The sequence below is a fragment of the Quercus lobata genome, chromosome 7 (genome assembly GCF_001633185.2).
Source record: "Quercus lobata isolate SW786 chromosome 7, ValleyOak3.0 Primary Assembly, whole genome shotgun sequence".
Classification (NCBI taxonomy): domain Eukaryota; kingdom Viridiplantae; phylum Streptophyta; class Magnoliopsida; order Fagales; family Fagaceae; genus Quercus; species Quercus lobata.
Genome location: NC_044910.1, coordinates 44,969,045 through 45,040,152, shown reverse-complemented (window position 1 = coordinate 45,040,152; position 71,108 = coordinate 44,969,045). Strand labels below are relative to the sequence as shown.

General features: G+C 35.2%; 7 protein-coding genes across 8 annotated transcripts; 1 reads left to right on the top strand and 6 right to left on the bottom strand.

Annotated features, from left to right (window-relative positions):
- Positions 1 to 1,364: 1,364 nt before the first annotated feature.
- On the top strand, positions 1,365 to 4,783 carry LOC115953345 (cell number regulator 8-like). The gene is made up of 3 exons (XM_031070962.1): positions 1,365 to 1,819; positions 2,499 to 2,701; positions 4,320 to 4,783. Exons 1-3 carry the CDS (start codon positions 1,471 to 1,473, stop codon positions 4,557 to 4,559), a joined length of 792 nt encoding a protein of 263 aa, XP_030926822.1. The 5' UTR covers positions 1,365 to 1,470; the 3' UTR covers positions 4,560 to 4,783.
- A 5,548-nt stretch (positions 4,784 to 10,331) lies between these two features.
- On the bottom strand, positions 10,332 to 13,042 carry LOC115951202 (DNA-binding protein S1FA). The gene is made up of 2 exons (XM_031068389.1): positions 12,837 to 13,042; positions 10,332 to 10,733 (listed from the first exon to the last, which is right to left on the bottom strand). The coding sequence occupies exons 1-2, from the start codon at positions 12,888 to 12,890 to the stop codon at positions 10,533 to 10,535; spliced, it is 255 nt and encodes an 84-aa protein (XP_030924249.1). The 5' UTR covers positions 12,891 to 13,042; the 3' UTR covers positions 10,332 to 10,532.
- Positions 13,043 to 23,743: 10,701 nt separating this feature from the next.
- On the bottom strand, positions 23,744 to 26,602 carry LOC115953795 (L-type lectin-domain containing receptor kinase VIII.1). The gene has a single exon (XM_031071592.1). It carries the CDS (start codon positions 26,352 to 26,354, stop codon positions 24,207 to 24,209), a length of 2,148 nt encoding a protein of 715 aa, XP_030927452.1. The 5' UTR covers positions 26,355 to 26,602; the 3' UTR covers positions 23,744 to 24,206.
- A 10,438-nt stretch (positions 26,603 to 37,040) lies between these two features.
- On the bottom strand, positions 37,041 to 40,283 carry LOC115954217. Of its 2 annotated transcripts, XM_031072127.1 has the most exons (5): positions 39,682 to 40,283; positions 39,448 to 39,548; positions 38,278 to 38,457; positions 37,801 to 38,201; positions 37,041 to 37,720 (listed from the first exon to the last, which is right to left on the bottom strand). In XM_031072127.1, the coding sequence occupies exons 1-5, from the start codon at positions 39,693 to 39,695 to the stop codon at positions 37,184 to 37,186; spliced, it is 1,233 nt and encodes a 410-aa protein (XP_030927987.1). In that variant the 5' UTR covers positions 39,696 to 40,283; the 3' UTR covers positions 37,041 to 37,183. The 2 variants fall into 2 exon arrangements, with proteins under 2 accessions (XP_030927987.1, XP_030927986.1); XM_031072126.1 differs by lacking the exons at positions 39,448 to 39,548; positions 39,682 to 40,283 and adding an exon at positions 38,537 to 39,080.
- A 7,710-nt stretch (positions 40,284 to 47,993) lies between these two features.
- LOC115954025 (peroxidase 21) lies at positions 47,994 to 50,661 on the bottom strand. The gene is made up of 5 exons (XM_031071878.1): positions 50,540 to 50,661; positions 50,242 to 50,390; positions 49,889 to 50,077; positions 49,010 to 49,175; positions 47,994 to 48,476 (listed from the first exon to the last, which is right to left on the bottom strand). The coding sequence occupies exons 1-5, from the start codon at positions 50,616 to 50,618 to the stop codon at positions 48,070 to 48,072; spliced, it is 990 nt and encodes a 329-aa protein (XP_030927738.1). The 5' UTR covers positions 50,619 to 50,661; the 3' UTR covers positions 47,994 to 48,069.
- Positions 50,662 to 55,296: 4,635 nt separating this feature from the next.
- On the bottom strand, positions 55,297 to 56,583 carry LOC115952668. The gene is made up of 2 exons (XM_031069857.1): positions 56,233 to 56,583; positions 55,297 to 56,106 (listed from the first exon to the last, which is right to left on the bottom strand). Exons 1-2 carry the CDS (start codon positions 56,458 to 56,460, stop codon positions 55,567 to 55,569), a joined length of 768 nt encoding a protein of 255 aa, XP_030925717.1. The 5' UTR covers positions 56,461 to 56,583; the 3' UTR covers positions 55,297 to 55,566.
- A 1,155-nt stretch (positions 56,584 to 57,738) lies between these two features.
- On the bottom strand, positions 57,739 to 65,652 carry LOC115952664 (MLO-like protein 3). Its single transcript, XM_031069854.1, has 15 exons — positions 65,411 to 65,652; positions 65,240 to 65,297; positions 64,816 to 65,099; positions 64,578 to 64,694; positions 62,822 to 62,882; positions 60,139 to 60,227; positions 59,980 to 60,054; positions 59,760 to 59,851; positions 59,571 to 59,620; positions 59,422 to 59,462; positions 59,156 to 59,329; positions 59,029 to 59,064; positions 58,815 to 58,882; positions 58,376 to 58,436; positions 57,739 to 58,278 (listed from the first exon to the last, which is right to left on the bottom strand). The coding sequence occupies exons 1-15, from the start codon at positions 65,534 to 65,536 to the stop codon at positions 57,940 to 57,942; spliced, it is 1,671 nt and encodes a 556-aa protein (XP_030925714.1). The 5' UTR covers positions 65,537 to 65,652; the 3' UTR covers positions 57,739 to 57,939.
- Positions 65,653 to 71,108: the final 5,456 nt, after the last annotated feature.

Genomic DNA, 71,108 nt, shown 5'->3' with positions numbered 1-71,108 from the left:
CAATTTTCTTGAAATTTTGCAAGCATGGAGGATATAAGAAGAAGATATAATCCAATGGCGGATTTGTCAAAATTCACATTGAATAAAAAGATATTAAGTAAGTTTGTAGTCTAAGGTTACAACTAATTTTGTAGCTAAACTTTGTCCAATTTATTAACCAATTTTTTTTTTTCCTCTTAATTGAACCATTCATCATTATTGTGAATCCTACAAGATTCACATCATCACATGCACAGGATAGGAATAGCCTGGTTAACTTCTCCACCAAATTGAAAAAGACAATTTATAAAGGAAAATGTTTGTTTTAAAATAAGTAATTTTTAGGTATTCTTGGATCACATTAAATAATTCTCTCTTTTCTCACATTTATGTTAAAGTCTACTCATTATATTTATAGTTAGGTTTACCATAAATGTGAGAGAAGAGAGCGCTATTTCACTATATTTTTAGAGTAATTTCACTATATTCTTAGAGTAATTCTTAGTTGGGAAATTACTGTGTATTCTTGGAGTACCATAAATGCATACTCCCTTATCTCACATGAATGGTGAGTTCCACTAATTAAATTTATAGTGGGACCCATCATTTATGTGAGAGGAAGGAGTACACATTTATGGCATTCTAGAAATACCTAATAATTTTCCTCCTAGAATGGATTCAGATCTTCTAAATTTCTTAGAATACTTTACGAAATAGATTTCTTTTAATCTTAGCCATTCTTTTATGATTTAAGGGTCTAAATTCTGCCATATCAGCATTTCACTAATAATACTTTTAATTATTTTGTTTGCAATATTATTTTATTATTTTAAGAGTATTGTTAGTGAAATACTGACATGTCAGAATCTAGAATTTTAAATCATAAAAGAGTAGTTAGGATTTAAAAAAATCTACTAGTAGGGTACCCTAGAAAATTTAGATGATCTAAATCCCTCTTAAAACAGGAAAAATGATACTCCCACCTCTCACATTTATAACTGGATCCACTTATTAAATTCAGAAGTAATTTTTCGCTTAAAACATGTTTGGACTCTGTCACTGGTATTACTATTTTATTCTAATATTTATATTAGTATTATTTACTAAAAAGAAAAATATCTGTTACAGCTTGTTTGGGAGTCCAAAGACTTAAGAGGCACGTCCCAGAGAGGTAACTAATGCGTGACTGACACGTACGAGAGTACGCGGTTTACGCGGTTTGCTGAAGAGTCTCCGGGACCCACCGAAGAATTAGAAACAAAAGCAAATGCAATGCAATGCTTTGTTTTGTTCTCGGAACCCTCTTACCTTTGACGATTTCTCACCTGTCTCTTTCTTTTTTTTTTTTTTTTGTTTCAAATCAAATCCTTCTCAAACGTTTGGTTATTAAAAAAAAAAAAAAAAAATCCAAATCCTAAGGTTTTAAATCAAAATCAACCCCTCTCTCTCTCTCTCTCCGTGAAATCAATTTCGAGGGACAGTCCAGATCCAATGGCTTCTGCTGCTCAGGACTTGAACAAGAACGATAATCACGAGGAATCTAGCCCTCTCTTGGCTAAGCAAGAACAACAAGAAGATGGAAAGAAAACCACCAAGCTAGTTGAGACTAATAAGTCTGATAAGGTTGAGACTAAAAAGTCTGATAAGGTTGAGACTGATGCGAAAGCTCCGGCTCCGGCAGTCGGATTTGTCGGCGGGTACGCTTGGACCGCCGATGGGCTTCCGTTAAGGCACGGCGGCAGCGTCGTTGGCGAGCCCATGGGCCGTTCTCAATGGAACTCCAGCCTCTGCTGTTGCCTCGGTCGCAACGACGAGTTCTGTAGCAGCGATCTTGAAGTTTGTAAGTCTCTCTTTCTTAATTTTAACAAATACCCGTTATGTCTTCCATACTTGCAAAATTTTCATGTTCATTGCGGATCAATAACTATCTCTTTTATAAAATGTTTGAATTTATGGATGGAATATGTAATTCAACGGACAAATATTATGTATTTTGAAGCTAAAATATTGGCAAATTATAATTTAAAAACAAATTTATAATGCTTTCTTTTTTAATGCAATCGGATTTGAATCAGTGTTGTGGAGTCAACGATCGTAATTTTTGCTTGGACAGTTTTTTTTTTTGGTTATAATCCTTTCTTCTTTTATATGTTATAAGGATAAGAAATCAAGCTCGGACTTCGGATTATATGTTTTGTCTTTGTGTTTGATTCTTTAGGAAATCCCATGTTATATTTTTGAAAAGAACATGAAGAATTGGACATTCCTGGATTAATTGTAGGGATAAATGAGAAAGCTTGCAATCCTGTTAATAATACATTACATGAGTTGATCTTGATTGTTGTTTGACAAAATTCCGAACCTGTTACTATGTTGCAATTTAATCTTTCGATGCTTTGGCAATGTCAACAGTTTTGGATTATGAGGTTTTCTTTGTAAATTGATATGTTTTTCAACTGCCATTTTTTTCAACAATTATTCTTTTCCTTTCTTTCTTTAACGATATGATGTTGGGGTAGGTGTTCTTGGAAGTTTTGCTCCTTGCGTGCTGTATGGAAGCAATGCCGAGAGACTTGGATCTAATCCTGGGACTTTTGCTAATCACTGCTCAACCTACACTGCTCTATATTTGATTGGAAAAATTGTTTTTGGTTGGAACTGCCTTGCGCCGTGTTTTTCATATAATAGCCGTACTGCTATTCGTCGGAGGTTCAATCTAGAGGCAAGTTTCTCTCTCTCTCTCTCTAAAAACAAAAAAATAAAATCCCTGATATGAGCAGTGGCAGTCTTGGTCTGCCTTTGAGGTGAGCAATGACAGTTATTGTATATTCTTATGAGATGCATGGTATCAATCGTTGTCTCTCGTTTGAGTTTTCTATCTTTCTTAAAGTTCTGATAAATATCACTTATTTCTATGAAAATGGTATCAATGTGTCATTGGGGGGAAAAAAAAAAATTCAATTCCAATCGGTAAATTTAAATCAGTTTCAATACAAACCTAGTTATGTAAGCTGAAATTATAACAATTTAGACTTGCTTCTGGTTCTTAATATCATTTTGTAGTTTGCTATTAATGATTTCAGAATTGTTTTAGCAACATATGGTTTCTGAATTTTCAAAAGGCTATTATTTTAGGTAGTCATATGTTTAATAGATGGAAAGTAATATCAAAAGGTGTCCTTTTAATTATGTAATGTTGGTTACTTATATATATATATATATATTTTTTTTTTTTGATAAGTGTAATATTGGTTACTTATCATTAGACTTAAATCATCTCAACTTAAACCTGGTTGTGTAAGCTGAAATTATTAATGATTCAGAGATGCAGATAGTTCTATATATCATTTATAGTTTGCTATTAGGGAATTCAGAATTCATTTAGCAGGTTATGGTTACTGAATTCGTTAAGTCATTAATGAAGCAATTCTTTTTGAAAAATTTCCAGCACATTTTTTGGGGGGATTATGATGTTTTCTAAAATTTGGGTTAGTCCATTGCATTTTATGTTGGAGTTGGGATTAGTACTTTCTTTGTATATGGTTTTTATAGAGTATATGTCTTGTCATTGACACATTTTTTAGCATATTAGGATGTAAGCAACTGCCTTCATTGGTATTTTCTTGTGGTGATCATGGTCTTGTGCTACACAGATTTGGGTGTTACATATATTCTGATTATTTTCTATATTTGATCTACATCAACTTGCGTGGGCTGTCTTACAGAACCTATTTAGATAAATACTCTGTTTTTCCATCAAATATATACACACACACGCGTGCACAGAATCATTGGATATCAATGTATTTTTTCATAGCTAGGTAAATATCTCTCTGAATGTTCTTGGATCAAAGGTGCTACATAGCTTGGTTGGTAAAAGAAAACAATAAAATCAACATTGATAATGTTAATAAATTTGATGGACAATGCCTCTCAGTCGTGTTCTTTCATGCACTTCAATAAAAGTTAATTTGTGTACAATTCTCAACATTTTTATCCTTGGGCTTTGTAGTTTTGCTTCTCCTTATTTTACGTAAGCTATTTGAATTATAATTGTATTCTCATTGATAAAACAATAACAATAAGAATTATAAAGGAGAGCCCAAGTTGGAGTTTTTCTTGATTTGTGCACGGTTTGATTGATCTCATGTGTGCGGTCTTGAAAATTGTAACTCCCTTCTAGATTTCACATATTCTCTCAAATTTTGTGCATAATTCTTTTAGGTAATGTGTGCTCATCATCATGAGCATTAATAATCTATTTTATTAATAAATTATTGTTACTTGTATATATATATGGAGAGCTTTTGATTCATGTATTCATTTTAAATGATAAACAGGGCAGCTGTGAGGCACTTCATGGTACATGTGGGTGCTGCGGAAGCTTTGTAGAGGATGAGGTGCAGCGTGAACAATGTGAGTCTGCATGTGACTTTGTGACTCATGTCTTCTGCCACCAATGTTCTCTTTGTCAGGAAGGTCGTGAGATCCGTCGTAGGATGCCTCATCCTGCGTTCAATGCTCAACCATTCTTGGTTATGATTCCTCCAGTGGAGCAGGCCATGGGCCGTGGGGCCTGAGAGCTTCCTGTCTCAGCATGAAGGAGTTTTACTATCTATATGTAGCATCAGTGCAATATGATACCATGGAACTCTTTAAAGTGCATTTGCATTATCTCAGCCACTTAGGCTTCTCTGCTTTGTTTTGTCGAACACCCATAAATAAGATACAAAGAGAATGTGCACTTAACATATATATTATGTTTATAATACATGATGTTTGTAGATGTCTATTGTTTTCATTACATCGTGATGACATAATTCTAGATACCGAAAGGCTTTCTTGCGTTTTGTTGTAATTTAGTTTGTAAAGTGGATAGAATAAGTGCAAATTCTTGCCTTACGAAACTGGTTAAATGATAGGTGCTGGATAATTTGTTGCTTGAGGAGTTCAGGTTCGGTAGCTGTAGAATTTGAATTCTTTCAGCTGAAAAATTCTTCAAAATTATACAATTTTGATCCTACTTCTATATATATATATATATATATACACACACACACTATAACATTATCTTTAATTTTAAAAGAATGGTTACAACTTCGCTCAAACATGGTTGTAATTAATGGTTACAACTTCACTCAATTTCTTTCCATTAGATGAGAATTTTGATAAATTTATCATTATATTACATTTTCTTATTATATCATTCATGTTTGCAAAATTTCCAGAGGATAAAATTTAATAATTATGTCATCAATTAAATATTTAAATAAAAAATAAATTTATGGATTGAATAGTAAATAACATTTAATTAGTTTGGTGGTAATTTTCTCCAGTCATGTTATTTTCTAATTTATATATATATATAGTGTAAGGACTGAAATTGGATTGGTCCCAAAAATGGATTGGACTCAAACTCCAGCGGCCCAAACAATAAATTTGTAGAGCATGGATAGAAGAACTAGACCTATTCTAAAAGAAAAACGATTAGATTTAACGGTTCAAGACTGTTAGATACAAGTAGTTACAAGTAAGACTAGAAAATCTATCATCGGAATAGCTCTAGTAATTTGTATCCTATGGATTTGTTGAATAATAAAATTGTACAAGAGTTCCAGTCCTGATTTTTGATTTTTTTTCCCCCTCTCCCTTTCGTATGTCTTTCTATGTTATATATCCCAGCTTTGGTGTTGTCCCTACCACACACGTGTAGGTTAGATTCAAGGTACTTGTTCTTATCCCATCTAGCACTTCCCAGAACCATCAACTAGTAGCTGTAAGGCTGCTTGATCACTGTTCAGGTGTCACTTCCACATTAATGCGGCCAGAGAATTAGTTGGGAGTCATTTAATGTGGAGGTAGCAGCTTTTTGAAGATATTTCTTGTCCTTCTCCTTTCTTATCCCTTGGCCGACGTCTAACCCTTAGTGATGATGTAACTCCGAAGCAAGTCCGTGATGATATGACACTCAAATCGACCTCGGACACATGTTGCCGAGAGGGTTTTTGTTCTCGAATGATTATTGGACCTATCTCATATTGTCTCTACTCCTCTCTTCATTTTGTTCCCCTCATAATCTTATTTGGACCTCTTCAGATGGTCTAACGTCCTCGAATTGGGCCATAGGCCCAGTTAATACTGCCTTAACAATATTTCCTAATTAATTAGCCCCCACATATAGCAATAAATTAACTCATATATTTTGACCATTTATGCTTAAGGATTTTTTTTTTTTTGGTTCTTTTTTTTTTTGGCTATTTATATTGCAACATTTTTATTTTGACCCTTTATGTATGATTCTTTTTTCACATCGGTCATGTTGTTAATTTTTGTTAGAAATCTTCGGACACCTAACATTATATGAGTGAACGCCACCATACATTTAACTACTGGATTACTAACAAAATGAACAATAAACATTTAAATCTTTATTGTTCATCTTTTCAAAAAAATAAAATAAAATCTTTATTGTTCATAGTGATGACATAATTCTTCATACCGAAAGGCTTTTGGCTATAAGAGAAGCCAATGATTTGTCCACCTCCGGGAATCCCAAATTGGACACTTGCTGTCTTCTGTCTTTTTTTCATGCCCAGTGCCAACGTCGGCAAATTCAAGCTTTCTTGCTTTGTTCCAGTCTTTGTTTGCTCAGCTATCATCCCTTTTTTTCTATTTTTTATTTGCGTTTTACTAACGTGTGTTCTTAGGGGTTAGGGCATACATTAGTAAACTATTTTAAGAAATTTTTTATTAAAAAAATGAAAAAGTGATTAACTTTTTTGTTGGTTTTTTCAAATTTTCATAAAAAATTCATAAAATAAATGATTAATGTGTGCCTTAAATGCATATTAGACCATTTTTCTTTTTTACTTTGACATAATTGGTCTGTTTAAGATTATTATTATTGTGGGGGGTTTCACTCACAATAAAACAACTACAATCACACAATTCTCTATCCACCTATAACCACAAATTTCTCTATAAAAAGAGGGAAGACCAGTTGGTTTTGGGCTCTCTTTTGTGGTCTCTCTCTCTAAGAAAAGCAATTGACTTGACTTGAGCTTCAGAGTGCTTCCAGAACCGACCAATACTCAATAGACTCCAGTATTGGACCAGCTTTAAAACCAAACTCAACACATGTAGTTCATGATGTTATTATCAAATCGTCCTCCCTAAGCTCCCTAGAGTTCCTTATAATAATAATAATTATTATTATTTTTTAATTTGAAGAAATCTTATGCGTGTGTGGGATTGATTTAAGATTGTAGGATTGTGTGAAACGATTCTTCTTTAGCAGTAATTTTGAAGCAAATTCAAGTCGTTTGGGGAAAGTAGAATCTGGTGTATTTCTTCCTTTCTATTTATAAATTTTTTTTTTCCTTTAGTTTTTTGTTTGAATAAAGTAGAATCTTGTTTTCTCTTTAGTTAGCTCAAGTTTGATTTTGCTTTAAAATTTGGATTTTTTCCTTTTTTTTTTTCCCCGTCTTACTCTATGGATACTCTAATAATTTTGTCAATACTTTTCAAACACAAATGATTTGAAATTTGTTAATCGAACAAATGATTGCGTATAATTGAATGAAGAATGTGATGGTTACAAATGGTTTCATAAATTTGTATTTGGATTTTGTGAAAACACGGTCCCTTGGAATTGCCTTTTGATGAGAAAAAAAGAATTTGCAATGAGCATAACTTTTGCATAATTATTGTCCTTTGAAAGTCCTTTATATATGGTGAAACTCCCAAATGCCTATTTGAAAATCATCTTTAGACTATGGGATTTTGTAAAAACATGGTCCCTTGGACTTGCCTTTTGATGAGAAAAAAGAATTTGCAATGAACATAACTGTTGCATAATTATTGTCCTTTGAAAGTCCTTTATAGACTATGGTGAAACTCACAAATGCGTATTTGAAAATCATCATCATCATCATCATCATCTTCTTCTTCTTCTTCTTCTTCTTCTTCTTCTTTTTTGATGTTAATGATGAGAAAAATCATCTTTAGACTATGGTGGTGAGGCATTAGTTCATGCATAATTGAATCTATTTATTTTTTTAATACGGGTATATGACATAATTTGCTGACCTTGTGCGATAGATTATTTTATCCATGATAAAATCTTGACATGTTTTGTAATTAATACTTTTCAATAAATTACATGTATCTTGATAAAAATTGTAGTGGGTAAAAATACGATTGTGTTGACTTTCCTACAATAAATTTCTTATTTGAAAAAGACTCTGCTGAAATTAAGTACATGTTGAGTCATTTGAAGGGTGTCCTCGATAGAAGTTACCTAAAAGGGTTAGAGTGTGTACCTAATAGGATCAAAGAGTGTAGAATTTGGAGTGTCAAAGGGAGTCCTTAGCCTAATGCACCTCAGCCAAGTCAGAGGGAGTACTTGAGAGTGTATGAGAAAGTGCTCCAGGAAGTCTCCTTGGTCAAAGGGAGTCATTTCCCTAATGTACCTCAGCCAAGTCAAAGGGAGTACCTGGAAGTGTTTAAGAGAGTGTTCCGAAAAGTCTCCCTCAAAGGGTTAGAGCTCTAAGAGAATTAAAAAGGAGGAGAAAGTGAGAGAGTGATGGTGGAGAACATCCTATTTTCCAAATGGTCTTTCCTCCTTTTATAGAGAACCATATGGTTGTAGATGCTCAAGGAAATGTGTGGGCTTAATGTAGAGAACATGTGTCACCATGCATGGCTCTTTGGTATTATATGTGTCTAATTTTAATTGTTTGCATTCACTATAGTCATATATGGGAATTATTTTGAAAACAATTGGACCCAATGAAATTAATGACACGCAATTCATGAAAATCAAGTATTTCTTCAATCAATTTAATGCACACTTTAAATGGATTATGATACTTATCTTGGGAAAGATCCAAAAATGTATTTTAGGAATAATTTTTCAAGGAAGTTGCGTCATATTTTTTTTTAATGGAATTTCAGTATATTTCCCAAAGAAAATTACGTAACTTTTGACTTTTCATGGAATAAATTGTAACTCGGGTAGCTTTCTCAATTTCGCGATATTTTACTTAATTCAAGTCTGATTTTTGTTCATGAATAGTTAAAATGAGGACAATTTCATGCTCTTATAAAATAGAATAATTCTTACTCGATTAGGCGGTCATATATTTAGTTAAAGAGAGATGCTACGTCTACAATATTTTTACAACAAATCACAGGTGGTTAGTTGTTATTGGTTCAAATTTGAAACTAATACTAAGATTACTTTTTTGCCCTAACAATAACAACTAGTAACAACTTACCACTTAAAATTTGTTGTAAAAATGTTATAAACATATCATTTCTCTTAGTTAAAACTCAATTTTGTTGTCTCTTTTATAAAACGGCATTATTATGACACAATTGCAAAAAATATTTTAAGAAAAATTAAGAATGGTCAAAATAGAGTGATGAAACCTGCCCTTTTTGGTCTAATGCCTAATTGAAGGACGCCCAATTTGAAAAACAAGCTCACACAGAGAAAATTGGGCTTGATTTGGATGTGTTACCTCAATTGCGGTCTCCAGGTCATTGTGAGAGTGAATTTGGGCGTTGGGGTGTTTATTCTTGTTCTTGTCCTCCTTTCTCTGATTCTCTCACCATCTACTTTAACATTATCGTCATACTTAAATTAACTTTATCCTTAAGTTATGATTTATACTTTATCTTAATAAAGTTAGATTTAGGATAAGATAAGGTTCGGATTTATTAAAGTTGTTTAAAATTAGTTTGGATATAGTTCGCTTCTGAGGTTGTTTTCCAATTGGGTAGCTCATATATAAGTATAACGGTAGATGCAATGAGTAAACTCATCATATATTTACACCATGTTTGTGTGATTGCAAAGTGTATAAACTTAATCATTAACAGGCTAAACCAACCACTTAATTATAAAAACGAACAACGTGCCTTACCAAGGCACAAAAATCTTACACAAAAATTGCACGACAGTCTCATGGCAGTACATGCTAAGCCCTGCTCACTTGCCTCAGTTGCTTGCATGCACCTGATACAATGTCTGAACTGCTCACAAGCTGAACAGCCTGAACCTTATATGGGCCATACCTGGGGGCTAGGTTGGAAAGCAGTAGGGTATGAAGACTTAGTAACAGTGTAAAACCAACCTTAAAACATGTTTAATCATTTTGACTGTCATGTTTAGCAATAGCAATTTGGTTGTTTCCGGTCCCTCGGGTTGAAGTTCAACGATGAGGGCTACTTCACATGGTCATGGAAGCAACCAAATTAGATATGGCAGATAACCCCCTTTCATACCCTCAGAATCAAACAGAAAAGACAAGTGAATGAGAGGGAAATGAACAATGGCAAACTCCAACTAGTAAACAAAGAAGGCATTCTAAATTCTTAAGTCTACCCAAAGGGTTAATTCTAATTAGAAACTTATAAATATCCAACAAGTATTATGGGGGAAGAATGAAAGTAACTAGCACACACTCTCAACACCAAAGGAAAATTTCTGAACAAAAGAGTTCAACATTGAGATTTGAGAGGAACAAGAGAAGGCACGTCTTAAGTTTCTACTCTCCAGGTGCAGAGACACCTTGCTTCAGTTTCTCCTTCTTCATCTTCTTCTTGGAGACTGGCTTCTTTTTCCTTGGAGGAAGGGTTTTTTGTGCATACAGGTAAAGTACATAATTTCCAACCAGGAATGTCAACAACAGCCCGCCAACAATAAGCAGAACTATCAATCCTGGGTTTAACCCTTTGGCTTCGGCATCCTTGACACATCAGAAAGCAAACAACTAAAATAAGAATCTGAGAGAGGACATGACCACCACACAACAATTATGCAATCCAGCATATGGAAGAAAAACATCAAATTAGTACATTATTCTCTAAGGAAATAATGCTTGCATATTTTGCTAATAAAGTTAATTTGAACACATACACAAATGGCCAGTCTTTAAGATTAATTCCAGTTCTATTCTTACTTCTGATCAGAGATTCTGGTGCATAACCTACCACTTAATTATATCTAAAACACTATTGAAGGGTAGACAGACATCATCGGCAAGTGAACATTTTTGATATAAAGCTAAATGTCAAATTGATTACTAAACAAAAGGTGAGCATCTTCATGTATACTGGAATTTCTCAATGAATAAATTACCATGCAAGATTAATTGTAAAGGGAAAAAAACAGAGAAATGAACAGAAGTATTATGCAGTTTTCCAAAGGTTCAGATCAACTGGAGTCTGCAGTTGAACTTATATGAACAGTACATGAATATATGACTTCCATTTTTCATTGAATAAGTAAGCGAAAAAGACCAAATGCAATTCATTCAAATGTTAGCATATATGGAGGATGATTTGGCTTTAGATCTTTTTATTTTAAATGGCATTCATAAAATATGAAAGAAAAAATAATTCTATTGATAAAATTCATGTGTGCGTTTAAACCTAAGGCCAAAATCCAAATTACACCCTTTGAATTTGGGGGAAATGTCATTTTTGTTCTTAAGGTTTAATTTCTGTCATTTTGGTCCTTAAACTTTAACATTTCTGTCAAATTGGTCCTTTCATCCATTGTTGTCTATAAAATTTCTGTTAAGTAGAGTAAAACATCTAAGGGACAGGGCAGACTAGGATCAAGAGCACCCTGTCCATTCCTCAGGGCGGGCCACCTTGTGGGTTGGAAGCAAGGCAGGTTGGGGGCAGGACGAATTGGAGGTATTATCCTATCCCTAATGAGGTGCTTTCCACATTAACGTGGTAGAGTTGAATGAGTAAAGGAAGTAGTAGTCGTGAGAGTACCATGAAAGTGAGAAAGCAAGTATTTTAGGGAATAGTTTATAGAATATGTAAAAAAAAAAAAAATATATATATATATATATATATAGATAGATAGATAGATAATCTATGTGTAGAAATATTGAATTATATTATACATATAGAAAATTTAATAATTTTAATTATATATTTAATAAAAACATATGGTTTGCAGGGCAGGGACTTGTCACCTTTTTGGGGTGGGGAAAGCCCGGAATAGAGAATTTTTGTCATCCCTAAAAAAGTCGTCATATCACATATGTTTTTTCTTCTAAAGATAATTACAATATGCTGCTAATTCTATAGCTCAAACCTTTTCCCCCCTAGACCCCTAAGCACATTGTGCATGGGGGAGGTGCTAATTATGCTGTTTAAAGCAGTTGTCATATCACACATGAAAATACTTTAGAGACCAAAATGACAATTCAAGAATCAACTTGACAGGAATGCCTTTTCTTTTTAAGGACCAAAATGAAAAAAACAAAACATTAGGGACCAAACGACAATCCAATCTAATTTGTATTTGATTAATATATGGATTTGAAATGATTAGGCGTAATATATTATTTCAAAATTCATAACATGAACTAAAATCCTAAAACCTAAAATCTGTCCTAGTTACTAAAATTCATATCAATCAATTTATACAAAAAACGGTTCTTCAAGCCCCTTGATTTTAAATCCCCAAAGCCAAATGCAAACCTTGTTGAATTTGAATAAGAATTGTGGCCAAAATAAAAAATCACAACTTCATTGAATAATATAAACAAAACGAAAAAAAGAGCACAATAATCCGAAAATTTCGATTCACTGAAAACTAATTCTTTACCCATGTTTGTTTATACAAAAAAAAAAAAATACAGAATTTCAATTTCCTGAACTCCATTGAACATGCATGGCAAACAAAAGCAAATTCCGATATCAATATCAATTATCTAAAATTATACACTGGCAGATCTTTGAATTAGAGACATAAAGATACAAAATTTAATATTTTTTTGACAGATCTCGTAAAAAAATAAAAATTTTAGAGTGAAAAATTTGCGTACCATGCGATCGAAGGAAGGAGGGACCTTGCCGTCGAACTCGAACGATTCGTCCATGGCTGTGACTCAGTGGTAGAGAGAGATCAGCTCTGCGATGAGCACCTGGGAGAGAGTTTAACTGTAACAGAAATTGAGATCTTAGGGATTGCAAAATTGGACTCAGCTGCAGAAGGGTCAAAAAGAAACGGTCGTGTATTGATTTTATAGGCAGTGAGTTTTGAGGAAAATAAAATATTTTTTAAATTTGCCCTTGGTTTTTCATGTATTTCGGTGCTTGCCTTATTAGACTTGGTGTAATTTCTAGAGTAAAGCACATCAAAAAATTTGACCATTTTTGAGAGTTTGGTAAGGTTTTTATTAGTTCTTATTATTATTATTATATGATATCAATTTTTTATTTTATGGATGACAATTTGCTATATACATCAATTTTTTTTTTATCCCTAAATTTTCTCAATTTCTTTGTGCCATTTTCAGAGACGAGTTATTATTAAATAAGACTTCTTCTGTAATAATTTTGTCATTGTTTCAATGTGTCAGATTGTGATTGGATGATTATCATTTTTACATTGATTATTTATTTATTTTTATAATTTATAGTCTTGTGTAGTAAAAAAAGTGATGGTCCAATAAATTTTTTTTCCCTTTAGGCTCGGGAGTTGGGCCATTATTGGATTTTGAAAACGGGCCAGCGAATTTTCTCTTAAAAGTGTTGCTAGAAGCAGAAACATTATTATCGGCCGAAAAAGTCCAGGACCACAAAAACTCAAATAGGCCCATTCCTCTATGAGTTTTTCTTCGCACCCTATTAAGAAGTGTCCTGCTGTTTATCAAAATAATAATAATAATAATAATAGTAAGTGTCCTGCTTAGCAAAATAGTAATATTAAGAAGTGTCGTGAAAGTTAAAAAAAGTAAATATTGGGGTTAGTGGGTTACACTTAAAAAGACATTCAATTATTAATCGCCATGAACATTTTTGAAAAAAGAAAAGCATCTTTTATCATAATTCATTGCTACATATACATACAAATCATTGTAGTTGGGTGTTTTTCTGGATAATAGTACATAATTTGACTTTATTTAAAATAATATATATATATATATATATATATATATGAAAACATCATTTTTAAGTAAAATATTAAATACAATTTAATTTGTCAAGATTATTGAAACCTAATTCAAACTCTCGATATTTTTAATAGAGACGCTCAGGTTCAAATCTTTCTCCCCTAATTTATTTTTGGTAGCTGAGAGAGCATTTCATTTACATCAAAATTAAGTACATAGGTCTCTACTCTCTATCCAGAGCAACTAGCACAGCCTATGAGAGTGAATGGGAAAACAAAGCACCAACAAAATCCTTATTATTGGCTGCCCATTTAACCAGGGCATGTGCTACACTATTCTTAGATTTGCACACCCACGCGAATTTGCAGTATGCAAAATGACTATTTAATTATTTAATATCTTCTAAAATAACTCTTAACTGCTGTCATCAGCTGTATTTGACAAAGCATCCATACAAACCATAGAAGATAACTCTCAAATTATCCAAAAAAACAATTTAACTTGTCTTAGGCACTCTTAAGAAAAGAATATAAATATACAATTTTTTTTAATAACTTGTTCATGTGTCTTGCCTTCAGCAAATATATAAATGATTATGAATCTGTGGGTTTGTAAATTTATTACTTTGATTTTCCCTCAAATTGGATAACCTGTCAATCTTGTCTTAATAGTACTTCTCCTCTCATATCTGGATGATGTGCATGATTCGATGTATGATTTATGGATTCCTCTATTGATTGTTAAAAATGGGAACATTTTGAAAAAGCTTGATCTACTAAAGTTTAAAGGCATGCTTTATAACCACCGTGCATCCTTAATGTGATGACCACTTCACAAGAAAAAGTTCTTGTGGGGTAGGGAGTGGAGGGACAAGGCTCTGGATTCAAGTTTTCAAGAGAGAACACGGAGTATTGGATTTGGTAGAGGAGTTTTCACAATTGTAACATCTCATCTCATCCAGTACAAAACATAAACGTCACTTGGCCGTAAAGTAAAAACTAAATTATTTTGTTAAGAGTTTTGTAGTTTATTGGTATTAGTTGTTCTTTTTTATGAGAATGACCACGATTCAAATCATTCTTTCCTATTGTTGTAACTTGTAACTATTAAATCTGAATGAAAAGCCAAGTGCTATAAACGAAAAATTATTGCTCAAGATTAGGCTATTTACATCCGACACACTGGGCCATATAATAGCTAAGAATAGATCTTATATACAAGATAAACCATAATTTCAACTAAAAAATAGTGAGTTTAATAAAATCCTTCTTAATAGGCCCAAATTATTGGTTTAAGACGTTCAAACTTCAAATAGTCCAGTTTAAAACTAGGTAGGTAGGGTCGAGTGTCGAAAAAGAGTAATTTTAGACCCAATAATTTTAATTAAAATAAAATTGTTATTTCGAGAGGAATTTGAACCTTAACACCTTTACAAACAACATGAGATGCCGAATGCGTTAATATGCTATTGGATTTCACAACATTTGAGTTGGCGATTTTTTAATAGTTCTTATTTCTCATTACTTACATAATTTTTTTTATCTACCATTAACAATTATTCACCTTAATAGCTGTGTAATATTTTTTTTAAAAATTTTTTATAACCCTAGATTTATTGATTAAAAAAAAGGCTATCCGTTGTTGGATGTCTTGAAGCATTTTTTTATAACTGCAATGAATATATTAACAGAAATATTTTTTTACTAGAAAATTACAGTCATTTAATTGACTAAAATCCTAAAACTATATAATTATATATATTGTAAGGACGCGTTTCGTGGCGGACCGTAACAGTGTCGGGTTCGCACGTGAAAATGCCCCTAACAATATCATTTGTAGAGCGTGGGTTTGGAAGGCTAGGCCTTGGTTGATAGGCGGTGGGTTTTTCACGGTATTCGTACCAGTTTAAGTTTTCCTACACCCCTGGAGTCTTTCTCCTGGAGGTGGGCTGGGAGGCTCAGGTTTCTGGCCATTTTTCCCAACCCCTCCCTTTAGGTTGCTTATTTTTCCTTTTATATTTGCCTGCGTTCATTGTCCTTCGTCCACGTATTGGATCAACCTTTCCTAGATTGATACTTGTCCCATCAGCCCATATTCAAAGTCGTTGGGGGTGGTTGTAAAAGCCAAAAAATGCGGCTTTGTCAGGTTCAGAGCATTGAATGGCAGTAAGGGCAGCTTTCCCTGGATATTTTAGATCTTTTTTCCGAGTTTCAGTTTTATACCATTTTTACCCTTCTTTACGAGGGGGAACTTTGGGTCTGCCGAGGACTGAACTACCCTCGGCGGTACCCAAAGTCTATTTCGTTGAACTTGGGCCATAATCCTCCTCGGCTTGGCCCATAAATCATTTACACCCTACATTAGCCCCTCAAAACCCGGCTGTCCAACCTCTGGGCTGGACAGGGGGGTTTTGGTGACGCCAAACTTCTTCCTGTGGCCCAATCCATTCGGCCTATTAAACACGCTGGCGGTTCCTCATATGCCCAAGAGATTCACCGGTCTACGAGATAGTTTTTAATTTCGCGCTTGAGGCGTTCTTATCGCTTGGGGTATCCAAAACGAGCTTTGAATAATCACTATTTACGAGACTACTTTAATTCGACGGTTTATTCTGATGGGGTGGAGAAGTGGAACCGGCGTGTTTGGGTTTGCTGATTCCTTTGGAGATCTGAACCTATTAAATGCCTCCCGCTCCGCCCTCTGTATAAGTAGGACAGGAGGAGGTTATTTTTTTTACCAAAAATCCCTTTTCATCCCCCTGCGACTCTGGAATACTTAGCCTCCCTTAGGATTCGGTTTACTCGCTGGTTTATACGCTTAATCGTAAAATACTTTACCATAACAACAAGGGATGCAAAAGCCCCACCCCTCCCAAAAACGCCACGTTCCGATAAAGCTTATCATGGCTCGATCGGGACAAGGATGGCGAAGACTCAAAATCAACCTCATCTTTCTTTCAGTCAAAATCCGAAGCAGGGACTCGTCACGTCAAACTTTCGACGTGACGGAGTCGAGAACACCCAAGACCGTTACCACCCGGCTCCTCACGAGCGTACCTAATATGGCACCGGCGTGTTAGGAGTCAGGGCTGAGGCAGGGGCTAAGCGTTTCTGCTTCTCCCTCTTTTGCTCCTTGGTGCCCTCCCCCTCCCTCTTCTTATTGTCTTCCCAGCACCAGTTCCGCCCTGATGCTGTTTCTTTTCTATCTTTTGCTCCTCTCTTTGTCTCTTCATCCCTCTCTCTTCTTCTCCTCCTTCTTTACTCATGTCCTCCATTTTCTTTATTCATCCCCTTCGTCTTCGTCATTGATTTCTTCCTTACTATTTCCTTCTTCTTCATTCATTTTCTTTTTTAAAGTGAGTCCCTCTCTTAGTATGAGCAGCAATGAGGCAGAGATTGGAGAAACTTTGAAGACGAGTTTAAAAGACGCTTGACAGTTTACTTTTGTACTACAGATGTAATGGTTGCTTAGGCAGTTTACATTTTGTATAGGCTCGTTTGAGCCCCTTTTTGTATGTTGTAGCAATTTTTCATATCAATAAAGATTGTTGTCTACCTTGTTTCGCATATTATGTCTTTATGTTTTCATAAACTTGCAAGCACTGCTCGGCACAATAATATAGCATCTAACTCAATGACGACTAAGACCAAAATATTTGATAATAAAATGATGTCGCCATAGCTTTGATAGAAGTGCTTGGCACAATAAGGCCGACCCGTAAAAAATAGTACTTACCCGGAACTAGCCGAGGAGAGAACCGAAGGCTTGACGCCGTGTGAGAAATAACCGTCCGAGGACATATCCCCTGCCAAATGAACAGCCCTCTTATACGACTAAATGCTGGGGCGTTCCACCACCTTCCTTACCCCCTTATTGGCCTTAACCTTCTATGGTGTTTAAGCCGTAGACGAAGTGACTTGACGTTTTTATCAAGTAGCCCATCTTACGAAATTCAAACCTTTACTTACCCAAGTATTTGGTTTCCCCATAGGCTTGAGTCCGAGGACCATGCAAGACATAGGTTCTGTCCAACACTTGTAATTTTCATCTTTCGTACTTGGTTTCCCATAGGCTTGAGTCCGAGGACCATTCAAGACCTAGGTTCTGTCCCCAGGCCCTTGTGCTAAATCGGGCCTGGGCCGTGAGTTGACCGGGCCCAAAATTAGGGGGTATTTCCGTATTCTCAGGCCACGCGATATTTTCTGGGCGTCCCAGTATTCGAGGTGCGCCTTCTCGAGACTCCTCTAACTTCAGGGTTGCAGATGACGTTGGAAATCGAGCCAGAGACATTTTGTCTGTAGCGTTCCTTGGGACGCTGCGTGAATTAAATGCTACTATTTTATCTTTTAATATAAAACAGGAGAGAAAGTTACTTTTCCTACGCACAAATCCTTTAGCTTCTTCCTTTAGGAAATCATGTTTGAGGCGAGGGTTAGGGAAAAAGAATTTTCTCCACCGCGGAGGCGCCGTGTCCTCCCGAGACTCGAAGGAGTGATGCACGGGCCAAGAAAGCATAAATTTAAAGAGAAATTTACACTTCTACGGAGGGGGGAGGGTGTCTCCCCTCCTTTCAGTCAAAATCCGAAGCAGGTTCTGGTCATGCCAGATTGGTATGTCCGAAGAAGGAATTTCCACCATCAGCACTGTCTACCTTGCAACCGGCAAATTCTTGCGGGGGCTTCCCAACTTCCGGTTCCCTGCGCCTTTTCTGTAGACGGTGTTAGCCTGAGGTCAGGTTCTTTTGCTGCCTGAGTTATGGGCATGCAGAAGTGTCGAGGAATAGTTTCCTTAAACAATAACTTGGCGCAGTAGCCAACCTCTCCTCTGAGCTGTCCCCTCGGCCTTATCTCCACTCGCTTGTATTTTCCTTTACTTATGTAGTCAGCTTTAATGTAAGCTTGTTTCAGCTTTTCATTGTACACTGTACTGTTCTTTTGTCTTAATAAAATATGTGTCTATTTCTCCATACATATCTTCCTTCTCCGTAACCACTACTTTATGCATGAATATTAAATGCAAGCTTGCCCTTAAGGATATTCCAGGCAGAAAAAATGCTTTAACACAGGTTCCTTCTAATTTAAACTCACAAATATTATCAAGTATAACAATGGTAACTTTCAATAAATTAAATTCCTGGAACTAACCGGGATAAGCGCTGAATATTACGCGATGCATGCTAGACCAATGTTCGAGAACGATAATCTCTAAATAATTCGTCTGAAAGGGTAGCTAAGTAGCGAGGGACCTTGGTTGTGCTTTTGGGGTAATATGTTGCGCCGTATCGCATCAACCCCTTTGATACTGGGGATCCGAGGGTAGACCGAGGAATCCGCGCAATCAAGGTGTTAACCCGTCTGCTAACGCGGAATTCTCTTCGGAGGGATTTCGAGGTTTACGGGCCGTAGTTTTTTTCTTTAAATAGTTGGTTCCTCATCCAAGTAGTTGGTTTCCCCATAGGCTTAAGTCCGAGGACTATGCAATGCCTTGGTTCTGTCCAAAACCTAGTTTTCATTACATCCGGGTAGTTGGTTTCCCCTGAGGCTTGGGTCCGAGGACCATGCAATGCCTTGGTTCTGTCCAAAACCTAGTTTTCATTACATCCGGGTAGTTGGTTTCCCCTAAGGCTTGGGTCCGAGGACCATGCAATGCCTTGGTTCTGTCCAAAACCTAATTTTCCACATCCAGGTAGTTGGTTTCCCCTGAGGCTTGGGTCCGAGGACCATGCAATGCCTTGGTTCTGTCCAAAACCTAGTTTTCATTACATCCAGGTAGTTGGTTTCCCCTGAGGCTTGGGTCCGAGGACCATGCAATGCCTTGGTTCTGTCCAAAACCTAGTTTTCATTACATCCAGGTAGTTGGTTTCCCCTGAGGCTTGGGTCCGAGGACCATGCAATGCCTTGGTTCTGTCCAAAACCTAGTTTTCATTACATCCAGGTAGTTGGTTTCTCCTGAGGCTTGGGTCCGAGGACCATGCAATGCCTTGGTTCTGTCCAAAACCTAGTTTTCATTACATCCAGGTAGTTGGGTTCCCCTGAGGCTTGGGTCCGAGGACCATGCAATGCCTTGGTTCTGTCCAAAACCTAATTTTCATTACATCCGGTAGTTGGTTTCCCTGAGGCTTGGTCCGAGGACCATGCCCTTGGTTCTGTCCAAACCTAGTTTTCCACATCCAGGTAGTTGGTTTCCCCTAGCTTGGGTCCGAGGACCATGCAATGCTTGGTTCTGTCCAAAAACCTAGTTTTCCACATCCAGGTAGTTGGTTTCCCCTGAGGTCCGAGGACCATGCAATGCCTTGGTTCTGTCCAAAACCTAGTTTTCCACATCCAGGTAGTTGGTTTCCCTGAGGCTTGGGTCGAGGACCATGCAATGCCTTGGTTCTGTCCAAAACCTAGTTTTCATTACATCCAGGTAGTTGGTTTCCCCTGAGGCTTGGGTCCGAGGACCATGCAATGCCTTGGTTCTGTCCAAAACCTAGTTTTCCCATCCAGGTAGTTGGTTTCCCCTGAGGCTTGGGTCCGAGGACCATGCAATGCCTTGGTTCTGTCCAAAACCTAGTTTTCTCCTTGTGCGGGATCTTGGCTTTAGGGGAGTTAGCTCCTCAGCCAAGCCCCTAGAGTTTATCCATACGGTTAACGTTGCAAGGTACCTAGTTTACTCTTTACAGGGGACCTTGGCTTTAAGGGAGTTGGCTCCTCAACCAAGCCCCTAATCAAGAAACGTAGTTCCTAACAGAACTTTATACTTAGAACTCTGTAACCAACGGCTAGACATATCGGAGAAACTCTATCGACCCACTTCCTATACCAACACACAAGCCCTCCCCACAGACGGCGCCAATTGTAAGGACGCGTTTCGTGGCGGACCGTAACAGTGTCGGGTTCGCACGTGAAAAGGCCCCTAACAATATCATTTGTAGAGCGTGGGTTTGGAAGGCTAGGCCTTGGTTGATAGGCGGTGGGTTTTTCACGGTATTCGTACCAGTTTAAGTTTTCCTACACCCCTGGAGTCTTTCTCCTGGAGGTGGGCTGGGAGGCTCAGGTTTCTGGCCATTTTTCCCAACCCCTCCCTTTAGGTTGCTTATTTTTCCTTTTATATTTGCCTGCGTTCATTGTCCTTCGTCCACGTATTGGATCAACCTTTCCTAGATTGATACTTGTCCCATCAGCCCATATTCAAAGTCGTTGGGGGTGGTTGTAAAAGCCAAAAAATGCGGCTTTGTCAGGTTCAGAGCATTGAATGGCAGTAAGGGCAGCTTTCCCTGGATATTTTAGATCTTTTTTCCGAGTTTCAGTTTTATACCATTTTTACCCTTCTTTACGAGGGGGAACTTTGGGTCTGCCGAGGACTGAACTACCCTCGGCGGTACCCAAAGTCTATTTCGTTGAACTTGGGCCATAATCCTCCTCGGCTTGGCCCATAAATCATTTACACCCTACATATATATATATATATATTGTAAGGACTCAATTTGTAACGATTCCAAATTCATATTGGGTTCGAACGTTAAAGGTCCAAACAATAAATTTGTAAAGCGTGGATGTCAAAGAACTAGATTAATTCCAAAAGAAAAACGATTAAACTTAACATTTATAGATGGATTAATACCAATATAACGATCAATTTCTCCTTGAAACAAGTTAATTAAGTTCTTTATTTCATAAGGTTTTCTTCTAAGTACTACTTGTTTAGAAGTTCCGATCCTTCTTTCTTAATGTATTCTTCCATGTTATATACTGCCCTCTTGGTGTCATCTTCACCACACACGTGTAGGTTGGGTTCGGGGGATCCCTTCCTGTCCCATCCAACACTTTCTGGAACCTCCAATCAGCAGCTGTAAGGCTGCTTCATCACTGTTCAGACATCACCTCCAATTTAATGCAGCTAGAGAGTTGGTTGAGAGGCAATTAATGCGAAGGCTGTTGTTGTTAAAGATATTTGTTTACCTTTTCTTTCTTACCCTTGGTCTCATGTCCCACCTTTAGTGGTAAGGTAGCTCTGAAGTGTGTTTGTAACAATATGGCGTTCAAGTCATCCTCGGACATATATTGCCGAGAAAGATTTTGTCCTCGAACGAATACTGAACTCACCTCACGTGATATCTACTCTTCTTTTCATTCGGTTACCTTTATAACCTGATATGGGCCTCCTCGGATGGACCACAGATCCAGTTAATACGGTTTTAATAATTATTGATTAACCGGCCCCCACATATATATATATATATATATATATATTTATATAATGAACAAACCATAAAATTATCTCCCATGTTTTATCCGACATCATATAAGTTGGCAATTAAATTCGCAGCTACCGATTTCACTGGCACCGTCCAAAACAAGCTTGCCATATGAGTATGAACCCATTATATTATCCAACAATATCATTGCATCCTTGTGTACCTAATCTGTTACCAACATGTAATTTAAAATTTTCGTGGCAGACAATTATTTTTTGTGGGTTAAATCAAGAGATTCAAGACAAGATTCTGGCGTTAAACGTGCTTATGCGTTGTATATATAGGTCAGGAACAGTCACGCTTCACTATGTCTAAGATTTTGGGCTCTCTGATTGGATATGGATAAAAATAATGCAAACTGTTTAATCCAACTATAGCATTATCACATGATAAGAAATTTTTGGCAGTGTTCTATTAAAAGCCACAACCTCAACAAGAAAACTATTGTACATGAATGAGAGCTGAAAAGAATCTATCATTGTAGTTGGAATTCTTTATACAAATGCAGGTTACTCATATAAATTTTCGGGTCCCAACAGAATAGACAAAGAGGCACTAGTACTACTAGTCTACAACCATATAAGAAAATTTTGTTTGCACCTTTTAATTAATGCATTTGAAAGGCAAGAGGCAAAGTTAAAGTTATTCAATTCACCATCCTACTTTTAAGTAAAAAGGTTAGATGGGTATAACACTAGAAGGTATCAAATGATATTATGTTAGCTATATTAAAATTTAATAAGTGTGAGACATATCAGTAAAAAATAACTAACCTACTAACAATTAAAAGATATACTTGTTATTTTTGCATATATGTTTCTCGTATGAATAATGTGGTATTATTTGATATATATATATATATATATATATTTTTTTTTTCCGTATAACAGTGTACATAATAATTTCTATAACCAGTCACCTTTAGACAATGAATTAAAACATAGCAGAATTATAGGGCCATTCGATTTACTAGAAACCGACATAGTGTGCTGGATCTGGGCCATAAGACTAGGAAACTGGTAGCATAATGTGCATGGTGGAAATTTCAGTGTGAATTGTCCATTACTACATTGTTACATCATACGCCAAGTCGCCAACCAACCACGCTACTATGAACTTTCCATCTTTTTGCAGATATTGTGAAAATGAAAGACTTTTTCGGTTCAAAAATGTCCAATGATTTGTTCTAAACGTCGGTCGAATTGGCTGATTGAGCTAGTTTGACATAGTTTTTGGCTGCTGTTCTCTAAGCTTTAGCTAAAACCTTTAAGCTTAGACTTTATGCCAAGTCTTTTTCTACAAGGATAACCATTCAATTGCCTACTAGTTTTCCTTTCGAGAAAAGATGTTTTAAATTCGATTCTCTTTTTTTTCCTGTCTTTAATTTTTCCCAAAAGAAACAAAATATATAAGTCAAGATTCTTGTGATTAGTGCTTGTTTAGGGTGCTCACTCCAATTAAGAATGATTGACACTTTAAAAAAAAAAAAATATATATATATATATATATATATATATCATATTAATGGGTACTATGATATAAGAGATAATAAAATTGTTGAAGAGATAATAAAACGTCCTTGAAAAAAAGTGGGGGATTAAATAAGAAACCAAGATATGTTATTAAAGAAGAATTTGTGCACTCAATTTCATATTATTGTTACATTATCCGCACCAGCCACAATTATAAAAGACTTCTCAGAAAAGTGTCTGATAAATATGCACTCCTTTTGACACTATGCTTTACCAAATCCCTACTCAAACTCTAATGTTTACTTTTGACTAATGGATTCCTTGAGAAAGCAACCACTGCCCACCTCTCTCTCTCTCTCTCCACAAAGAAACCCATCTAAGGAAAGGAAGAAAATGACATCCACTCTAATTGTATGATGGATTATACATATTATCACTCATAAACAAAATTGTACCTCCCCAAGCCCCACTGAACTTTTTGCTTGCTTATACAGTGCATGTCATGGGTGTTATTAAATATACATAAACAAATGAATACATATACTATACGAACCAATAAACAAACCCTTGAGGTTATGAACTTTGTGATCATACTAAATCAATACCATTGAAGTCGTTCTCTGATGATGAGGTGGAGATGTTAATCATAGCATTACAGTCAGAGACACTGTCTTGCAAGCTCAACAAGAGGTGTGAAGTGCTAAAACTCATAGAGGGCTTTGCTCTTGGGACAATGGGAACTTCAGCTTCACCCACAAGCATTTGGACCACCCCTCTCATTGTGGGTCTAGCCAATGGGTCAGGATGAGAGCAAGCCAATCCGACCATTAGGACCCTCATCATTTCCCCCTCATCAAATTCATCCCCAAGTCTTGCATCAGCTGCAGATAACAACCTCCCTTCTCTATGTAAACTCCAAACCCATTCAACCAAGTTGCTACAAACCCCAACTTTACCAACAGTAGAAACATCTTTCTCAATCGGTCTTCTTCCACTAGCCACTTCAAGAACCACAGCTCCATAGCTAAACACATCAGTTTTCTCTGTAGCTCTCCCAGTTAGCAAATACTCAGGAGCCAAATACCCCATTGTTCCAGCTGCCACTGTTGCATCAGGAGATTTATCATGCTCAATTTGCCTCGCCAATCCGAAATCCCCTAACCGGGCATTGAACCCCTCGTCCAGCATTATGTTACTAGTCTTTACATCTCTATGAATCACCTGATTTTCACATTCTTGATGCAAATAAGCAAGAGCAGAGGCCACCCCAAATAAAATTTTTCGCCTATACGGCCACGGCAAAGGCGTTCTAGCTTCAAACAAAGCTTTATCAAGGCTCCCATTAGGCATTAAGTCATAGACTAACAAAATTTCACCCTTCTCATGGCACCAACCTTGAAGCCGAACAAGATTTCGATGCCTGAGAGTTCCAATTATAGACAATTCAGACAGAAATTCATTCTTCCCCTGACCATTATGACTACATCTCTTCACCGCAATAATGTCACCAGTCTCCGGCAATATACCCTTGTAAACAGTCCCAAATGCACCATGACCAATAATTCTATTGGCATTAAAGCACTTAGTGGCTGACTTGATCTGTTTATAACTGAATTCCCTTGGCGTTTTGATAATGTCCGTAGCAAGCGAATCAGAATTCCTCACATGCTTGACCTTCTTAGAGTAAAACCAGATAAAAGCACCTGCAAATAGAGCTAAAACGAAAGCCCCAGCAGTGACCACTCCAGCCACAGCTCCTGGGCCTTGTTTACAGAGCTGGTTATGACAAGAAGAAGACTTACTGTTTTTCTGTGAAGTAGGAGTACTCGATTCTGAATTGGACCCAGATGGAGCTATTGAAGGCGGTGGTGACCTCGCAGTAGCCGTTGTATTCATGAAACTAGTCGTTGGAGGTGGAGGTGACAAAGAAACTGATGAACCAGAAGTCGAATCAAACGAACAACTAAAACTCCACCACTGGATACTGTGAATCTCTGTGCTCCCTTGAGTCGACCCTGAAAACCCAACGTACATTAAGTCATTCACGTACTGATCCAAGTCCAGACTGAACGACAATAGAGGCTCCTTCGGTTTCAGATTCGAGTACGAAACCGATATGTTGAACACTCCAGACGACCCGTCGTACTCGATCCACGCGTTAACCGCATCGCCACTCTTAAGATCGATATCCATGGCGTCCAAATCTGCGACCTGCGTCGAGACCATGCTGTTCAGATCCAACCCCACGTGGTTTCCATTAATGTCTTTGAACTCAACGTCCATAAGGGTATCGAACTCGACCGCCAGAAACCCAGACGGCGAACCCGTCTCGTTGACGAGCCCGAGGAACCCACCGGCATCGCCGACCGTATCGTCGACCGGCGAGATTACAAAAGCGAGCCCGCCGCCGATCGAGGACGGGTTCAAGTTCGTGACGGAGAAGGTGAAGAAAGTAGAGAAGCTCGCCGGGACGTGCGTCCCAGGTTCCCGGAACTTCACCGGCGAGCTGTAGAGGACCTTGCCGGCGGCGGAGTTGGGAACGGGGAGGTCGCCAGTGAGCCTTACGCTCCCATTGTTCATGTGGGCATCGCCAAGGAGCTTTAGGTTGCTTATAGCTAAGGTCCCGAAGTCGAACTCAGTGGAGGCGTTGGTAATGGGAATGTTGAAATAGCAAAGCGAAAGTGTAATAAAGAGAAAAAAGACAATGCCTGAAAATTTGCAGGAAAGTCTCAACATTGCTCAGTTTTTTTTTTTTTTAGTGAATGGCCATTTACACAGAGTTTAAGGGTCTTGCTTTGGCCTTAGTGGGGTTCAGATTAGTGGTGTTTGAGATTGAGAGAGAGTTTGGAAGACACAAAGAAGATTGAATCACGAGCTTTGTAAAGACACTGTAAGAGATAGAGAGTGAGAGAGAGAGAGAGAGAGAGAGAGATGGGAGTGGATTGGGTTCTTTGCCAAAAAACAGAACAAGCGGAGCAAAGAAACAAAGAATACACAATGAGAGAGAGAGAATCCTAAGGAGAGTTGAAAAAGACAGGTGGAGAGGAAGAGCGACACGTATTCTTTTCATAACGGTTATTTTTTTCGGTGATAAAAGAAACCTTTTTTTATTTCCTACCTTCAATTCACATATCCTTTAACGAATACACTACTACACGGGGACTTTTGCTTTGCTTGCACGTGGTTGCAATGTCAAGTATACTTCACGCTCTTTTGGATTTTTTTGGCTTTACTTGGTACTGCTACCTACTACCTAGTACCTTGGGTTGAATTGGCTCATGGTTTTAATCTTTTATTAGTCACAGTAGAAATAGAGAACTTCTAATTTTAGATAAATATATGGTTTTATAAGAGAAATCACATTTGTCAATCGATCTATAATAGAATACGAGGTAAATTATGCACACCTAAATAAATTATCCATATCAGTCTATGTAAGTTTGTGTGAAATAAGATGCAAGCTATAGTAATTGTTTGATTCTCAAAAAAAAAAAAAAAAAAAACCTATAGTAATTGTGTAAATATATAGGATTATTATTCACATGCAAATCTATTTTTTAATACTTCTTTACTTATATATACAAAAAGATAGATTTATCTGCGAGTAATACAAAATTGATAAAGAAATAATATTTGAATAAAATCTAGTGTATAATAAATAATATGATATAGGTGTTTTTGAAAAGTAGTTGTGTAAAACACAGAAGGTAGGTTCTTATGCTAAAGTAAAAGGCTCTCTCTTGATCTAAGTACACAATATTTAACTATATCCATTGATGGATAACCATTTTAGAATGCAACCGAGATTTTTTCTTGATACATCATAATTAGGAGAACCAAAATGTTCTCATTAGAAACACCAAAAGTTATGTATATCATACAAATTAATTATACTAAAGTGAAAGTTTGAGAAAATTCAATTAAGAATTCTAGTCAATGATTCTTAAAAAAAATAAAAAAAGTTAAATTCTACTTACATACCAATTTTGTGTCAAGCAAGATCATCATAATATTCTGATTATTTGATTCTAGGTATTTTTATATTTTAAACTCGAATTTCATGCCAGATATCCTTCCAACTATATTTTAGTTATGTCAATGGAAAGTCTTATTGTAAATAATTTTCTACATTTTCTTGTGTTTGGTAGTATAAAAAAAAAGAGAGTCGTAGGAAAATTATCTCTTAACTTCTCTTATTTAGTTTAGCGTGAGAAAGAGTCGTTTTCCACTAAATTTTTTTGGAAAACAACTCTATCCACACAAAACTAAATAAGGAAAACAACTCAATCTCATTAGGAACATCAAAAGTTAAATTATATTGTGTTAAATATAATAAAGTGAAAGTTTGAGAAAATTCAATTAAGAATTCAAGTTAAGTGATTCTTAAAAAAAAAAGGTTAAATTATACTTACATACCAATTTTGTGTCAAGTGTCATTCTAATAGTCTTATCATTTGATTCCATGTATTTCTATATTTTAAACTCGAATTTCATGTCAGATGTCCTACCAACTATATTTTAATTATGTCAATGAAAAATCTTATTGAAAATAGTTTTCTACATTTTCTTGTGTTTGGTAGTATCGAAAAAAATGAGTCTAAGGAAAAATATCTCTTAACTTCTCTTATCTAGCTTAACGTGAGAAATAGTTATTGTAAGGGCACGATTTGCGGCGACCCAAGAAAGATACTGGGTTCGTACGTTTAAGGGCCCGAACAATATCATTTGTAGAGCGTGGGCTTAAAAAGCTAGGCCCGGGTCACTGAACAGCGGTTAGCCATGGTGTCTATGGAAATTTGCATGAAGGTGAATCCTGACGAGTTTAACAAGATCTTCTTCTGGTGGTGACAATGAATGGTTCCAGTTTTTAGATCTTGTCCGAGGAGCTTAATGTTATTATTCTCCTCTCCCAAGACTTCCTAGCCCTGAATCCCCTTCTCTCTTGGTTCTCCTTCCCTTTTATACTAGCATTTACCCCCCTTTTAATGTCCACGTGTAAGCTCCACTTTCTGGGGTTGAGACTTGTCCTATCCGCCCATACCTAGAGTGGTTGGGAGTAGTTGTAAAAGCTGAATAGCATGGTGGAAGGCATGGACCTGTCAGACGCAGAGTTCTTTATTGCTGTATTGGCAGCTTTTTTCCCTTGACCTGCTCCTGCACTGAGCTCGTCCTTTTTCTTTAGGCGTTCTATGGGGTGTTGAGCATGGGATCGTCCTCGGCCACATCCTTAGGCCTTTTTGGGCTTTCATTATGCGTCCTCGGCAATAGGTCTCCTCGGTTTGGGCCTTGGGCCCTAATGTAAAGTGGGCCGGGACCACAAATTCTCCGGCCCCACAGTTATTTTCCACTAAAATTTTCTGGAAAATAACTCTATCTCACGTGAAGTTAAATAAGAGAAGCCAAGAGGTAGTTTTCCAACTCATTTTAAAGTTACTACCAAATATCGAAAAATAAAATAGTTTTCTAAAAAATACTTTTTGAAAAATGATTCATTTTTCAAAAAAATGTTATTGTCAAAATATACAAAGTGTTAATTATGTTTCCGAATTCTTGTATATACATTTAGAAAATACAAAAAAGACTCAATTTAAATTTATTATACTTCTATGTAATACAATGAATGTATGTATATTATATATTACATGTCAGGTAAAACTATATATTTCTTATTATGTAATACTGAAGATGTTTGGCGTTTGGTTGACCTCATAATATTTTGCCACATTAGCTTTTGAGGCCACAAAATTTTACACATCATTATTCTAAAATATTCATCTTAATTAAATTTAAATTTCATTTTATATTTAAACACTCAATTAAAATCTTGGTATATTCTAAAAAAAAAATTAAACTCTTAACACATCATTTATTTTAATTGTAGAATATATAGTTGAATTCTTCTATTACCACACATAAATTCACAATTTTTGTCACAACTCTTTTACGTGTAAGATTGTGATTGTTTACTTATCACTTTCATATGGACACATCATTTTTTTTTTTTTCCACCAATCACAATCAGCCACATAAGGGTTTTGTGGCAAAAGTTGTGCATTTTTTTTTTGTGGTATTAGATTTTCCGTATATAGTTACATATATAAACACAATTATAATAAATGCTTAATTGTAGAATATTTAGTCTCACATACAAATATAATCATAATAAATTATTATATTAATAACTATCATATATATATATATATGGACAAAACTTATATACAGTACCTTAAGTTCCCCTCTTAAGATTTTGCTATATAGCTACTTAACTTAAAAAATATACTTCTATCTATGAAAAAAAAGTCACGTGGCAGAATTTTAAGAGAGGAACCTAAGTAACAGTACCTAAGTACTGTATCTCTCTCTATATATATATATTGAGAATCAACTATTATATCTAAAGGACAGAGAACAAATTATACTATATTGAAACTTTTTCATGCATTACATATACAGACTATAGTATATATACAAATTTGATTTGATCTGATCAACTAAATATTTTGATGTACTTTCAAAAAAAAAAAAAAAATCCCAATTCGGTCATCATTATTTGATATTTGTGATTTTTTATTATTATTTTGCATCTTAAGGTTTCATTTATTAAATTATAGATATTCAATTAATATATGGTCTAAAAGTTTGCTCATTTTTTTTACTGGCCTAACTCAGATTTCATTGGCTAATTGATTTGGACTTCATATTGACCACGTCAAAAGATTTGAAATTAAGTATGTTTCTCCCCAAGCATCAATCGTATGTATTTTATTCAAAAAAAGCCAATTTACCTAACTGATACTGATATAATTGATTAGGCGATTGGTCATTTGTCGTCATTAAACTTACTTAAAAAATTTCTTCTCAAAAAAAAAAAAAAAAAAATACTTAAAAAAATGGGAGAAAAAGTACAATGGACATGTATAAAAATATTTGTTTGTTTTTTCTGAGCATAAATTTTATATTTTTAGAATTTAAAAGTGGTAATTAGCTGGTGGTTTTCTGCAAATATCAAACTTATGTCCTCCAAATCCAGTTTATATTTCCAATTAAAAAAAATTTATTAAAAGCCTCTTATTCTAGATCTTTAAGGGTTATTATTTTTAAATAGTTGTTAACAGAAAAATGTTAGGACACAACTTGTGGAAGTGATATATTGTGATTAGTACAACATCATTGTTATATGAGTCTACCAATGACACTATTTTATTAAGGGTGTAAGATAATAAACCTTGTAATTTAAAAAATCAATAAATTAAACCTTGAGGTTTTGAAAATATTAAACCTTTAAGCTATATTAAAAGGACTGTATATTAGTTGAGTCAAGTATTACAAGTTCAAGATTATTTACTTAATTTTATTTCAAACAGTAATCGAACTTAAGTTCATCACCAAACTAAATTACATGGTAAAACCTAGTTCATTTTTTTTATTGACCAAGTAATTAAGGTTGTTCAAGTGTTTTTTTTTTTTTTTTTTTTTTTTTTTGAGAAGCCAGATCAGAGATCTGGGAAACTTTATTCAACAAAACAAAACTAGTGAACATCATGCAAAACTAACGGAGCAATATCAGATGGCAAATCATTCAGCCAAATCTGATCCCCAACGTTTGACTTAGCTTTCTTAGCGAGAGCATCAGCCACTGAATTACAAATGCGACTAACATGAACAAATTCCACAAACTGTTGTTCAAGTGTTAATTGATTAACTTATTTTATTTCCATATATGGTAAGAATCAAGACATTTTTATTTATTTATTTATTTTTGTTCTTTCACACACTAAGTAAATAACTAATAACTAAATTATAGTTCAAATATATCATGAGAGTCAATTAGATAGAATGATTTTGTTTATGGACTTATAAAAATTAGATTCACCAACCATGTATTAGAATCGACTATTTATATTATCGATAGAATTACAAATAATAATATGATATTTATGAGCTTATTTATAAACTTATACAATTCAATTTCAAGACTATATAAGTATTTTTATTTGTACATGTAAACATATAAACATATTACATTATTTATACTAAATCGATCCTCATACTCACTAGCCTGTACATGAAAAATATTAATATTTTTGAACTTAGCTTATTTTATAATAGACCCTAAAATTGGACTTGAGTTTGGTTTTTATGCTAAATCAAAAAAATATAAACAAGTCTCTTTATTTTTCTTGAGTTGTTTTTAAACAACTCGGTCCATTTATATCATTATATATTAAACCACAAACACAATGTTAGCACTTAAATGAACTGTGGTCTAATTTCTTATTTTGATCAAAACCTCATAATTTCCTTTGTTACTTTTTTTAATACAATTTCCTCTGTTACTTAAAAAAATATTTAATTGATTATTTTTTGGAAATTAAAAGATTAATTTATTAATTTTTATTCCTAACCTATAAATTAAAGATTAATTTAAATGGTGTTCCTAAACTTATTTATTTTATTCCTGATAGGAGCGTGTTCACACGGAGTTGACGTGAGTGTGAGGGTATGTTTTACCTAAACGGACAAAAAAGGGGCAAGCGTTAACCAGCGAGGTAGAGTTAAACCGTATCATTACACGTGACTTTAGTCAACAAAGCTCAATGTAGGGTGTACCAAAAATCCAATACTACGCCTAGCTAGGTAGTCGGCACCTCTATGCAACTACACAGTACGCCTGTGTGTAACTTGATAGTATAGTTTTTGTTTATGTACTCATAAAGGAGCGGTTTAAACATGGAACATGCACATAATATACACGTAATATTATTTATTGTCGTTACGTGAGTTCGGTTAACCTGAAAACTTATTTATTTTAATTAAAAAAAATTACACAGTATGATTAATGTGCAATACGCACATCTGCCACGTCATATTTCTCTTTTGTTCCACGTGAGCACATTGGAATGATGAGGGCGCACACCCCCTAGAGAATTTTTTGTTTTGTGCGTGGGTTTGAGGGTTTTGCAAGTTACGAGTTTGGTTTGTTTGTGTATGAATAATGATGATTGCTGCTTTGGACCTTAGATAATAGAGAATAGAGAAGAGAGAGAGAGAGATTGCTGTACAGTACTGTAGTGTGTGTATACAGCATATTGCTGGACAATTTTTTCCTTATGGGATTGCCTGTTGTGGGGACTTAAGGTACTACTAGGTCCCAAAGTTTGGTGGACGAGGTAGGAGACATCTAATCACAAAAACTGTATTGGGTTCAATCCGACGGTCCAGGTGAGCTGATCTGAGTTGGGGAGGGCATTCATGTTCTGTACTTGAGAGAGCATTTCACCCTACTTTGACAGATTCTTCGTGCTTTTTTGCTCAATGGTCGATCTATTGGATAAAAGATAAGTACATGCATTGTTTGACAACATTTTCACAATAAATTAAAAATTTGAAATAATGTCAATCGCAGGTAGTTAGAGCCCGTTTTATACGTGTGTTTAAATAACAGTTTTTCATTTTTTAAAAAATATATGTGGATGAAAAACTGTATGAAAATACGTGTAATATTATTTGAAAACTAAAAACATGTGTTTAAGTTTATATACTAAACAGACCCTTAATATCAATAACAATTTGTCACCAAAGATTTACTGAAAAAATATTATAAACATAACACTATTTATTATTACTATTGATTATTAGACAAATTATGCTTGTTGAATTTATATGTAGGGTATGAATTACTTTCTAATAATTGGTGTTTCGTTACTTTTTTATGCAATAAAATTTTGTAGCTTACTTCTTAAGAAAAGATAGAACAATAGAGTATAGGAAAGACTTTTTATTTTATTTTTACAATCAAAAACATAGGAAAAGAAAAAACAACATCAGTATATGTTAAGAGAGAACAAAACCCTCAGAGAAAATTACAAATATTAGAATTAAAACCACATCAAAATAAGGAAAAGCATCAATACAAATCGGGGAAAAAAAAAAAAAAAACCAAAGCTCTCCTAAGGAAGAACCCATTTGGCGTTAGAACTCCAACCTTTAGATCCAAATATTTTGGTGCGAAGGAGTTTATATCCGAACCGTTCCAAGGCAGAGCTAGACCGAAGAAATTAACATGGATTTGGACCATCACTAATGACTAATGAGAGAGACACACATTACCACAAGGCTGATTTAAGATCCATGAAGAGAACGGTGAAAACCGAAAAATCCACAAACGGGGGTAGAGAGATTAAGACTTTTTAAAACAACTAATAGACTCACTTTTTGTGTGTGTTAATGAGAAACAACAATAATGGTGTTTTGAAGACTTTACTTGACCGTAACCATGAGATTCAATATATACATTGATTCATGAACTTCATCCTTCGACTTTCCCATTACCAACAATGAAGCAGAGTACGAAGCAGTGGCGGCAGGACTCGACCTGGCAAAAGCCGCCGGAGCGGAAAGTGTAGCCGTTCATTGCGACTCGCAGGTCGTAACCAATCAAGTAAACGGAGAGTATGAATGTAAGGGGGAAAGGCTAAAGAGATATCTTGATCAAGTGAAGGCGAGAATCAACGGGCTAAAAGCGACGGTCGTCCAAATCCCCAGAGGAGAGAATGAGCTCGCCGATCGCCTAGCCAAAACCGCTTCAGCAGAACATGTGACGACACCGGGTAATGTACTTTCCTTTGTTCAAGTCTTCCCACTAATAGACCCCGACAATATGCAGGAGATACGCTCCGAAAGAAACTGGACTACACAGATAACTTCATACTTGAAGGACGGGTTACTGCCCCAAGAGAAGGAGGCAGCAAGGAAATTAAAAGTCCAAGCGGCGAGATTCGTCTTGATAAAAGACATTCTTTACAAGAGGGGTTTCTCCCGTCCATACCTAAGATGCCTCGGGGTTGAAGAGGCAGACTACGTAATGAGGGAAGTACACGAAGGGATATGCGGGAACCATTCTGGGTCGCGGTCGTTAGTGCACAAACTGGTACGAGCTGGGTACTACTGGCCGACCATGCAGAAGGATGCCGAGTCTTACGTTAAAAGCTGCGACAAATGCCAGCGGTTCAGCAATTTTATCGGACAGCCGGCTGAGGAGCTCACACCCATGACGGCTCCATGGCCGTTCGCTCAATGGGGACTGGATATCATGGGGCCTTTCCCAACATGGGGCCTTTCCCAACGGCGGTAAGGCAGCTCAAGTTCTTGGTAGTGGGTATTGACTACTTCACAAAATGGGTAGAAGCGGAAGCCTTGGCCACCATCACAGAAAAGAACATTAGAAGTTTTGTCTGGCGGTCCATCGTATGCAGGTTTGGTATTCCTAGAGTCCTTGTCTCGGACAACGGGAGGCAGTTCGACAACGGCCACTTCAGGGATTTCTGCACACAGCTAGGAATAAAAAACCACTACTCATCACCCGCCCATCCTCAGGCCAATGGCCAGGTTGAAGTCACGAACCGATCCCTGCTAAAGATTATCAAGACTCGGCTCGAGGGGGCAAAGGGGATATGGCCCGAAGAATTACCGAGCATACTTTGGGCGTACAGGACGACGGCTAGGACTCCGACAGGAGAGACGCCATTCCGACTGACATACGGGAATGAGGCGGTCATCCCCGCAGAAGTTGGCCTCACAAGTTACAGGGTTCATAACCATGATGAAGGCAGGAACGACGAATCAATGAGGCTACAGCTGGACCTGATAGATGAGGTAAGGTCGGCCGCGGAGCAAAGGATCGCAAGATACCAGGAACGCATGGCCAGACATTACAACTCCAGGGTCCGACACAGAGACTTCCAAGTGGGAGACCTGGTACTCAGAAGGGTCATGGGCGCAGCTAGAGACCCTACACAGGGAAAGCTCGGCCCCAACTGGGAAGGACCTTACCGAGTCACGGCATGGAAAAGGAAAGGAACATACCACCTGGAGACTACAGAGGGGGAGAAGCTACTACATCCATGGAATGCGGAGCATTTGAGGAAATACTACCAGTGATAGTAACACGGCGAACGGCAACCAATTTTCCATTTGGCTTTTTATTAACTATTTATAAGTTTTCTTTAACATGTGTTTCTTTGCTACAATCCAGTCGTGCCTTTTTTAAGCCCAAGGGGGCAGGCACTTTTCCTTTACGCAATTAGAAACAAGTATGATTTTCTGTCTACTTTGATGTCACTACAATTGTCCTCAAATTGAACGGATGCTAGTTAAAAGTCCACAAAGTGGACGGATCACCTAAACAGGTGTATAATTCTACATGCCCGTCAAAGTGGACGGTTAATACGCCACTAAGTGGACGGATCACCTAAACAGGTGAATAATTCTACATGCCCGTCAAAGTGGACGGTTAATACGCCACTAAGTGGACGGATCACCTAAACAGGTGAATAACTCTACATGTCCGTAAAAGTGGACGGTTAATACGCCACTAAGTGGACGGATCACCTAAACAGAAAAGTGGACGGTTAATACGCCACTAAGTGGACGGATCACCTAAACAGGTGAATAATTCTACATGTCCGTCAAAGTGGACGGTTAATACGCCACTAAGTGGACGGATCACCTAAACAGGTGTATAATTCTACATGTCCGTCAAAGTGGACGGTTAATACGCCACTAAGTGGACGGATCACCTAAACAGGTGTATAATTCTACATGTCCGTCAAAGTGGACGGTTAATACGCCACTAAGTGGACGGATCACCTAAACAGGTGAATAATTCTACATGCCCGTCAAAGTGGACGGTTAATACGCCACTAAGTGGACGGATCACCTAAACAGGTGAATAATTCTACATGCCCGTCAAAGTGGACGGTTAATACGCCACTAAGTAGACGGATCACCTAAACAGGTGAATAATTCTACATGTCCGTAAAAGTGGACGGTTAATACGTCACTAAGTGGACGGATCACCTAAAAACGGTGAATAATTCTACGCGTCCGTAAAAGTAGACGGTCTATACGCCACAATGTGGACGGGTAACCTAAAACGGTAAATAATTCTACATGTCCACGAAATGGACGGATCATCAAAACGGTGAGTATTTAAACAAGTCCACAAGTTGGACGGTATGGCCTCCACAAAGTGGACGGACCTACGTAATTCAATACTTCCATAAGTTCGAGGTATTTATGCCACTAAGTGGACGGATCATCTAAAACGGTAAATAATTCTACATGTCCACGAAATGGACGGATCATCAAAACGATGAGTATTTAAACAAGTCCACAAGTTGGACGGTATGGCCTCCACAAAGTGGACGGACCTACGTAATTCAATACTTCCATAAGTTCGAGGTATTTAAGCCACTAAGTGGACGGATCATCTAAAACGGTGAATAATTCTACATGTCCATAAATTGGACGGTTCAGCCAAAACGGTGGGAAAATTACATACATAAATAAAGCGGACGGCTCCAGAACGCCCACGAGGTGGACGGACGACCTGACTATATAAGTCAGCAACAGCTTTTAAAATGGACGGATCAACAGATTAGCTTGTGCAAATCAACACTTAAAATCAAACATTGTTCAATACAAAATCAAACTTTAAACAAACCGTCTACAAATAATTAACTGTATATAAAAGGGAGACGGATCCTCCTAAACAATTACATGGGTTACTCTGCTTTCTTGGGGTCGGCAACAGCGACCTCATTCGGCGGAGCGGACTCTCCGTCACCCTGAGCTGCTTCTTCCCCAAAGAGGTCCTCCGTATTTTCGGAGGCGACGGGCAGGGCAGAAGTCTGATCTTGATCAGTAAGTGTTATCATAGACACGTCCAGATCTGGATAGGTCTTTTTTATCTGACGGAGCGCATCGTCAAAGCCTTGAAGGAACGATCCTCCCAGCTCCTTCAACAAGGACTCGGAGTTGCGATATTCGCTGACGGCGTCGTCCTTTGCATGACGGAGCTTTTTCTTCAGATCTTTCACCTCGTCCGCTCTGCTCTTCAAGACCTTCCCAGCTTCTTCCGTCTTCTGTTCAAGCTCCTTTCTTGTATTCTCAGACAGTTCAAATTTCTGCTCCATGGTGGACTTCCACTTGTGCAGCTGGCTAAGCTCTTCTTCCGTCTTCCCAAGTTTTGACCGTACCCGTTCCAGAGCCGCTTCACGGTTGAGGCAACGGTCCATCAAGCCCTTCATCATAACCAAGGACTGAAATAAAGAAAATTAGAAGTGTTAAAAATGAAACTAGAAAGTGAACGGACATACACTGAAGGATAATGAAAAGTTACCTGTCCGACGGCAAATAACCCCGTCTCTCCCATCGCCTCCGTCGAGTGATTCCCCAGATCCTCATAGTCCTCTGCAGAAAGTATGGACGTAAGCTTTTCCAAAGCGAACTTCGAATCATCACGAAGAAGGGGAGGGGGCTTCTCCTCGCTGACGGGTGGAGCATGCATTAGGCCCTTACCGGCCCCCTGTTTAACTTGGTTGACGGCCTTAGGGCCCTCAGCCATCAAGCCCACGATGGGCTCCATTGACACCTTTGGCTGCTTGTGTGGACGGTCGGACTTTGGTGGCTGCTTCCTCTTGCCCGATGACCCCGGCACACTGGGAACAACGATCTCACCCGTCTTCTTTTGCTCGACGGCTAGAGATTTTATCATGGCTCTTCTCTTGGCGTCGTCCATTTCTGCAATACAGGACGGATGATGATGTTCTCTCAAAAGTAAAATTTCAATTTCAAGGGTAAAAGTAGACGGACTCACGTTTGTGTATTCTTTCGTCGTAAGCAATGGCCTCACGGGTAGGTTCTGGACCGTCACAATACCAGTGTATTGTCTTTGGATTCACTAACTTGGCCCAGGTCCTTTCGTCCGGCTTAGCTTTTCTACAAACCTTTTCAAGGAAACTAAATTCCTCGAGGCTAACCTGCGGGCGCCCTCTACCTGCAAAGAGAGACGGTCAAAATACGCACATAATAGAGGACGGGTGTATAAAAAAGGAACAAGCAAGACGGGTGCATACGCGCTTGGTTTATTATCCCCCAAGTTGTATCGACGGGCATGTACTCCGTCTCTCCTGGACGGTTCATCCACCTGTCACCCTCCAGGAAGAAATAGCGACTCTTCCAGTCTCTATTTGAGTCTGGGGTCTCAAAGATGACCTTCAACAAGGGACTTCGACTAGCAAAACGGTACAACCCCCTTGATCTATCAATCTCATCTGGACGGTAACAGTGAAGAAATTCACGGACCGTCAGTCTCCTTTCTCCATTCGACATTGCGCCATAAAGAATCTCCATTGCTACGAAGACCCTCCAGGCGTTTGGAGAAATCTGGGTGACGGACAGTCCCAGGTAATGCAAGAGTTCCCTATGGAGTGTAGAGAGCGGGAACCGAAGTCCAGCCTTCAACACCTGCTCGTACACTCCAACACCTTCTACTCCGTCATAATAACATCTCTCCGACACGTAGGGAAGACGGATCGGGATGTAGTCTGGTATCTGAAAATTTGTTCTAAAGGTACTGAAATGTCTCTCCCGGATGACGGATGTGAACCTATGCACTGTCCACTCCGGTAACATGATGAACTGCCTTAGTCCATCAGCACCTACGACGGACTCCAGTGCTTGATTCCCGTCAGGACCCTCTATCTCAATTTTCTCCACATCCTCACTTGTTGAGGACGAAGAGGATGCAGACGGACTCCTATCTTCGCCTGGACTATCTTGGTCTTTATGACCGGACGGGTATACATTCTCGTATTCCGTCCCGTCACGAACCACCGATTGGTTACTTGACGCACTAGACATTTCCTACAATTAATGATGAAACCTAAGACTTGACGGGTTTAAAAACATTGACGGGTATATTAAGCCTAACAATATTGCTTGGTCGAAAATGTAACTTGAATATGAAATTAAAGTAAATACTTACCACACCTGACGGAGTAATGCTGACGGTTGTGGTAATTGGTGGTTACCAGTGCTCGACGGACTTCTCTGGCAAGGTTGACGGTTCTCTCTGACAGACGTTTTCTGTTTGGAAATGCGAAAATGAGAGATTGAGACGCCTCATATATATAGGAGATACACGGAAGACGAAGCGACGCTTCGATCCTATACAACGGCCAGTCAGAGATTGACACGTGGCATGCTAATAAATGCTAACCTGTCTGCTCGCATCAGTAGATGGTAACCGTCGACTATATGAAACCGTCTGAAACTGCAAGATACCCGTCATCCTATCTGACGGTTAAAGATCTGAAACCGTCATACATTCTGACGGTTGTGTCCGCCTATTACTTTAAATCTTCTGTTTCACGGATCCATTCCGTCATTAAAGTACCCGTCATGCCCCTACATTAGGATCGTCACCCCATTGATCCTTGGAACAGACGGACCATTGGGGTGAAGGGGGCAACTGAAGATGGTAAGATTTAGTCTGGTGGGCCTATCTTAATGGGCCTGACGGATAGGTACTGTTTGGTCTGTGTAAAGCGGGACCCACGCTCCCTAAAGGCCCATCATGGACAGACATAGTAAGGGCCCATAGCCCGAAATCTCTATTGCCTGGAAAAGCCTTAAGATCCAATAAGGGAAATGGTATCAGAGTCCCACATTGGAAAGATCTGGAGGTCAAGAAGAAAAGCCACCTCTCCACTGCTATAAAAGGAGTAACTTTCACGCAAATCGAGGTAAGATTAATTGACCCTCTCTAACGCCTTTAAAAAATAACTCAAGGGACGAATTCTAACTTGACCTTCGGAGAACTTTTGGCCGGCACCACACCGGTGCTCTCTAAGGGTTTTTCTCCCGTTCGTTCTTGTTGTGCAGGTTCGTTGACTCGCGAGTACAGTGCGACTCATTGGTGACAATTCTCAACGTCATCAGTAACCATGAGATTCAATATATACATTGATTCATGAACTTCATCCTTTATTTATTTGTGAAATTGATGATATTAATAATAGTATTGTCCAAAATAAAACAAGGAAATCGTATTGTTAGTAAAGAAATGTCTTTGTTACAATGTTTAGCTTAGTGAAGTATAAAGTTTGAGATAATATAACAATATCAACAATTATCTCTAATTAATAAAAAAAAAAAAAAACTTTGCAATCTATTGGTTGATTATTTGAATTAGATTATTAGCACAACTTATCAAGGAAAAATCTCTCAAATTCTCCATATGAGCATGAATTGCTAGAAAAAAAATACGATTATAATTTATAGTACATCATAAGCAAAAAAGAAAAAAAAAAAGTTAATAGATACCTCAACTCCAGTGATGTTACATCATTAAAGACTTCAATCACTTTAATAAGTTATATTTTTCTCTCATTATCATAGTTCATATTTTTTTTGGGGTTCTCGAAGCTAAGTATATGTGTGTGTTTGTTCTTATCTTAATCTAATTCTTTTTTTTTTTCTTTCAATTTTTTGTGTTTATAATTAGTTAGTAGATAGAATATGAAAATATAATTTTGTTTATATCAAAGAATTTAGGATATATTCTAACTTTAAAGTTTGAGAAAATTGCTAAAAATTTAGTACAAAATTAGTTATAAATAATTTTTAAACATTTACAAGAATGTCGAATAACATCTTGATATATAATTAAGTTGAAATGCATTAAGAAAAAATATTGTATCTTTACTTTCATTTATATTTTGTTAAAAACGAATAAACATTCGTGATTTTTTTCCTGTATAATTTAGTCTTGAATCTTTGAAAACTTCTTGTTCTTAAATGGTAATTATTTTTTCATGCTTTGCTCCATTTATAAATTATGATGATCATATAATAAAATGGCTTGGTGACTAATTAATGAGTAGATAAATGTGTTTCAAAAAACCAATATTTTTTTAATTAATTTGATTTAAATAATATTGAGATTTTTATTGTCTTTTACCATCCTTCCACCAAAGTGAGATCATGATGAATTGGTCATGAAGGTTTGAAAATTGCATTCTACCTGTTAAAGAGTGGAAAATTCCATATAAGTCGGTATAGGACAAGATAACGCAGCGACAATAAGCCCCCATGCATGTTCCAATCACTCAATAATACTATACCATGATGCAATATTGCAATTGAAAAATGAGTTTTTTGGCTTCCAACAACATTTAGCACTTCTCATTGCATGCTTAAAAAAATGTTATCTTTACTTGGGCTTTGGCGTTGGCTAAATTTTTTTATTTTCTTCTCTTTCATTTGCCACGTGAAAGTGACCCATTACAGACTACAGAGAAGTCAAGTTATTAATTCGAGTTGTATGGTTACTGGCTTATCACATCATCGTCAATTAATAATTAGTTGCTTCTTTAATAATATTAGTGATTTCAAGATTCGATTTTGTTTGCTTGTTTGTTTTTTCTTTTGATACTTGAGTGTCGGGGAAGGTTTTGCGACAAAGGCCAAAGTTGTAAAATAAGCTCAAAACTCCCTTTGGGTTTGCTAGATTTGTTTGTTAGCGGAGAGTCAAGCTCAAAATTCACAATAAAGGCTAATGGTGTTTTGTGGAAAGAAAAATCAAAACAAACTAAAACACAAGAGAGTGTAGAAAAAACATACAAGTTTGAAATTTCAACCCACAGTTAACAAGAGAAGAAAATTGAGAGAGGTCTTGAGGAAAAGAGGGAAAGTTCCCTTGTACCAGTACTTCCACCTCCAGGCTTTGGAATTGTAAGAATACTTGCTAGCTGTCTGGGCATTTATTGAAGTTTAGGTTTGTGGGAAAACGTGGTTCCCTTTTGTGGGTTGTTGATGAATATTTATATTAAGTTTTGGAAGATGCTTATGACTGGTTTTTTAGTTGGGAGAAAGGCTTTGGATATTTTAGGTGCTATTTCTATGATTTGGTGTATTTTGCTTTATGCTTAATTAGGAAAGGGTTTGGTTGCTTTTTACATAATTTTGGAAACAAAATTGTTTGCTCTAGGTGACTACTACTTCTGGTCTTTGTTGGCCCTTGGAAACTACATTTGAGTGGTTGAGTGGGCTAGGCTATTCAGTGTTTTTTAGAGTCAGCTATGATTTTGTGTTGAAAATGGAGTTGAGCCAAAAATTAGGGACACAGTTAGCCAGAGCATGGAGCCATTTCTAGGGTGGAAATTTTGGGTACTGGATCTCCTTCATGGGCCCTAGGTGCCTCCAGCGTCCCTAGCCCGCTTGATGGCACATATGGATTGGGCTCATGTCGATAGAAACTAATCCAAACCCTTTAAACCACTCTTACTCAATTTCCCAACTGTTTGCATGGGCTTGGGCCAAGCGACAAAACAAAATAAAATAGGTAAGATACATGGATTGAGCTCGTTAAGCAATTGGGCTTAGCTGTCTTGCAAAAACGTAAAATTTGTCGCGAAAATGACCATTAACACTAAGGATTTCAAGATTTAATGACAATAAGTGACTATATCTTTTACTTTCTTGGGCCTAAACTGTTGGACTTTAGAGCGTTTTTTGTTAATATGATCAATTTTACTAGTTGGCCCCCAGTGAAAGCATGTCACTAGGGGTTTCTGCCTGTTAGGGTGACCTATAGCTGTGATAAAATTGATGAGGCATTATGAAATGCCCTCAATTTAGTGATCGAATAACTTCTAAGTTCTAACTTATATTAGAGGCGAACCATATTTAGAAATATATCAACCAAAATAGGAAAAGAAAGAGAAAAAACTATGAATGACTTTGGCGCAATTAGGATGCAGATGAATAATTTTATTATTTCTAACCAAAGCAAAAAAGAGGTTTCTCAAAAATAAAAGCAAAAAAGAGAACATGATATATGCATGCATGTCGTTCATTATTTGGTAATTTGGATGACAATATTGACTGTCTACCGCTTTGAACGTTATGCCCAAGCTGCCACTTTGTAGTGTGTGTACAGTACATTGTTGTACATTTTTCATTGGGTTTTATTAATGTATGCCTTTAGTGCATACATTAGTAAACTATTTTAGAAAACTTTTTAAAGAAAAATAAAAAGTTATTTACTAGAAAACCATTGACAACTTTTTTAATTTCCTATAAAACGTTTCCTAAAATAGATGATTAATGTATGCTCGTTGATCAGACCCTTTTTCCTTATGGGATTGCTTGTTGTGGGGACTGGGATCCTACTAGGACCCCATGTTTTGGTGGACAATGTAGGAGACATCTAATCATAAAAACTTTATTGGGTTCAATCGGACAGTCCAGGTGAGATGATCTTAGTTGGGGAGGGCATTGATGTTCTGTACTTGAGAGCATTTCACCCTACTTTGATAGATTCTTCATGCTTCATCCATGAATGATCAATCTAATGGATAAAAGAGAACTATTGTCCCAAAACATTTTCACAACAAATTTGAAGTAATAGACTGTTACTTCTGGGTAGTCAAAAAAGTAATTTTAGTGGTTGATTTAGATTAAAACTAGTAACAATTTGCCGCCTAAAATTTGTTGTAAAAATATTATGAATATAATACTTCTCAATAGACAAGTTATGCTTGTTGAATTTATGTAGGGTATGAATTACTTTCTAATAATTGGAGTTTTGTTACTTTTTTATGCATTAAAATTTCGTAGCTTACTCCTTAAGAAAAGATAGAACAATAGGAGTATAGAAAAGATTTTTTTTTTTTTTTTTTTGGAGATAAATGATAATAACAATAAAATTTGATTGTTACAATCAAAATGTAGGGAAAAAAAAAAAAAAAACATTAGTATATGTTGAGAGAGAACAAAACTCTCAGAGAAAATTACAAATATTAGAATCAAAACCACACATCAAGCTCAGGAAAAGCATCAATCCAACCTTTAGATCCAAACATTTTAGTGCAAAGGAGTTAAGATTCGAACTAGTCCAAGGCAAATCTAGACTGAAGAAATTAACATGGATTTGGACCGCCACTAATAAGAGCGACACATAACCCCACAAGGCCAATTCAAGATCCATAAACAGAATGGTGAAAACATAAAAACCCACAAACGGGGTAGAGAGAGAGGAAGACATTTTTTTTTTTTTAAGAAAGTTTCAACATAAAAACCCACAAATGAGAGAGAGAGAGAGAGAGAGAGAGAGAGACTTTTTTTTTTAAAGAAAGTTTTAACCTATGGCGTTCATTCCTGATGATAGCTTTTTTTCAATTATCATCAAACCAAGACACTAATCGGTTTTTGGTGTAGATGGGGATTCAACCCCAAATCTTTTATTCAACCATTAGAGATTCTACTAGTTGAACTAACTGAAACCCACGAGAAAAAGGCTTTTTAAAACAACTAATATACTCCCTTTTTGTGCGTATTAATGAGAAATGACAATTATAGTGTTTTAAAGACTTTACTTGAATGTAACCATGAAATTCAATATATACATCGATTCATGAAGTTCAACCTTTATGTATTTGTAAAATTGATGATATTAATAAAAGTATATTGTCCAAAATAAAACAAGGTCTTATTGTTAGTAAAGAAATGTCTTTGTTACAATGTTTAGCTTAGGGAAGTATACAGTTTGAGATAATATAACAACATCAACAATTATCTCTAATTAAAAACTTTACAATCTAATATATAGTTGATCGTTTGAATTAGATTATTAGTACAACTTATCAAGGAAAACTCTCTCAATTTCTCCATATGAGCATGAATTGCGAGAAAAATACTTAACTCGATTATAATTTACAGTACTCCATAAGAAAAAAAGAAGTTAATAAATACTTAAATTATGGTGATGCTACCGCATTAAAGACTTCAATCACTTTAATAAGTTATATTTTTCTCTCGTTATCATAATTCATAATTTTTTTGGGGTTCTCGAACCTATTTGTGTTTGTGTTCGTTCTTATCTAAATTTGATTCTTATTTTCTATTTTTGAGGGGTTCTTAATTAGGAGGCAGATAGAATATAACAACATGATTTTGTTTATATAAGAGAATTTAGGGTATTCCCTTACTTTAAAGTTTGAGGAAATTGCTAGAACTTTCATAAAAAAGTAGTCATAAATAATTTTTGACATTTACAAGAATGTCGACTAACATCTTGATATATAATTAAGTTGAAATGCATTAAGAAAAAAATATTATATCTTTACTTTCATTTATATTTGTTAATAATGAATAAACATTAGTGATATTTTTCATGTATAATTAGTCTTGAATCTTTGAAAACTTCTTATTCTTAAATGGTAATTATTTTTTCATGCTTTGGTCCATCTTAGAATTAGGATGAAATCCTACTTCTGTACCTGCAAAGACTTAGTCTCACTGTTTGTTAGAGTGAACAAAATATGATTATGTTTGTAGACTAATTAATGAGTAGATATATATGTTTAAAAAAATTAAAATTTTTTATTAGTGTCTTTTACCATCCTTCAACCAAAGTAAGATCATGATGAATTGGGCATGAAGATTTGAAAATTGCATTCTACCTTGTAAAAAGTGGAAAAACTCCATATAAGTCGGTGTAGGACAATTTAACGCAGCGACGATAGGCCCATGCATGTTCCAAAATGCTTCCAATCACTCAATAATACTATACCATGATGCAATTTTGCAATGGAAAATGAGTTTATTGGCTTCCAAGAACATTTAAGCACTTCGATCTCATTGCATGCTTAAAAAAAATGTTATCTTTACTTGTGCTTTGGTATTGGCATTGGCTAAAAACATTTTTCATGTCTCATGTGAAAGTGACCCACTACAGAGAAGTCAAGTTATTAATTTGAGTGGTATGGTTATTGGCTTATCACATCACCATCATCATCAATTAATAATTAGTTGCTTCTTTAACAATACTAATGATTTCAAGATTTGTTTTTGATTGTTTGTTTGTTTGTTTTTTTTAATATGGCAATAAGGGACTACTGCTTTTACTTTATTTGGCCTGAAGGGTTGGACATAGAGCATTTTTTTGTTTATATATTTATTACTTAAGGGATCCGAAATTTTACAAGTTGGCCCCAAAGAGCATTCATATCTGAGAATGCTATCCTATCCCATTTTATTATCTCAAAAAGTTATTTTATCAATTAAAAGCCAACCATTATTAGAAATCTAAAATATCAGCAAATATAGGAAAAGAAAAAGAAGAAACTATGAATGACTTTTGGCGCAATTAGGATGTAGATGAATACTTTATTACTTTTACTACTAACCAAAACAAAAGAAGAGAGCTCTCAAAAAAAAAAAAAAAAAAAAAAAAAAAAGAGAGAACATGATATATGCATGCATGTCATTTATTATTTCGTAATTTGGATGATAATATTGACTGTCTGTCACTTTGAACGTTATACCCAATCAAGACCGCAGTCGATTCTTTCTCCAAAAAAAAAAAATAAAAAAATAAATAAATAGAGACCGCAGTCGATTCTTTCTCCAAAAAAAAAAAATAAAAAAATAAATAAATAGAGACCGCAGTCGATTTGCCGGAGTACTCTCTATTTAATTTATTAAGAAATTAAATTGGGTCAGGCGCTGACATAAAAGGTGTTTTTTACTCCAACCAATCCTGACCTGACACATCAGCCAATTAAGTCAAGATGCTTTTCTTTCTCTTTCATGACAAGCTCATCTCTCTCTTCCATTTTCTCTCTTTACAATACTCCTTAATTCATCTCTCACGCCTCTCATCACAGCACCTCTTTCTTCTTCGTCTTTTTCCTTAGGTCCCTTTTCTTTCTTCTTTAGTTCAAGATTCACAGGTCACTTTTTTCTTTTATCTTTATTCAAATATGCATTTGAAGGTTTTTTGTTGCAAGGCTTGCGAAGTGAAATTGCTTTATATTGTGGTTTTGAGTTTTTTTTAGTAATATTGTTGTCTATGTTGTTCTTTGTGGCTTGGGTATTGCAAGATTGAAGTAAAATTGCTAGTCTTTTGGGAGGATTTGAGTTTGTGGCATGGGTTTCTCACTGTGAGTTCCATTGATGGTTGGTTTGGGTGTGTGAACAGCCCCTTTGCTGGGATTTCTTTGTAAAATTTGTAGGTCTTTTATGCAGAAGAGAGGGAGATATGAAGAAAAGAGGGATTATGGCTCCTTCAACGTTGCTTCAAGCCTTCAACATTTCTGGAAAAGAGAGGGAGATGGGAAGAGGAGAGAGGAAGAGAGAAAATGGTTTTTTATTATTTTGCTGACGTGTTGGGTCAGAATTGGTTGGCATAAAACACGCCAGCTCCTGACCCAATTTAATCTCATTTATTAATTCATATAAAAGATTAAAAAATAGGCTTATATTACAATTTGGCTTACAACACATTTAAGATACTAAATTTCACAAATTGTTTAATTTGTGTGACTATAATAAGTGGTGGACATTTTCTAACTTTTTTCATTATTGATTATATGGATATACCACTTTTTGTCAATCAATCACAGTTACATAAATCAGCAAGTTATGAAATTAGATATGAAAATAAGTGTCTTTAATATTGTTGGCTACTTGGATTGTTCATGGGGGATGAAACAACAAAATATTGAGAAGAGAATCAACAAGATATTGCCCCAAACAAATATTATTCAGTTAGGTATGCACTCTTTTATTAATGCACAATTGATCCTTCATTTTAACATTCCTAAATGCTATTCACATAGCGGCAATCCTTTCTTATTTCTCCATCATCTCTTGTAAGTGGGTTATTCTCTGATAGCAAGAGCACAGCCTTAGCAAACTGGTCTTGGAAATAACCATTATCAGTAGCAAACTTTTTGACATAAGGATATGTTGTTGGGTCAGAAGCGAGTTGTTGATCCACAATGAGTAGGCCCTTGTGGCTTAATAGGTTCTTGTAGTACATGTTATCTAGTATCATTGGTGTTTCACGATCGTTCCTTGCATAAAGAACTGCCTTTGGATCAGGATTTGGCGTTGGGCAACGACCCTTTAGGTATTCGGCGTATTGAGGATCCAAAGTTGGGTCAACTGTGGGGTAGAGTCGTTGTACCAGATTAGTGCAGTGAGTTCGACCCACTGAGTGAGCTCCTGCGTAGGAAACCAAGCTAGTAATTAGATAAACAAAAATATGAGTAAAACTTAGATGCTGTACATTAAGTTTTAATTGTCTTTGGAAAAAAAACACTATTTGTGTCCTATAGATCAATACAAAATGTATAAAATTGGGGAACCGTAATGTACTGTATCTAAAATACTATACTTAAGTTTTATTTTATGTACATCATCTCCTATTTTTAGGATTTGGTCTATTTCTTGGTTTAATTCTTCAAGATTTTATGTGTTTTATGAAGGCCCATCCAATCAAACCCAATGGGCCATCAATTATGTTTTGGGTATCATGTTTACGAGGGAGGCTTAATATATTTTGACCCTTAAGGCTATTAATTTTACTAGTTAATTAAATTTTTGGGACTAAAGGAGCCTTAGGCCCAGACCTAAAGCCAGCCTGAAGGTTTAGGCCAAAATACCAGACATAATGTCTGTGTAATTGCTAGATTGAGATTAAAAAAAAAAAAAAAAAAAAAAATGATGGTACCAAGAGAAAAGAAAAAATGCCATACCTAAAAGAGCAACGATTCCCTCAACATCGAGTCCAATGGATTGAAAGCGAGAAAGCACTAGAGTGATGCTATCGTTGTGATTAGGGAGGGACTCTTCAACAAAATTTGCATAGCTTTCCTTGCTATCCCTCCGCCCAGTTTTCATTTCAATGCGTTGTCCTCCTAACTGTAACATGGCCATATGACAATTAAACAATATTTTCTTTATTTTATTATTTACAAGTCAACGAATAATATTTATATGTGATACTTATTTACTTAATAAATATTAGTAATAAAAAATTCAAATAAGATAATTTTTAAAAAATATTATATATAAGGTGCCTTTGCACTTCCCACGTCTGTGTTTATTGGTTTTCAGCCTTTTTTTTTTTTTTTTTTTTTTTGTTGGACCAACGCCTGATGCACTGTTTATGGGAGATGAACAGTGCAATCAAGCCAATGAACAGTAAATTCATTAATGAACATTAACTAAATTATATTTTTTTATTGTTTTCTGTTTTCAGTTTTTAGCAAAATAAACGGTATTCAAACACACACTAGTTTTAGATTTTATATATATAAAAAAATCATACATAAATTAATCAAAAAAAAAAAAAAATTTCGTTGGTTAATTGGTTTGTTTTATTTTAATAAAATAGTTTAGTGGTTGGGTTGCTTTAGTTAAATAAAACTATTGGGCATGGATTTCGGTTAGCTTAACTACTAAAATTTATTATTGTCAAAAGCTCGAATCTTGTATGTCTATATTAGAGTTTTGGCAAGAAGATAAAAAACATGAAGCATAAAGGGGAAGGTTATAGTTTCAATATATATGTGTGTGTTTATATAATTGATTATGACTTTGTGGGAGAGAGAAAGTAACGAGCAAATATGCACCATGACAATGCCATCTCTTGCGGAAAGTGCAACAATATCAGCACACGAAACTGTCAAAGGGCATTCCTTCTCAAGTGCCTCTTTGATTGTGCTAACGTACTTGAAATTTCTCATCCCAAAGCTCCTTTCAGATGCCTGTTCCGATTCAATACCATTCACTGTCTCTAACAACAGAGATGCATCGCATGACTACACCAACCAACAAGCAATAACTTTGTTAACAACTTAATTATACTATATAAGTTAACTCTATAAGTTAACCACTTCACACACACACACACACACACACACACACACACACATATATATATATATATATATATTATTTGGTACATATTTAAATGACAATATACCTTAACCATGCAATCATGGAAGAGATTTCTAACCCATGAAACTGCTGTATTGCCATGTTTGTTGTACAAGTCAGTGACTTCTTGCCTGATGATATCTTCAGCATTAGGGCAACTCTCAGAGTAGTAATTCAGCAGAAGATCACCTTTACCTGTGTCAGAAATTCCATTTATAATGAATAACTAAGAAAATAATAACTAATGAGGCCATTGGTTATTTTGTTGATGTATAAGACATTATTAACACTATAACTACGAACATATGTTGCATAAGATTGAGAGTACAAATGCAAGAACATACACAGATAAAAATGAAAGAGTAATGCTAATGAAAGAAATATTAAGCTTGGGCTAGAACGAAGCTTGTTGGTGGTGGCCATCTCTCTTATAATTAGGTACTAACTCCAAGGCTCTCTGTGATCTCTATGAGCAAATTGTCAAAGTCTTATATAGAAATGCAGTGTGCTCTTGAAGCGTGCAAGATGAAATTTTATTAGTAGTATTTTACTCCACTACCACTATGCCACATTCTTAATTTGACCTTTCGGAAATATTCCTCACGCGCATGGCCCTACCTATAGCAACTATTCCGGGAAAATTTTAAAGGAAAAAACATTATTGACCTATTAAAAGGAAATGAAAAGAAAATTGGAAAAAAAGAAGAACATAACAGATTAATATAATTTATTTAGCTTAATTAAGCTGCGTACATTTACAATATATAATATATTTTTTTGAGATAGTAGCTCGTATGCTTTTCTTCTAGATCTTCAAACATTTTGTATATGAGGAGATATCAATTAATTAAATTACAAGACTCTTGGTACTTTTGTGCATACATGTATTTATAGTATAAAGTGTTAAATAGTTACTATTACTATTCAATTGCGTTACAATGTATCCATTTAGAGGAAGTGAGGAACATATAAGAAATAAAATAAATACGATAACTTTAATAAAAATATAAAATAGAAATTGGGTTTCGTGAGTCGTAATGGCTGAAGAATTCATCATAGTTCTGGAAAACAAGAATGAGTTTAATAATATGGTTGCTGTTGATTGAATATTGAAATGATAACGTGGTGCTGACCCCAAAAGATACATATGCAGCGCAAGTGATTACTGACTAACCAGCCCAGCCGCCCCACTGCGCTGTCCATTTTAGGCAAGATGTGATGGGAGGTTGAGTTGGGGCTAAGATTTTATGATTGCCACAAGAATAAAAATTAATTAGCTAGCTTTGCAATAAGATGGCTGCTTCATTACAAGTTAGTGTTATTACGGAAAAATATTAGCCTTTGAAATTGGAGTACAATGTCATTGATCAATGATAAAAATCTTAGTGGAACTAATAATTAGATCGATATGGAAACCAATAGATCTCTCACTTCTCAACTACACAGGGCCAATTTGTGTTGCTAGCTAGTTTTTTCTTTCTTCTAGATGAGTAAGTTTTTCGTAGTTGAGAGATAAGAAAACACAGAAATAGTTTCACATATGATTAGTGGGTAATCATGTTCGATAATAAATATAATCGATTCAATCACAAGTTGTGGTTATGAGTGTCTTTGGCTTGTCTTATTCAGCTCAGTTTTAATGGTATATATTTTCTAATAAAAAAATTGGAAGTCAATGCAAAATGTGATAACTTCTTCTTTAACCACAAGTTATTGGGTCGTATTTCTTATTAATATTATTTTGAGAGAGTTGATCCGTACAATCTACTTACAGATCTAGAGACAGCCTAACAAAATATATGGGTCAAGATTTGTTTTTTGCTTGTTTTAGCTTCTACTTTGTTCTACATTTAAGTCGGGGGGAGATGGATTCTCCATTTTCTAGCATTTTCTTGAAGAAAAATAAATGTACAAGTATTAGTTGTTCCTAAATAACATTATCCTTCTCTAAATGTAGATGCCATTCCTATCTTTGACTAATCATCTAAATATATAATTGCTATTATGGAATTCAAAGTTTTGAGAATGGGTTTAGTCTTCTCGACCTTATCTAGATATTATTTTATAGAGTCTAGTTACAAAATTAGTTGTAGTTTAAAGTTAGAACTTTATTCAATATCTTTTTATTTGAGGTAAATTTTGATAAATTCACCATTGGACTACATATTCTTTTTATATCCTACATACTTGTAAAATTTCTAGAAAATTAAAGATTAATAGCTGTGTCATCAATAAATTATTTAAATTACAAGTTTTTGTAGTTTAAAATTATGTATAAAATATAAACTTATAGATCACATAATAAATAATATTTAATTGACACAAAATTTGACATGTGTATTAAGAGTGTAAATAACATGTAATTCAACGGTTAAATTTTCAAAATATGTAATAATATTTATTTTATTAAGTAAGGTTGTAGTCTTAGGCAACAATTTAATTTTGTAGTTAAACTTTGTCATTGTTTTATTACTCCTTTCTCCCTTGAATTTGATTTGAGTGAAAACAAACATACCTCACAATGATGTAAAATTTCGTAATAATATTTTGGTAGTTCTACTCTAAAATAATTTTGACAAAAAATTAAATTGTTTAATTTTTAGGATGCAAACAGCCAAAAGTTTATCCTAAAAAAATCAGCTTTGATAATAATAATAAAAACATAAGAAGAGAAAAATGATCATATTCTTTTTTTTTTTTGATACGAAAATGATCATATTCTATACCTTGAAAATTTCTATTTTGACCTATGGTTAGTTAGCTACCATCATGTTGTCCCTTTGGGTATTTGAGAACCCCCTTCAACGGGACATGTGAAAATTAATATTGATGAAAGTTCAAAGAATACCATGAGGCGTTCGAGGGGGTGATCCAGGGTCCACCAGGGCAGCCGATCTCATTGGAAATCATTTAAGCCCACAGCTAGCTAGGTAGGTTTTCTCTAAAGGCTAGACTACACCAATATTTTGTCGAACTGTGGGCGCTCCGCAATGATTTTAACTCTCTTTTTTTCTTCTTCTTTTTTATTATTAAACAAACACAGAGAGGAGGGAGAGGAATAAGTATCTAATACAAAGGTATATCATAAACTCTATTTTTGTGTTAAAATTTAGAACAACATCCCCTCTCTCTCATGTGTGTGTATGTTTTTTAAAAAAAGAAGACAATTATCTCACGTTACTTAAATGTGTATATTATGTGTAGTATAATTTATTTCATTTTCTTTTAAAACGACTTAAACTTATTTGGGATAAGCTTATAGGAACATTATATTAGAACTTGGTTCAATCTAGCATTTACATGTATATAAATTATATACTTAAACACATTTTGCCACTCCCATGGATATTTGTGCTTATTAGGATTGTTCATAGGTCAAGTTTAGGCTCTACCCGAACTCGACCAAATTCTGGCAGGTGGTAGAACGGAAGACCCACTGTCGATCGATAACTTTAACGAGTTGGATCGAGTCGGTTGTTCCATGTCATATCAGTTTTGGTTGAAATCAATAGAGGTGGCAGTGATCTTGATTTCGATGGAAAGTGATAAAGATTTGGTGAGATCTTGTTGGATTTGATGGAAATCTTGCCGAATCCAGCAAGATCTCTCAACGAATTAGCCAAAATTCGTTGAATATAGTGGAAAAATCACTAGATTTGGTAAGATCTTGTTGGATTTGGTTGATATTTTACCGGAGTTTGGTTGGGTTTTTGGTCGGGCTAGTTTGTTTGGGTGGTCGAGGAGAGAAACCGAACTCGACCCACTAGATCCAATTATGAAGCTGTTGACCCACCGATGATTGTCACAACCACCAGATTGGATTGGTTTCAAATTGGTTCCGGTCAGGTTACTCGGGTGAGTTGATTTTTCCGATCCCTTGGAAAACCCTAGTACTTATAGTTGATTATAGGAAACTACTCGGAAGAGTGTGGTAGACCGTAAACCTAAATCTTTTTCTTAAACACATACTAGGAAGCAAACTTTTGTGTTGATCATTTGGCACTAAAGGGCAGAATTCTCTTATAAAACTCATGCTTATAATAATCCGGTCCCCTCATTTTTGTATTTGTATCTTGTACAAACCATAAGAAAATACATCCTTTTCAAGAACATCCTTTAAATGTATATAAACTACAAATGCCTCTTAATTATTTTACATATATATTTTTCTTACTTTTTCAACTAAAGAAAAAAAGTCTAATATCAAAAAATATTTTTATAATGTTGAGGCAACAAGTCGGGGATTGATGTACAATTAAAAAAATATCAATGATGATCTTGTTAAAATAATGTTGTACTAAACTACAAAACAGTCATCACAATCTACCATTTTAATAGATTATAAATTTTATTGTGTCTCCATTTTTTTTTAAATTTAAAATAAATTCTAATTCAGTAATTTGACTAGACTTCGAGGAGGCCACTCTAAATTTATTTAGTGGAGTAGGGGACCCGAGAACCCAGTTCCAGAAGAGACTTGGACAGCCGAAGCATTGAGAACAACATAAAAAGTGGCCTAAAAAGCCACGATTTCCTTTTTTTTTTTTTTTTTTTGGTAAACAAAACCATGATTTCCAATGGCCACACAACCGCTTCTCTTTTCTACAAATAAATGTGTGTTCAACTATTCATAACTCAAACTAAGTGACCTAAAAAAAAAAACACATGATCATAATGCACATAAACTTATATGAAGACAAACCAACTAACCAAAGCATGGAATACCATCACGTGGCTCTTAGGACACTTCTTCGCTAAAAGCCATATTCTACTTATTCTTCCTCAACCCACATCATGGTAGGCCCCGATTCTCATTTCTTGAACTCATCTTCCATTTGCCTTATCTCTTTCATCTTGTTTTTTTTAGTGCAATCATTGGAAAGACTTTAAATCCCATAATTCTATAAGCAAAAATGAAATTTTACTTATCTCCTTCTTAAATGTAAGGAAAAGACTTTAAAGCCCGTAATTCTATAAGAAAAATGAAATTTTACTTCTCTCCTCCTTAATTGTAAGGAAAGTTCAATTGAACAGTACAATAATACTTATTGTATATAGTCCATACACATGGTTAATATTCACGTTTTATTGTAGATCTTTGTAATGAAAATTATGCACGCAATTCTTAATATGATGTGTACAAAGTGTATATTAATATTGAGTGCGTCACAAGATTTTTCCGAGATAAAACTGTGAGAAAGGTATGATATATTTTTACACCTCTTATACATACACACATATCATTAAAAAAAAAAAAAAAAAACTATTTTTACAGTTGCAGCTGTCGGTGAAATGCAATCTGCTCTCAATTTTTGGTGCTTGCTCCCTCTACTATACTTCGATGATGTTTGTGGGATTGAACAACTTTGAACTAAGATTCCTGCTCATGAATTACTGATGCAACAGTTCTAGCCCAGAACTTGATATGTTTCTTCATATCATCAGCTGTAGAGGCACTTGGAATCTTTAAATTTAGAAGTGGAGAGTCGGGTCTGTTTATGAGCCATGCTTCGGATAAATATGGCCTTGTAACTCTCTTCTCTTTCCCTTCTTCAGTTTCATCATCTTTAGCTACTTCAGCATCATTAGTGAGTTTGCTGCTTTGTTTATTTTTGTGTGAAAGTCTTTGCAAGCCTGGGACTACACTCATCATTCGTGGGCTTAAGTGTTCTTTCTTGAATATGAAACCAAGATCCATGAACCCCTTTACTTCTTCAAGTTCTAGATCCCCCAAGGTCTTGCAACTCATGGATTTTTGTAATCTCCTTATTGCATTTGCGCCCGAATTCCTAAGACGTTTAGGACGTTTTTGAGTTGATGGTGATGGTGATGATGAATGTGACCGATTCAATCTTGTTGGTTTTTCCTTCTGGCTGGTATTTTTCTCTGTGTCTTCATTGTTGGAATCATCCTTGTCACAGCAACAACAAGAGAAACACAGTCAGATAAGTGTAATCCTAAAGTAAAAAAAAAAAAAAAAAAAAAAAAAAAAAAAAAAAAAAAAAAAACACACACAGACAAGTATATGTTTTAGTACCGTTGGAGAGCTTGGAGATGAGTCTGACAAGATTTCTACATCTGCAAGAAGTGATATGTCTGATGAAACTCCCTCATCTAGAAGAGATGAATATGCAAGAGACACAGAGTTGGGCTTAGAAGTTTCAGGGGTTTTTTGGTCTGAGATTGTTTCTGAGAAAAGAATAATTTGGTGAAACCAAAGACGATCCATGGCTCCTACAAGACATAGAGAGTAGTAATTGGCCATGGATGAGAGAGAACTTAAAGAAGTGACTGACTGGGAATCCAAATCTCTGTAATGTGTAGGGGATGTGGTTGTTGTCTAATGACTTTTATTATCTATAATTTTTTTCAGAAACGAACATACTCAAGTTGTTGAAATTAATAATGAAAAGTAGAATGGGACAACATTTGGGCGATTAAAAATGTGGCCTTGAGTCTTGATTCCCTTTGTTCCACATCTTTTACATGTTAAATGACTATCTTGCCCAAAATATTGTGAGCACAATCTCATATATGGTCAATAATTTTCTTTTTCATCCAATATATGCACCATTTCTTTTATAATAGTATAAATTACATGATCGGATTGATACTCATCTATTCTATATAAGAGTAAGGCTGCGTATAAATGATGCATGGGATACATTCTCCGGTATACAACACAAACTCATCACCCTTCTCGACAGCAAGTGATCCTAGAAATGTAAGTCCTTCCATGACCATCTCCACAAAGCCTATATAAATTAAGTTCTATAATGTAGCTAGGTAATTCTTTTTTTTTTTTTTTTTTTAACTCATCCTTACAGCAACATTTACAGTTGGTTAAGTTCGATCAATTACTATACCCCCGGTACACGAGAAAAACACAGATGACCCATTGCCAGGAAGGAAATGGAACGTAAGTGAACAAATTCATTATGTGAATGACCATTGAGAACATTAATGACAAAACTTTATATTCAATCGCATTATTGAAAGTCCATTATTCCTAAAATATGTTAATTTCAAATTGACAGTAGCAACTTAGAAAGGGGCTCCCCCTCCCTCTTTAAATAAAAGACAAATAATAGTCAAAAGCCTTGTAACTCAATTAGTTAATACTTCTTGATGTCTCTAATTAAGACATTTAAATTTTAAATCTTCACAACTCCAACAATTGAATTATATATATATATATATATATATTTATATGTATATATAAAACGAAAAAAAATAGAGCAAACACAATAGAGAAGAGAAAAAATTAACACACACAAGCTCAATTATATAGGATGAGCAACCATGCACACTACATTAGACAAGTTACCATACAAAAATACTAGAGATATAACAAATTTTACAATATGTCAAGGTTATAGATCATGACTAATGTAACATCACTTTTACTTGAGACCATCTTTTACTTCATTTTTATTGTGTACTTGTTACAATTAACTTTCTCAATAATGGTAAAATTTGTAATTTATCTAGACTTATTGGTTATGATAACATGGTTTAAATATATTTTGCAGGTATGAAAAACGGCACACAAAACATAGTTGTCTTCCCATTTTCATATAATCACGGTTATGGCACACAAAATATAGTTGCATGTATGGTGAATTATAATTTACAAAACACTGCTTTCTCTCTCTCTCTCTCTCTCTCTCTCTCTCTCTCTCACACACACACATACACACACACACACACACTCACAAAAGCTGATCTCCCAGTCGTCAATAATCTACTCTCTTCTCACGGTCGAGAGTTCTACAGTGACAGGCCGGGATGGACGTGTAGATGAGCCAGCTGCCTCTTCTCTCATTATTTCTTCTTCTTCTTCTACTTCTTCTAGGATTTCCTGTTTCCTAATGCTGTCGCTTGGTACAGATGTGGGTCTTGGGAAAGAAGAAAATTCAGAGGCACTAATGCTTCTGGGACTCCATTCTGCAGACAAAGAAGTGCCAGGAGATTGCAAGAATGGTTGTTGCTTCCTCCTTCTCTCCCTTACGTCAGTGTGCCATTGCTTTATAATATTGGCCATTTGCTCTTCTAGTACTTTACTCTTGAAGTTAGATCCCATCTGTGAACAAACACTTGCAATTTGTTATATATGTGCTAGATGTCAAGAAAGTGTGCTACATAAATACCAGCATGGGAACTATTTTTAAAATGGTTACCTGTGTAACAAGTGCATAGAGAGGAAGAGTAATGTAGCTGCAAATTACTTGAACTATCACCCTGAAGAATAAAAGGAAATTAGAATCGCTAATAGGTTTGTTTTATAATTCGACAGTTGGGTATAAAGATTGGAACTCTTAGACATTTCTATTAGAAACAAAAAGAGGTGTCAGTTGAATTACAAGGTTTTTTGTGAATCATTCATAAGTTGGAATCAAGATGATGTAACAAAGGATTCTAACATGTTCTTGTCTCCTAACTAAATTATCAATAAACCCATGATATGGTTGTTACATAATAAAATTAATGTCACTAATTCACTCAAGTGAAAGTGATGTTGTTTTGATTCAAGTAATGAAAAAAGTTGTTCCTGACTTTACTTTGAAGTTACAAAAATGTAGATCACAGGTTACTAAATAAGTGATAGGCTGTTCTTACGCTAGCACAATCCTGGTGATAATGATCGCAGTGCGCTCATGGTAACAAGAATTGAAACCAAACTGTATCTGAGAAAGAAGGAAAATAGAATTGAAACCAAAAGAAAAATATATTAGACATCTGATATTGCCACACAAAAATTTCCAAAACCAGATCTTCAAAGTTCAAAGCTATATGGTGTGGAAAATGAAAAAGAATAAGAAAGAAAACTTACAGTAACCCAAATAAAGAAGGCGAACTCGAATGCATTCTGAGAAGGTCAAGAAAATTTAGTATCTATAATATCTCTACTCTTCTTATATTATTACTTTGCTTTCATGAGGAAGAGGAGGAGGAATTACCACAAATAGAGTATAATGTATAAGAGTCAAGACAAATCCTGGCTGCCCAAACCAGAAGTAGCCATCATTTGGTCTCACAAGAGGGGTTCCTATAATTACATTGTTCTGATCTTTGGTTTGAAGAGCCATTCTTTCAACAATGACTTCAAGTTTGGCTCCTAGAACGAGTACAATCTACAAAAGCAATTGGAATGGGAATGAAACTAAGAATCAGACGGAAATTAATGATGCAACACAAGGTGGTTACTATGTTGCAAAATGCTTACCAAGAGAGGAATATAGGATACCCAGAGAAATACATTCCAATCTGGTTGAGTCCAAACAAGTTTCAATGAAAATTTATTTTTAGTAATTGATAAATTAGATTGACTGACTTTCGGAGAAAAAAAAAGAAACAAAAGGGAACAATATTTACTGTACACATCCAGGAGCAGCAAGAGAACAACCAGAAACCACATTAGAGGGCTGTTAAGTCAAAAAGAACACGTTAGTGGAGGGAAATTAAGCAATTTCATAATCAATACATATCAAAGGTGTAATGTACAATTTTTGTTCCATAAAATTTAGTTGTTTTGTGAACAATAATATTTAGAAAATCAACAACCTGATGCCGACCACGGCTTTGAAATCTTCTTCCAAGGATCGCTGTATATAGTTTTTGAAATTGAAGTTGTCAAGCCTGCTTGATAAGTGAGCCTGAAATTTTTTTGAACAATATACACCTTGTGTAAGTGGCAGAAGCACTTTGGTCCTATATTATTTTTATTTTTGTGTGTGTAATTATTCATAAAATTACTAAAAGTTGGAACTTGAAAGCTCATTACCGAGATGAAACCATGTCTCAAAGTGAGATAATCAACCTTTGCTACTGAATGAATGAACTGTCTGAAGAAACATTTCTGCCCCATTTCACAACCCAAAGCGTTAAGGTATTAAAACTGTAATATAAATCGATTACTTGGAGATATAGAGAGGCAACTCACAACCCATAGCTGAAATGATGTTTCTGTACAAGTAGTCAGGTGCCGTCTTCCAAATGTTGTTTGCCTTGTAAATCTGAATCGATTAGGATCTGATCATCATTGAAAATATCATTGATCACGACTTATATGATGTGGAGTAGTAATCAGGTTTAGGTATATAGTAAATGAAACTCATGCAAACTTTGATGACTTTCAATGATTTCATTAATAGGTAGAGAATTTAGCATTTAAAATTAATTAATTATTATTATTATTATTATTATTTTTTATAATGAAAAACGGGGTTTTTGTCTTTCTGGTATAGACTTATCGATCCTATACCACGTGATGTGAAGATAATGAGTAATATCACATATACCATCGGGATCTTAATGGAGCTATTATCATTATTTAATTTCCATTTGGGTTGTAAGATTGATGCAAAGTGTTAGAACATACAAAACTAAAAATTTACATTATATTATTAAGTAATATTGAGTAATATATGAAGCAAAGTTGAAAGTCCATCTTAATATTAAGTAAAAAATTCATATTAATTTACAAATACAATAATTATCTAATTTAAAATTATATCTTTTGCATCCATAGATTAGACTATTTTTCTTTTGTTGACACTATTGGTGAATTTCAAATTGACAACAAATGTATAATGTAATCTTAACTTTTCTTGCCAATGGGCTTACAGTTCAATGGCATCCTTCCTCTTCCCCCTCCCCTTTATCACTAAAGGCTGTGAATGGAATTAAGGTTTAGGATATTTTCAAGTTTCAACCCTATTTGACATCTTCAAGTTATGAAATCTCTAACCCAACTCAACACAATCTGTTTCAATTATTGAACCAACCCAACCAAACCTAACTCACAATAATCAAATTAATTTAGGTTAGATCATTAGGTTGGGGCCTTTTTGTTTTGTCTAATAGAACAAATTGGGCTTTCAAGCTTTGAAGAAGGCCGGTTTGAACTTTGAAGGCAACATGTTGAGATGTGGACAAGACAGAGTGTGACTGTGAGATCATAGATCATAATTGATGAGAGAGTGACCCCATGCCAAAGAGAGAGAGCTGAAGGGTGACACTAGAGCTAGGGATGGCAACATGGTAGGATTAAATCAAAAGTGCCCTGTTCCCCTTTTAGGGTGGGGAAAGCCAATGCAGGCAGGAAAAGAAGTGAGGCAAGTCAAGGGTAGGCGGATTGAAGGTATTTTACCATCTCTAAGAAGGTGGTTTTGACATTCATAAGAAAGAGATGAGGGATAAATGAATGGATAGTAGTGAAAGTGCTAAAAGAGAGAGAAATAAGTTTTTTTTCGGAGAGGGTAATAGTGTATACAAAAAAATAAAATATAAATAATCCATATAAAAAAGATTAAATATTACTTACAAACACAACGAAAATATATATTAAATACAAGCATATATTTACAAAATTAAAGATAGGATGGAACGGGTCAATGGGTAGGGAATTTTTGCCATTCCTAACTAAATGAAGGTTTTAGCTAGGGGTAAAACATGAGCAATGGGAGGGGATGTGTGAAGGCAGTGGATTTTTTTTTTGAGAGTTTTAATCCACAACGTCTGTTTCTAATGATAGCTCTTTATTATCAGATTAAGACATCAATCGGTTTTTAGTGTAGGCGAGAATTAAATCTTAAATATCTTATTCAACCATAAAAAACTTTACCAGTTGAGCTAATTGGAACCCACAAGGAAGTGAATGTTAGTTGAGATGTGAAAAAGAAAAACAAAACTAGGATTAGGACTTAAAGATGTCACGGCGGTGTGAGCAGTGTAGCTATAAATAAATCATGTATTTATATAATATTAATATCATGTGCTGAGTTGGATCACTTTGATTTTGCAAACCAAACCCAAGTCAACCTAAGTTCCAAAAAATTTTAAGACCCAACTCAATCCATTAATTCACAAAAACCAACCCAAGGTGTTTGATTGGGCCTTGGTTCATCTAGGTGGGTCGGGAAAAATTCACATTTCTTCAACGAACTATTAAACCTGGTAACTAATAGGGTCTATGTTATGAATCAGTCGCAGATTCGCAGTCAAAGGTTATTGCCATAATGAATACAGGGACATTCTCTAAGGTCAAGTCTTGTAAACTACTACTAGAGATTATTGTGGTCAATTTGATTAGTGTAGGTCTAAAGCTCAATTTGGAAGTTGGAAATACGAAATTCAAGACTTGAATTATGTAGACTGTAGAGTCTTTCTTCACCCACCAAAGGACAAAAATTGATCATAACAAAAGGAAGACTCTTTTTTGGGTAATTTCTAGAGCTAAAAAATGATGGGTTTTTTTTGAGTCATCGATCGAAAAATGATGGGTTTTTTTACTTGTCATGAATATGCTAGCTCTTTCGTACTAAATGGTTTAGTTTTTCTTAGGAATTGAATTCTGTACACCTGACCATATATGGATTGCTTATTACGCTTGCCATGGTTGCCACTCATGGGTGCAGGGGCCACAAATTGGTGGTGGGGAGGAATGGAGTTGGCATATAACAACGAAAACGAAATGTAACCAAACCCATTAAAATTATAGGTGGCTGTGTGCCTCTTTCACTTTCCTTTTTTTCTGTGTTTATATTGTCGTGTTAGACTGTTAGTCCATTACCTAATATAAGACACAGTGAATCATGATTCATGAGAATGAATTTTAAACATACCATGGGCAACTTGGTACTCTGTTGTTTGAGTTTCTTTCTCCCAAGCTTCCCAGCGTCTCATCTATTAAAACACATAGAGGAAGACACAGTCAGTCAGCCACACAACGTTGAGTTTCAATTGTTATTAAGAAAGCTTTTCCTTATTTTGTATATTTGCTATTTCTAGGTGGTATGAGTATGAAAGCGGAACAAGCATAGTTATACTTAGGGTGAGGTTGGTTCAGCTTTTTGAAATTGTGTTTTTTGAAAAAGTGGGGTTTTCAAAAAGTGCGGTATGAAACTGGACTTCTTGAAAAAGTTGAGTGTCTGAAAAAACTGAGTATCTGGCTAGCACTTATAAAAATGACAGTTTGAGAGGTAAATTACCAAAAATGATAATGTATATATAAAGATAATTCTTTGTTTTAATTACTTCTCTTAATGCAAGTTATAGACACAATATTTTTACAAAAATTTCACAACAAAGTCTATATAACAAGTTGTTAATAGTAGGAAAAAAAATTGTCACTAGTAAATCTAAATGAGAATTAATAATAACTTTCTATGTAAACTTTATTATGAAATTATTATAAAAATATTCTATCAATAGTACCATTTTTTTTCCTAAAGAAAAATAATATTAATTTAAAAAATTTAGAGATATAATAAAATGTCACAATATTTTCACAATACTAAATTAAAATTAATCTTTGTAAAATAAAATTTTATTATCATCATAGTTGTGAAAAAGAAGTTATGAAATAATCTTTGTTTCTACTCCCTATATTTTCTTTCACGTTGCTTTACCCAAACCCAAAAAGTCTTTTAAACTTTTTTCTCATCCACTCGTTCACTTCTTCCTCATCTTCTTATTTTCCTTTTCTTTTACTTTCCTCCACACAAAGCCCCACACACTCCACCACATATTAGTAAAGGACTTCGAGATTTTCAGAATAATATCATCAGCCAGGGCTGTCTTCTTGTTGTTGTTAGTCTCTAGCTGACTTATTAAGCAAAGAACATAGCTGTTTTGCAATATCATGGCCTTGAACAAGCTCTTCTATTGCCTTTTTCTTACTAGAAGGTAAGCTCTAAGGCCAAGTACAATCCATTGTTGTGTGTGTGAGTTTCAATGTGTTTTGAGACTTTTGTGTCTTGTGTATATGTGACTGTCTTTTGAGCTTTGAGTCCCTTGTGTTTGAGCTCTTTTTTTTACCAGCCAATGTGAAGCAAAGCAAGAGGTTTTTTTGAGAATAGATATGTAAGACGTAAATAAAAAAAATAAAAAAAAAATAGAGAAGAGAAGAAGAAGCAGCAGCACTGAGAGGCTTGTTCTGAAGATGAGATGAGAGGAATTTGTGAGGTGAGCTACAGACCTTGATTTATCAAAGAGCAAAATTAGGTTTTTAATAAAATGTTTGGCCAATTTGGTAATTTAAAACAGACTCTCAACGGTAATATTTATGAACTCTGAAGAGTTGTGGTGTGTTAAAGTAAAGTTGGTTCACATTTCAAAATGTAGCGTTTTCTAAAAAGCAAGTTTTATTTGGTTTACCAAACGTATATATTATATATTTGGTTTTAAAAAGCACGTTTTGCACTTGGAAAGTACAAATAAACGGACACTTATACCATATATGTCAAGGGTTTTTTTTTTATTTTTTTTATTTTTTTTATTTTATCAAATGGATAGTGATTTGAACATGGGAAATTAACAGGAAAAATAATCATAAATTAAATTGACCAAGGAAAAATAAAGATTAAGCAAGCTTTTTACCTTGGCCCTACCCAAAGCCAGAGTGAGAACAGTATACACGATTTGCATAACTGCTAACACGAAAATGAATATGTGAAGTTGATGAATCCCATCTTGTGACATTAGGGCAACCTTTCCCTGCAAATTAAATCCCATTCTAATTGTTAAAACAGTAGACAGACATATGGTGATTTTTTTTTTCCTTTCTTTGTAACTGTGAGAATTATTGTCTGTAACATTACTCAATTAAGAAACGTACGCTTGGACAAGAATCAACTGCATCAACATCAGGTGGAGGACTAGGAGGAACAACATCATTTTCATTTTCATCCAGTACTCTTCTATGAGGTCCCCACCACAAATCATTCATCGACGACAAATTCCAGATCATTACTTTTGTGAAGTGCTTGATTTCAGATTCGGAACGAGTCTGTTTACGACATGGGAGCATGATGTTCCCAGCGCCGCTAGGTACACATATTTTAGAAATACGTTCCTGAGTTACTGCCAATAAGAGGGACATAAACCCCAGAAGCATCAACTCTGTACAAATCAATCCCACACAAAAAGATCAATTAAAAGTTAAAACCTTATAAAAGTCTTATAAAGTAACACACATATATACAAGTATACTATAAACAACATAAAATTATACAAAACATGTATATTTATTTTGATTGCACCTGATTTAAGCTTCTCCAATGCCTCGTTCAACGCGGTTTTCCTACGCCTCTTTAGCCACTATACGTGCACCATTAATTTTTTGACATTAGCTTCAAGTTTATTATATATATACACCCAAAATAGTGGGGCAAAAAAAAAAAAGGATCTTAATATATAATATATATTCTTACTTGGGAAAGGAGATGGATGACGTGTTCTAGGATAATAGAGATGAAGATGAAGCAGAAGCAAACTGTGGCAAGTGCCCATGTCGGAGTGAATTGGAGAGAGGCACCGGACGAGCCTCCGGTCGCCATGACTTTCTAGTGATTGCCTTGTTAGAGGAATGATTTTTATTCAGTTGAATAAACCATAAGTGTGTTGGTTGAGACTTGAGATGGTAAGAGCTGAGGAGCCAAGACTTGTTCTTATAGGCATGCCGCATGTATAACGAAATGTTGATATTGACTTCCTCTTATATTAACAATTTTCTCTGCTTTCACACTCAAATAACCCATTTTTTTTTTTTATATTAAAGGTTATTCAAGTGGCAAACTTTTTATTGAAATATAGGTGCAGTTTGGATAGCTGAAACGTGTTTAGTGTTCAGTGTTTTGCGTTTTCAGTATTTTTTTTTAAATGAATAGTACCCGATTAATAAACAGTGATTTTTTTATTATTTTTAATTTTCAGTTAAATAAACTGTATCCAAACGGACCTATAGTATGTATTATAATTGATGTATTATGCAAATCAAATTTAATATAAGTTCGATCAACCGTTTGATTGGGAGTCTAAAAAATTTAAAGAGTTTGAGCTCTCCGTATATATGATGATTGCCACGTGGATATATATGACAGGTTGTGACGTGGCATTTGACTGTCTATTTTGATGTGTGATTTTCATATTCATTGTTCACCTTTTTTTTTCTCATGTAGATATTCTTAAATCAAAGCTTATTTATCATTCACGTGTGACGTGTTGAATAAAACCAGCTTTAGCCTCCCAGGAATGGAGTCTATATTGCAACAACGTCAACCGACTTTTTTGTTGTTCTTAGTAGTATTTTTTTTTTTTTTTGAGAAGTCCATATAGGCTATTTTGATGGAATAGTGTATTAATACAAAGCTGGGCCACTAGTACATATATGTTCTGAGTAGTTAGAAGTCCATATAGGCTATTTTGAGGCCAAAATGGCCCATTAGCATTAATTTTTGAAATATTTAGCAACAGAGCACTGTTTCGGAAAAAATTAGGCAAATACCACTTTTTCCGGTACTTGAGCATGGTGAGCTCGAGTACCATCTTTTCATTGGTCAAACATCTTCTCAAAAAAAAAAAAACGCCGCTATAGGGCCCGAAAACGTCACTATAGGGCTTAAAAAACGCCACTATAGGGCCCCCTGAACCTGTTATGGGACTTATAAAAATTTTTTGCAGGAAAACGCCGCTATAGGGTCCGAAAACGTCACTATAGGGCTTAAAAACATCATTATAGGGCCCCTTGAACCTGTTATGGGACTTATAAAAATTTTTGCAGGAAAACGCCGCTATAGGGCCCAAAAACGTCACTATAGGGCCCCTTAACCTGGTATGGGGGCTAAAAACGCCGCTATAGGGCCCGAAAACGTCACTATAGGGCTTAAAAACGCCACTATAGGGCTCCTTGAATATGGGGCGATGGTGGATTAAAAAAACATGGTACTCGAGCTCACCAAGCTCGAGTACCAGAAAAAGTGGTATTTCCCTAATTATTTCCAAAACAGTGCTCTATTGCTAAATATTTCAAAAATTAATGCTAATGGGCCATTTTGGCCCTATTTTGATGGCTATTTTGATGGAATAGTGTATTAATACAAAGTTGGGCCACTAGTACATATATATGTTCTTAGTAGTTAGAAGTCCATATAGGCTATTTTGATGGAATAGTGTATTAATACAAAGCTGGACCACTAGTCCATATATGTTCTTAGTAGTTAGAAGTCCATATAGGCTATTTTGATGGAATAGTGTATTAATACAAAGCTGGACCACTACCCAGCTTAGTATAAGCTGTTTTGTTTAAGTAATTAGAGTTCCCTTCCTTTCTCATTTTTAGTTTTTACACATGTGATGCAGATTGATTAAGGAAGAATAAAATATTTTAATATTTTATATTGTTTTCTTTTTTCTAGTTAAATTAGAATTTTAATTGTTTTTCTTTTTATAGTTAAATTGTTTTTCCTTTCTCAAGTAGAAGTAGATATTTTTCTTTTCCTAAAAGGAGTAGGAGAAATTCTATTCTTATAAGTACTCTTTATAGAGGGGTTGATTATTATTTTGTTATGCATTGATTAATAAAAGTTTGTTAGAGATGTTTTCTTTATTATTTTGCCTACTAACCTATTGTTCTTGTGGAAATTAGGTTTCGTGGAAGAGTTATAGTAATTATGTGTTACAGATTCTGCTTCTACACGCTCACGCTGCATCAGTTGCTATCAGAGCCAGGCCAGGTTCCTACTATGGCACAAAGAAGAGTACATGGGGAAAACCTGTTGCCATAGATGACGTGTATGAGTGCAATGAGGTTGCACGCGATGCGCAATTAGAGGCATTCTTTCAACAAATAGAGGAATGGTTTGATGCGCTTTTAAAATGAGGCCTTTTATTATATTTAATTATAAATTCATATATTTTTTTCAATTAAAATTTATTTTTTTTGCTTTTTGAAAGGCAAAATTACTAATTAAATTTTTGCATTCAAGTTCCGCTGACATTTCCTTTTCAATTGGTAATATGGCTAATCCACTTAATCTTTCTTGTGACATAGTTGATCTTAAATAGGATTTTATTAATTTTAATTTTGAAAATCTTATTTATGCGGAAGCAATTGTAACAAGTATAGCTAGTAATATTCTGAAAACAATACATGCATTTGAAAAAGATTCTAACCTCTTTATATAATTTAGTACATTAATTGGAGAGTTTTCATTTATTTGCAAAACTTCTTTTAAAACTTTTAGTTTTGAAAATAAATCTAAGCCATCAATATCGGAATAAGTTTCATGTGTGAGAAAATATTCAAGATTAAGACAATTTTTTTTCAAACTATACAATTTTTTGATGGAATATTATATAATATATTATTACTATTTGGGGGCCTCTTTATCGGTGGGGGCCTTAGGCCACTGCCTAAGTGACCTATAGCTTCAGCCGGCCCTGATACAAAGTAATCCAAGCATCAACAAATAAAATAATTTAGAGAACCTATGAACATATAGCTCACACATGCACATGGACAAGAGATTAGGTAGTGACTTTGCGCTAAATGACTCTTACCTTTTGAATGTGATAGTTCTAAAGAGTGGGTCAAAACACATGCATGTTAATTGATTCATACATAACACATATTGTACTCTATAGTAATTAAAAATAACATAAGTATAATAAAAATGTCAATTTCATTATTTGCAAAGCTTAATTTTGGAAAAATCTTGAGACACACTTTATGTAGTAGTGGTATACTCATGGTCGCTCCAAGGGCTAGCTTTTGGTGGGTATACAAAGTAATCCAAGCGTTAACAAATAAAATAATTTAGTGAACCTATGAACATATAGCTCACATATGCGCATGGACAAGAGATTAGGTTGTGACTTTGCACTAAATGACTCTCACCTTTTGAATGTGATAGTTCTAAAGAGTGGGTCAAAACACATGCATGTTAATTGATTCATACATAACACATATTGTTGTACTCTATAGTAATTAAAAATAACATAAGTATAATAAAAATGTCAATTTCATTCTTTGCAAAGGTTAATTTTGGAAAAATCTTGAGACACACTTTATTTAGTAGTGGTACACTCATGGTCACTCCAAGAGCTTATAAATCATGAGTGGGGCGCATTTTTTACCGATGTGGAACTAGAATGTCACAGGGTCAAAGCACTCCAAAAATCCCAAATCCCACACTTAGTACTGAGAACAAAACCTTGCGAGCTTGGCTCCCCAGGGAGGACAATAAGCTTGCGAGAAGTGGAACAAAATCCTCCCCCACAATAATAAATTTATTATTATTATTATTTAATTTATAAAAATGAATAGCTGGTTAATTTTAGAACAAATGGGGTGTGCTTGTTTTATTTATTTATTTATTTAGCTAAATAGACGTGTTTTTTTTTTATAATAATGCACACCACAAGCCTCTATTTGCCCTCAATTCTTTAAAAATATCTTATAAAAAAAAATCTTTAAAAATAAAGAATAAAAAAAATCAGATGGGTCATGCGTTATGTAAGCATTTTGAACATGATATTTGTTTTTATTATTATTATTATTATTATTTTTTTTATTTTTTTTATTTTTATACAAGATAGAATTCTACTCTAGTTCTCCTGGAGACTTGAACCCTGACCCTTACCCTCCACACTTTACAAGCACTTATACTTGTGAAGTGACCATCGCATCAAGGGTGTGCGGTGGTAAACATGATATTTCTAAGTTCTTGTAAAGTAATCATGTCCCGTACATTAATTAAACATATTATGGCGCTTACCACATATGACATATTCCGGTCAAAAATGGAAAGCAACTACAGTATAATTTCATAAGTGATTGGAGATATTCTTTAACCCGTGCAAATGAATTAATGTTAAAAAAAGTGGCATGTAATTCAAGGGAAGACCATTGACTTATTACATTTACCTATTCATACTTCACATTAAAATTTTTTGACGGCAACCTAGAAAATAAATTAGAGTACCATCTCTCTCTCTCTCTCAGAGTAAAGACGGGATACGCCGGCAAATACTTTGAATCCACACTCATTCTTTTGAAAAGCCATAAATAGTTAAATACCACCTAAACTGATAAACGAAAATGATTTTTTTTTTCCTTTTTTGGATAATTGAGAGATAAGATATTTAAATCATAAAATGTTTTTTTTTGGAAATACTAAATGTACTACTTAAATTACAAGGTTCTTGACAAAAAATGTATGTTTTGAATCTTAAGAATGATCATTTCATATTAAAATGATAAAAATTAAAAAGGTAACAGATTAGTTAAGTCATTCCTCAAACTCAACTTGAATGGGACTATTATTTAACAATAAATATGATAAAACCAATAAGAGCACTAGCATTAGGTTCGACAAAAAGATGTTTTACTTAAAATTTACCTTGCAACATAGATAAATTTTGTTGCGCATTGGGCTAACTTTATGCTAGTAAAAACACCAATAATCTATAGTAGTAAGCAGGGTTGGAGCTACGTTATAGGTAGGGGGGCTATGCCTCACCCCCCACCCCCAAATTTTTTATTTTTTTTTTTATTTTTAAGAAAAAACCTTATAATAGTAGGTAAAAAGTACAATCACTCATAAAAGTCGGCTCCTCCAAGAGCAAAGACCCAACAAACCCCCCCCCCCCCCCCCCCCCAAATAGCCAAATTTGCCCTAAAGAATCTTAAGATGTATTTTTGTAAATAAAAAAGTGTGTAATGGCATTTATAAGATAGACAACCCTCAAGAAAGTTCTTTTTTGCCAAAGTCTTCCATCCCATGTGCTACTTTATAGTTCTACTATATATTGTACACTTTTTACATGTATGTACTGCATTTACTACATTTTATATGTTTACATTGCAAGTACAATGTAAGTTTACATTGCAAGTACAATGCAAACCAATAATAGTCATTTAAAAAAAAAAAAAAAATCTTTTTCCTTTCCCAGTCCTTTTCTTCCACAGTGCATTTTATATTACAAAGTTATTCTTCTTCTTCATTTCTTTTGAGCTATTTTAGTATAATTTCTATTTATTTTATTATTTTCTTTTTTAGTTCAATTTCTATTGAGAGCTATGAAACTGATTTTGAATTTATTTCTGACTATAATTTTCTAATTTGGTTG

Coding starts and splice junctions, on each gene's coding strand:
- LOC115953345 (XM_031070962.1), top strand. CDS start 1,471: ATGGCTTCTGCTGCTCAGGACTTGAACAAGAACGATAATCACGAGGAA. Junction 1,820..2,498: donor TAGCAGCGATCTTGAAGTTT/GTAAGTCTCTCT, acceptor ATGTTGGGGTAG/GTGTTCTTGGAAGTTTTGCT. Junction 2,702..4,319: donor GTCGGAGGTTCAATCTAGAG/GCAAGTTTCTCT, acceptor AATGATAAACAG/GGCAGCTGTGAGGCACTTCA.
- LOC115951202 (XM_031068389.1), bottom strand. CDS start 12,890: ATGGACGAATCGTTCGAGTTCGACGGCAAGGTCCCTCCTTCCTTCGAT. Junction 10,734..12,836: donor CTCCTTCCTTCGATCGCATG/GTACGCAAATTT, acceptor TGATGTGTCAAG/GATGCCGAAGCCAAAGGGTT.
- LOC115953795 (XM_031071592.1), bottom strand. CDS start 26,354: ATGTTGAGACTTTCCTGCAAATTTTCAGGCATTGTCTTTTTTCTCTTT.
- LOC115954217 (XM_031072126.1), bottom strand. CDS start 38,813: ATGGAGATTCTTTATGGCGCAATGTCGAATGGAGAAAGGAGACTGACG. Junction 38,202..38,277: donor CGACGAAAGAATACACAAAC/GTGAGTCCGTCT, acceptor CCTGTATTGCAG/AAATGGACGACGCCAAGAGA. Junction 37,721..37,800: donor GGTTATTTGCCGTCGGACAG/GTAACTTTTCAT, acceptor TCTTTATTTCAG/TCCTTGGTTATGATGAAGGG.
- LOC115954025 (XM_031071878.1), bottom strand. CDS start 50,618: ATGGCCACCACCAACAAGCTTCGTTCTAGCCCAAGCTTAATATTTCTT. Junction 50,391..50,539: donor ACTCTTTCATTTTTATCTGT/GTATGTTCTTGC, acceptor TTTCTGACACAG/GTAAAGGTGATCTTCTGCTG. Junction 48,477..49,009: donor GGGAATCGTTGCTCTTTTAG/GTATGGCATTTT, acceptor TTTCCTACGCAG/GAGCTCACTCAGTGGGTCGA.
- LOC115952668 (XM_031069857.1), bottom strand. CDS start 56,460: ATGGCCAATTACTACTCTCTATGTCTTGTAGGAGCCATGGATCGTCTT. Junction 56,107..56,232: donor CATCTCCAAGCTCTCCAACG/GTACTAAAACAT, acceptor TGCTGTGACAAG/GATGATTCCAACAATGAAGA.
- LOC115952664 (XM_031069854.1), bottom strand. CDS start 65,536: ATGGCGACCGGAGGCTCGTCCGGTGCCTCTCTCCAATTCACTCCGACA. Junction 59,065..59,155: donor TACATTATACTCTATTTGTG/GTAATTCCTCCT, acceptor TGACCTTCTCAG/AATGCATTCGAGTTCGCCTT. Junction 58,279..58,375: donor TCTATGCACTTGTTACACAG/GTAACCATTTTA, acceptor GTTTGTTCACAG/ATGGGATCTAACTTCAAGAG.